The sequence below is a fragment of the Chenopodium album genome, chromosome 15, assembly GCF_948465745.1.
Source record: "Chenopodium album chromosome 15, dcCheAlbu1.1, whole genome shotgun sequence".
In the NCBI taxonomy this organism is placed as follows: Eukaryota; Viridiplantae; Streptophyta; class Magnoliopsida; order Caryophyllales; family Amaranthaceae; genus Chenopodium; species Chenopodium album.
The window spans coordinates 50,638,417-50,700,901 of NC_137848.1; the positions used below are offsets into that span (position 1 = coordinate 50,638,417).

The 62,485-nt window shown below is 33.7% G+C and overlaps 3 protein-coding genes and 2 pseudogenes across 5 annotated transcripts; 3 read left to right on the top strand and 2 right to left on the bottom strand.

The window, feature by feature from the left end:
* Positions 1-16,496: 16,496 nt before the first annotated feature.
* LOC145583298 (transcription factor MYBC1 pseudogene) lies at positions 16,497-18,104 on the top strand (annotated as a pseudogene).
* Positions 18,105-26,995: 8,891 nt separating this feature from the next.
* Positions 26,996-37,133, bottom strand: LOC145583299 (uncharacterized). Its single transcript, XM_081640526.1, has 4 exons — positions 36,657-37,133; positions 29,058-29,679; positions 28,207-28,486; positions 26,996-27,415 (listed from the first exon to the last, which is right to left on the bottom strand). The coding sequence occupies exons 1-4, from the start codon at positions 36,787-36,789 to the stop codon at positions 27,365-27,367; spliced, it is 1,086 nt and encodes a 361-aa protein (XP_081496652.1). The 5' UTR covers positions 36,790-37,133; the 3' UTR covers positions 26,996-27,364.
* Positions 37,134-42,279: 5,146 nt separating this feature from the next.
* Positions 42,280-45,861, top strand: LOC145583300 (bZIP transcription factor 17-like). Its single transcript, XM_081640527.1, has 2 exons — positions 42,280-44,081; positions 45,074-45,861. The coding sequence occupies exons 1-2, from the start codon at positions 42,431-42,433 to the stop codon at positions 45,514-45,516; spliced, it is 2,094 nt and encodes a 697-aa protein (XP_081496653.1). The 5' UTR covers positions 42,280-42,430; the 3' UTR covers positions 45,517-45,861.
* A 90-nt stretch (positions 45,862-45,951) lies between these two features.
* LOC145583301 (psbP domain-containing protein 6, chloroplastic-like) lies at positions 45,952-47,302 on the bottom strand. The gene is made up of 3 exons (XM_081640528.1): positions 46,899-47,302; positions 46,373-46,689; positions 45,952-46,244 (listed from the first exon to the last, which is right to left on the bottom strand). The coding sequence occupies exons 1-3, from the start codon at positions 47,212-47,214 to the stop codon at positions 46,074-46,076; spliced, it is 804 nt and encodes a 267-aa protein (XP_081496654.1). The 5' UTR covers positions 47,215-47,302; the 3' UTR covers positions 45,952-46,073.
* A 2,672-nt stretch (positions 47,303-49,974) lies between these two features.
* On the top strand, positions 49,975-53,767 carry LOC145582501 (exocyst complex component SEC15A pseudogene; annotated as a pseudogene). Of its 2 annotated transcripts, XR_014099892.1 has the most exons (3): positions 49,975-50,112; positions 50,669-50,730; positions 51,178-53,767. The product of XR_014099892.1 is annotated as an exocyst complex component SEC15A pseudogene, transcript variant X2 (transcript). The 2 variants fall into 2 exon arrangements; XR_014099891.1 differs by lacking the exon at positions 50,669-50,730.
* Positions 53,768-62,485: the final 8,718 nt, after the last annotated feature.

Genomic DNA, 62,485 nt, shown 5'->3' on the forward strand with positions numbered 1-62,485 from the left:
CAAATAAGTTTATATTCGACATGACAATTTCAAATAAGTTTAGATAAAATACAATAAGTTCATATAAATTTGGTTAAAATAGCCTATAATTTAGGAAGATAATTATCTGCTTTGACCATACAACAAATATATACTATATTTAACTCTTAGATTTGGGGATGATGCTTCTTTCTTTTGCTGGCCTGGACCGACTTGGTCTTCCTAAACAAAATGCTTTGATCAATAATAATAAGGTGGTCTAAATTGAATTCAAGGTGATTTGAAATCGGGTCGGGAACAATTTGGGTTGAATTTAGGTCGGGTCAGTAACAAGTCGTGTTGATTTCGGGTCGGGTTAGTAACAGATCGGGTTGAATTTTGGGTCGGGTTAGTAATAGGTCGGGTAAAATTCGAATCGGGTCAATAACAAGTCGGGTTGAATTTGGGTCGGGTCAATAACAAGTCGGGTTGATTTCGGGTCGGGTTTGTAGCAGGTCGGGTTGAATTTCGAGTCGGGTTAGTAATGGGTCGGGTTAGGAACAGGTCAAGTTTAATTCAGGTCGGGTTAAATTCGGATTTTAACGGGTTAAAACGAGTTTGGGTCAATTTCGGTTCAAGTCGGGTTCAGTTCAGGTCAATAATTTACAGGTTATATTCGGGTCGGGTCATCTCCAGGTCGGTTCATGTTCGGGTCTCAAATACTCGAGTCTAGGGTTGGTTTCAGGTCGGGTTCGGGTCACCATTTTTTCGGGTTCAAACGGGTCGGTTAATAATCGGATTCGAGTTGGTATTTTGGGTCAGGTTAACTTTTGACAGCTCTAGACGTCTATACTTGTCTGTTTTCGAATAATTATCCTATTTTATAACTTATGTGATCTGAATTTTATACTAGACTGTAATACTATGAAATGGAGTAACTTTTAATGAAAATTTTTCACTTCACTCAACTCATGTGATCTGAATTTTATAACTCTCCCTTTTTTTCATGTTTTATGCGTTGGAGCCATGGAGGGCAATAAATTTTTTTTTTTTAATTTTTTTTTTTTTTGACCCAACATGGAGGGCAATAATTTAAATAAGAAGAGAGTATAATTTATTAATTCTCAATCCATAAATTGAAAATCAGTTGATTGTTTTGAATTGTAAAATGTGATCTGTCTAAGTATCTCGGTGAACTTTGATTTAGCGAGTTAATTGTTTAAGAATCCCTATTCTATCCCGTACGTGGTGAAGTTTGATCCATGGACCTTTACACACATCTCAACTTCAATGGTTTCCTTATCAAATCAATTGCAATTGGTGAACCCCCCTTGGACCTTCCTCCTTTCATCTTTTGCAATTGATTCTTTCACCTAGGGTTTGGACGTTTGGTGGGGGTGAAACAACTAACATTATTAATTAAGTAATTAAAAGTACATGGAAAACATGCATTATAGGAGTTTGAACTTTCAAGTACTTCCTTTGGCTATGCTTTAATCATCATTCATTATCATCTTGTTGAGGATCAGATCATTCTTTGCCTTTCTGGCTCCCACTTGTCTCTCTCATTAAATTATTAGCTACTCCTTGGATTTTGTATGATTTGCCATTTTTAAGGTTTTAATGACAATTAAGAATATTTAATGAAATGACTATTTACCTAAGTGTTATTGGGTCATTTATTGCGTTAAGGAGGAAAGTTTCCTTGTACTGATCTAGCATTGTATTTTAAACTACTACCTCCGGTTCTTATTACTCGTAACAAAGGGGTATTATTTGTGAGATACAAAATATTCTTTTGTTACGAGTAATGCGAACCAAAGACAGTATATTCAATTCAATTATTTCAAATAATTGTTGTTAATATTATACTTCATACGTCTATATACAATACTCGCATATTAATATATCACAAATTTTTGTATGTGGCTTGCCACACGGTGTGGTCAGCCACAATTTTTATTTTTTATTTTAAATACCACAACTCTTCTCTCTCCTTTTTTCTTAGCTTCTTCTCCAAGTCAAATCACACATCACCAACAACCATATCTCTACTCCACCCATTTTCTCTCTCCTATTTTCTTAGCTTCTTTTTCAAGTCACCCATCACCAACAACCATATCTCTACTCTACCCATTTTCTCTCTCCTCTTTGCTAAATTGCTACAATTAAAGCCCGAAATTGTAGAAATTGGGTGTCAAATTGTTGTGAAAAATTGTGATTAATTATCCTTAAGATCATGAACAACATTTTAAGTAGTGAAATCGATGAGAACCAAAGAAATTTGAGCTCCTTTTCTTCGTGGAATCTCAAATCGAACATTCGACGTCAAAAATTGTAGGGTGTTACTAGTTTGGTCAGGGGTTAATTGTAGGGTGTTACTAGTTTGATCAGGGGTTACATGTAGGGGGTTACTAGTTTGGTCAGGGGTTACTTGTAGGGTGTTACTGGTTTTGGTCAGAGGTTACTTGTTGGGTGTTACTGGTTTTGGTCAGGGGTTACTTGTTGGGTGTTACTGGTTTTGGTCAGGGGTTACTTGTTGGGTGTTACTGGTTTGGTCAGGGGTTACTTGTTGGGTGTTACTGGTTTTGGTCGGGGATTACTTGTAGGGTGTTACTGGTTTTGGTCGGGGGTTACTTGTAGGGTGTTACTGGTTTGGTATGGGGCCTACAAGCAACCTTTTTTTTTTTTTTTTTTTTTGAAACCAACCTACAGGCAACCCTTGAATAAGTAACAAGTAACCATTGAATACATAATTCATACAAGTAACCTTTGAAGTAACTCATATAAGTAACCCTTGAATAAGCAACTCATACAAGTAACCCTTGAATTAACCCATACAAGTAACCCCTAGAAAAAAAAAGTACCCTTGAAAAAAAAATATAAGTAACTCTTGAAAAAAAAAAAATACAAGTAACCCTTGAATAATTGATCCATACAATTAACCCCTGAAAAAAAAAAATACAAGTAACTCCTGAAAAAAAAAATACAAGTAATCCCTGAAAAAAAAAATTACAAGTAACTCTTGAAAAAGAAATACAAGTAACCCCTGAAAAATACAATTAACCTTGATAAAACCAGTAACCCAGTTATGCGCGTAAACAGTAACCCCGTTATGCGCGCGTCAGAATCCGTTATTTTTACTGATTTGGCAGCAGGCCACACAATGTGGCCTGCTGCACCAAAAAGGCTCTGTTAATATATTGTATGGCCAGTTGTTCAAATTATGTTTATATTCTATATTATGATATATCATACGCACCAAGTTAAAAAAAATACCATATTTTTTTTCTTTGGTGTGAGCCACAAGGGTGGGGATCGGAAAAAATCCCTTTTGTAGCATAAGCTTTCAACAAGTATTTTTTAAGATATCAACAAATTGACTTATTATTTGGATCATTTCATCTAAGTCATTTTAATGTAACCCCTTTTTCATAAACTATTTATGAAGCAACTTTAATATATATATATATATATATATATATATATATTTGTGCGCCAAAGAGTATAATATAATTATAAGTGGTGTCTTGCTTACTAATTTAGGTTGATTGGACAATATCAATACAGAATATTTTCAAGTTAAATATATTTAAAAACTCGAATAAAAAAACAAAGAAATCTCACTCCTTAATCCCTATAGACCTTATTTAAACTAATGGCATAAAAGAACATAATTTTTAAGTCTGACTTTGTTAAAGAACTTTCAAAGAAAAACAATACATTAGCAAGATAACCAATAACTTAAAATCCCTATCTTTCACAACCAATCATTCTCAAGGCCTGTTCTCTTCGGCTTAATTTCAGTTTAGTTCAATTCAGCTCCAATCAGTTCAGTTCACTTCAGCTTACCTCCTAATTTCCTTCTCTCATAAACAATTCAATTTAACTTTATTCAGTTCAGTTTAGTAAATTAGAATAGGCCCGCAATCTTAATCAACAAAATTTTCAAGGTAATTACAACTTTTGTATCTGAACTGTCTTTATTTGATGGTTTACATTATTCATAGCAGTAATGTAATTACTAAATTCTTAGGTTGTCAAGTCAATTGTTACCTTGTTAATAGATTTGGAATTATTTTTTTTTTCGCCTTTGTTGTTGGGATGTAATATATATGAGAGAGTGGTGGCTAGATCACTTTTGAGCAAAAAAAAAAAAATGTAAACTTTGATTGATAGGGGAAAGAAAACGCTTTCCTACATTGACGGTAGAGTTCACTAGCTTAACTTTGTAAAATCTCGGGACATCATACTTTGCTTGATTAGGAGCAATAATCTTTGAATGATGATGTCAAATCACCCCCATTGGTCATGTGTAGTTAGGGTAAAAGACAAAAGATATGTGAGCTTTCATGATTACAATATCTTAATAATGCATTTTTTAAAACTTTTTTTTCTAATTTTGGAGAGACATCTATTGGTTGGAGTTTTGACAATTGTTGTCAATGTATAATTGACAAAGTAGTTATGTCCCGGATTCTTATGTGTAATTTGATGTTACTAGGGTGATTAACTCGAGCGATGCGCATTATAACTAGTTATGTTTAGAAAGTTCTTTCAATTTAGCATTATTTTAGTTGCTCGTTATGTCTCGGATTCTTACGTGTAATTTGATGTTTGTATATTCCCTTCGTGCTTTAATAAGTATTTTATATTACATTTTGATCGGCACATAAAATTAGGCAATTTAATTGACTAAAAAAAAAATTAAAAGAAAAAAAAAGTAAGTAGGGTAGTTGGAGTATTTAAAATTATATAAGAAAAAAAGGTGGGGTTAATAGTTTATTGATATGTAATGAATGTGAGGGGAAGGAAAGAAAAAAATAGTAGTCGGTTTAAATGGGGATCACGAATGGAGAAAAATATAATATCAAAATGTAGCTTTTGCACCAAAAAAAATGGTAATACTTGTTAAAGCACAAAAGGTGTATATAATTTGAGATTATAATTAGTTGCATGTATTTTGAAATAATATAATTGAACATCAAAATTGGTAACCAAGAATAGTACTCCTAAATTAATTCTCAAATTAGTTTGCTTGAATGAAAAATTACATTAATAGTTCTTCAATCTTAAGAAACTCCTTAAACTAAACCGTTTACAAAAAAAATAAAATAAAATAAAATAAATAAAAAATAAAATAAAATAAAATTAAAATCAAAATGTGGAAAGCTAAACGTCGCCCTCGAATATCTAACTAACGCCTGCAAAATAAACTAAAATTACAAATTTACCCTTTTTTAATCAAAAAAAATTTCCCCCTCAATTTACCCCCCTCTTCATACTACCCACCACCACCACCTCTTCATACTAACCACCACCACCACCACCACCATCTCCTCCTCCTCCTCTTTTAACCACCAACTCCTTACCTCCGGTTTCACGATCTACACAGCCGTGGTAATGACGAGTAAGGACAAAGGGAAGTCGGTCGCCGGCGGAGAAAATATTTGTTTTTTTTTATTTTCTGAATTCGCGGAAAACGCCTAGATTTTTCGCACGTCCTAGGCTCAAACGCCTAATTCGTGCGAACAACCGTATGGTTGTATGAAAATTCTAGGCGTTTGAGGTGAAACACCTAGTTTTTTAGAATACCCTAGGCTGAAACGCCTAGTTTTTTTGAACAACCTAGGATATTTCGAAAAAACTAGGCGTTTCAGCCTAGGGTATTCGAAAAATCTAGGCGTTTCTTGGGTTTCGAATTTTTTTTAAAAAATTATCTCGACGTACCGATTCCGTAAGGTTCGACGAGCCTTTGGCGAGCGTCTAAGGTTGTGTTTCTGGTATTTCGTCGTTATCCATAAGATCTAACGAATTTGATTTTGCAAAATTTAAAAAATTTGTTTGATTTTGAAACTCACGGTGGTTGGGGTGGTTGTTTGATGAGCATTAGTGGCCGTTGACCACTAGAGAGAACGGTAAAAAGTTTTGTGTATAGTAAAAGTGTGAAATTGAGGTAAAAGTAAATATTATTTTTATAATTGTTATTATAAGGATAAATACGTAATTTTATTTTATTTTGCAGGCGTTAGTTAGATATTCGAGGGCGATATTTAACAACCCCATTAAAATTTCTTTTTTTTAAAAAAAGCAACAATTAATTTTGTTTTTTCTTTTCATCCATTAAAAAAAATACTTAAATAGTACAAAAACGAGTAATGGGTACAATCTTTTATCGTTGGGGACTTATCGAATTTCTTTATTTATTTATTTTTGGTAATAAAAATTCCAAAGACCACCCATTTCAAGGCTCATAACCTTTGAAAAGTTATGAATAAACACTGTTACCAAATTTTATTGTATACTTCACTTCTTTAGTGAGTATTTAAGTTGTTTCAATTTTTGAACATGTTTTAGCATGTAACTCTCACTGGGGTTGTTCATCGGTCCAAGACCGAAGACCGAAAATTAGAATTTCAAGAATCGAAGATCGGATCGATTAAGCTGGGACCAAACCCAGACCGGACCTCTTTTGACCGATTTTAGGATTTATTAAGGAAAAATCTAATTTTTTATGGAAAACTATTTTTTTTTAATGGAAAACTGAAAAAAAAAAAGGAAAAACAATATTATAACGTCTTTTTATGTATGATTAGTATAAAAAGTTAATAAAATTAATTTTTTCTAGGCATATTAAGGATAATTTTAATCATTATTGAAGGTTTTATGCATATTTATAAGTGAAAAATCGGTCCGATTCAAGATTAGTTTTTATAGGGTTTTGGACCAGACCGGACCGAAGACCGAAAAAAATGAATTTCTCAACCCAAAAACAGGACCGATTAATTCGGTCCGGTCTGAGGTCGGTCCAGTCCATTTTTTTCGGTGCGGACCAATTTTTGAACACCCCTAACTCGATCTCACTGGCTCAGTTCAAGCCATTAAAACTTTTAGGAAGGACATCTCTAAGTAGTAATAATGTTGCATTCATTAAAAAAAAAATCAAGTCTAAGGCCCTATTCACTTCACATTAAAAATTATAATATTCAGTAAAAATAATTTCAGTTCAGTAAATATTAATAACTCTATAGAAGAAATACAAAAGGGAATCGGTAAAAATAATTTCAGTTCAGTAAAATTAATTTAAGTTTAACAAAAATAATTAAATTTCTGCAAAATAATTTAAGTTAAGTGAAAATAATTTAAATTCAGCAAAAATAAGGTGAAGTAAACGGGGCCTAAGAAATAAATTAATTGATACACTATTTATGGTTGAATTCGCATTTGTTAACACTACTAACTATTTTTCACGTGCTATTTAAAGTAGAAAATTTGGAGCGAAATGTGTTATACGTAGTATAATCTACTATGGAGTGTCGTATACTATAAACTTGTATACTATAAACTTATATTCACATAAATCGTGCATATTCATTTTTTTTATTATTATTGACCCGATGATATGGGGATTTATTTAATTTGGCATATACAAGTTTATAATTTTAACTCGTAGGGAAAATATTCTCAACAAATTTGCACTTGGAGTTCATGAAAATTGGACCCACAAAATATAGATACATATATGCCGAAAACTTTGATGTGCCAAAGCAACAACCATCCTCATTCATGCGTTAAATGGGTCCCATCAATAAAACGTACTATTAAAGCCAAATACGTGTGTTATATAATGTGTCCATTAAAAGTTTGAAGTGATTGACTCGACTAAGTTGGATCAGATTTGGACCATTTTTTAGTTTGAATCATTGTCCATCCTTGATTGGGTTGTGACTTGTGCTTAGTTGTATAAATTTTTTTATAAATAGTAATTGCATACTTTCTTTAAATAAAAAATGCTTATTTAACAAGTTCTATTTAATCATAGATATTAGAGAAGAAAATTACTTTTCTATTCCTTTCTCCATCTTTATTTGTTTGCTTCATAATTTATTTTAGTTCATCACTTAAAAATTGTTTCATTTTGATATATAGTAATATCTCAACCATTAACCCTCTATTGCTTACGCTCGCAAAAGTGAAAAGGTAGTAATACCTTCATCCACTTGTAAATTTGTGATCACAGGCTCATAGCCTTAGTAAAGCATGTGTTGTTTATGGGGTAAACAAATAGAAACGAATTGAGCCCACTTCATGAAGGGAGTACTAAGAACAAATTATATGCTTATGTACTTCCAATATAGGACTCGTTCTCTTCAGCTTAATTTCAGTTCAGCTCAATTCAGTTCAGTTCCTAATTTCCTTCTCTCATAAATAATTCAGTTCAACTCAGTTCAGTACTTCATTTCAGTTCAGTTAAGTAAATCAGAACAGGTCCATAACCAAAGCAAGCACTCAAATTTTTTTATAGAAAGGAATAATTATCTACTCGTTATTAACATTTTACATGATAATGCTCAATGTCCTTGGAAAATTCATCAATTGATGGATGGTATTCAAAGACCTCTTCGCAACTTCTCCATTGTGGAGTCTCACCATGTTTAACGATAAGTTAATCGAGCAACATATTATATTTCTTCGTCAGGTCACTTCAAACAAGCACATTAGAATATCGACACGTTTGTAGACAATAGGTGTCTTTTCAAGACCTTCTCGTGGGATGTTGAATGTGTAGCATTTTTCCTTTTTTATATCTTCTGATAAGCTAGGTATAGTCTTGAGAAAATATTCCCCTAACTTTGTGCATCTTTCTTATTATTATTTTTTTAAAAAAAATAGCCAAAGTACACGAGCTAAATAGTATTATAAATTAAACTTAGATACATATTCCATATTATCCCTTAATCATGTGAACTTATCATGGTTTAACTTATGATGGAACTTATAATTTTTCTAAATTGTAACTGTTTAGGGTAAAAATACCCTAGACATGTGCCCCAATCAGAGAGAGACACGTGTCAAGCCTGGACAGGTCCAACATGGGCCATTCACCAGCTAACATGTGTCAGCCTAAGATATCAGCTAGAATTGCGGCCTTCAAGACCCAATTCCCGAGAAAACCGCAAAACGGCGCAGCCCATTAGGTCAGAATGACCTAATGAGCACGTATTCCCATGCTCCTATAAATAGGGAGATTTCCCCCATTTTGGGGACACGTTCATTTATTACACTACCCTACATTCTCTCTCATCAAAGAAAACACCTGATCTCGGAATGCGAGAAGATTTCACTTTACTTTTCCGCACTCTTTACATTCTCCGAACCCGTTCTAACTCGATTATCGGAGGCGGAGCTCCAGCCACCCGGAATCTCCGTTGTTTTCCAGGTACAGGCCGCGCCGGATCAGTCTTTGAGCTGTAACTCTCCCGATAGACTAAAAACCCCCAAAACAGTAACTTATTTGAACTTATTTATCCTAAAATAAGTGAGAATGAAGTCATAACTTCTCTTCATCATACAAGTTGATTTTAATTATAAAATCAATATTAATTGGTCAAAATTATAGAATAATTACAACAGTAGATCCTTAAGAATGTTTTTCACTCAATAATAAGCCAAAATCAAAATCAATGTGTAAAATAAGAATATTTAGCAGAAATCGGGTGAAGAAATGAAAATGACATAATAAGGTGAGTACAACATTACTCTAGTTATTTTACTCCGTCCAACTTTAAGGTTCATATTATAATGCACATAATATCTTATGCCAAAATTTTATATTTACAAATTTTAGTACTACATAATTACATTATTCCGTACATTAAAATTAACACTTCTGCCATAATTATGTTATTAGCCTGAAACCATAGGCTATTACTGCTTTAAAAAATGAATATTATTTTGGGTTTATAGTGAATGTGTTGCATAAAGGTTGATTTTGTGTTCCATTCTTTTATAACAAAAAATTTGATCATGTGGACTACATTCTCTACATGAAGAGTTTTCATTATGAATGTTTCTACTATTCCATACTTTCCAGCTTTAAAAGAACTATATCTATATTTAATTATGAATTACTCCCTCTATCTCTAATTATTTGCCCCAAATCATAAATCCACTTTATTAAGATTTTGGGCAAAAAATGATGCACATGGGTTGACACAAATATCAATGAGGAGAGAGATATAGAGAGTGCAAGTGAGCAAACATGTCAAAAGTAGTATGGGGCAATCTTTTAGGGACACCTTAAAAAGGAAAGTGGAACAAACAATTAGGGACAGAGGGAGTATGTCTTCTAGTCTCGTGAAATTGTCCCTTTGGATTGCCTTGAAAGTGGTGCAAAATAGGTACTTTAAAAAATACAGTATAAAAAAAAAGGAAAAATAAAAAGTATGTAAAGCTTTTTGCTCTATTATTGCAAAGCACACAATCTTAGAAACAATTTTTTTCTTCTACAAAATCATTTTCTAAGGGAAACTTCATCATTACATGTTCTACATATGAGTATCTCTAATAAAATTGTTTTAATTTCAAATTCTATCATTTCAATTAGGGTCTATTCTGATTTACTAATCTGAGTTGAACTGAATACAGCTGATATGAATTGTTTATGAGAGAAGAAAATTAGAAACTGTACTGAACTAAATTAAACTGATTGGAGCTGAACTGAAATTAAGCTGAAGACCCTTGAAATAATTAGTTTTTTTATTTTTTTTATCCACTTACCGTCATCTAAACTTGAGCTAATCATTTAGTTGAGGTAATTAAGATTAAGTAACTTGAAACTAATCAAATGAGGACAACTAAAGATTTTGATAGGTTTGTTGTAGATTATAATAATGATTTACTGTAAGGAAAAAAATTATCATAGAGTAATCACAAAAAGAGATTTTAACGTATCAAAATCTAAGTCTCTAATTAAATCATTTTAAATAGATGCTATTTTGTCATATTCTCATATAATAGATCTAGTTGTTTTAATGATGAAGAGTAGTATTTTTTATTCTATCATTTTTTTTTTATAAGAGTGGTCTTTCTTCCTTTTTTTTAAACGAAGAGATAGAAAAGGCTTGGCAACTTGAAGATTTAGATTTATAATTCAAGGAAAAGAAGAAAACGATTTCGCTATCAGATAACTTCCAAGTATCTATATATGTATCCTTGTATTCAGCTTAATTACAAGAGCTAATTTAAAAAAATAACTTAAGCAATAAAGTATTTAGTTTCATTAAACTACAATAGATCGAAAGACCCCTATAGAAGGTTGTATCAAACAGCAATGTGAAAGAGGGTATGATAGAGTATAAAACGTAATTTTGGGTCTCAACCATCGGTTTAAACTTGTGGTTGAATTGGTACGCTAACATGGTATCAGAGCCAGCATGACACAAAAGTCACAGGTTCAAATCATATCCACCCCACCCCCCACTTTTAAATGGAATATTAAGCGAAATATAAAGTGCAAGGTATGAGGAGGGCCCATGGCTGCATCTATATTTCTATTACAATAATATTTGATCCAATTTCTATTACATTTGCTAGTTTTGAATTTTTGATTTATACTATAAATGTAGTATAACTCTACTATCAATGAATTAATTTTACTTTTATAAATTAAAAATCATTAACCATAAAATTATATTTATATAATCGTATAATAAATTTTATTTATTGTGATAAATAGAATATAGAAGTCCGTACTAAAAAAAGTAAGCAACCTAAGAGAGCTAATTCACTTGTTGTAATGAAATTGACAACAACAATATAATAATATTTTTTTCAAGTATTAAAAATAGAATGAGATATTGAAATAATGTAATAATAGTATAATATTTAAATGGGTGTGTTGCAAAATAAAATAAATAAAATAAAGGAGATTGAAAATGTAGTTTGTAACAACCTTAGTAGTAGTGTGTAGGGCAGAAGATACGATATTTTAAGCGAAGTATTCAAGTGGGAGAAATGTTGGCACTTGTAAGTCCAATCAATCCTTCTCAGACTTTGAAAGTGAAAGTTGCCATCATATTCATATCTGATTTTTTTTACAGCTTGGTCGTTTTTTTCTTAACTATATGCGGCTTTTATTCTCCTACTCAACACTGTTATTTTTTATTTTTTATTTATGGTAATTTGGTCACACATTCGTTTTTTTAATATTTAATTCAGTTGAAATTTTTTATATACACCCAAGTATACTGTATATCCAACTAATTCGAAGTTTTCGTTATTCAGTTAATGATTAAATGAAAAACAATCATGAAAAGAGCAAAATACTCATGAATGCAGTGCATGATACACCCGAGTGTATATAATAATATCTCTAAATCAGTTACTAATTCACCTTTATTTGACAGCCTTTGTGATTTACACAATCTATACATTTGTATGGAGTACTTTGTATGCAGAGAAATATATACTCCCTACTTGTAGTTACATACTTACGTGCATTTCTTTATATGTGCTTTCAATGAATGATTTTTTTTTTTTTTTTTTTTTTTTTCCTTTTAATGTTCTTGATTTGACTGTATACAAATGTCATAATGTCAATGAATTAACTATAAGTCTATAATTGATTAGACTTGTTATTTTTTAAAAAAATTATAAAAGATTTTTTAGCACTCATTAAAATGAATCAAATATGACCCTATATGATTACAGATTTTGTTTGTGAATAATATAAAAGGGTGAATAGTTACTGCAAGTAAGATTCCAATTGATAATATAGAAAAAATGAAGGGGATAAAAGATAATTTAAAAAATTAACACTATATTATAATTGATAATTACTTATGTTTATTATTAAACACTAGTGAAGGAGGTTTATTTTGGTGCATAATTGAGATCTAATATGGGTTAGGGACCAGTAAAAATGCTAGTGTAAAGGTAGCATAGATAAATGAATATTTACTTGCAAATTTAATTAATAAATTATAATAACACAACAATTGTTTGTTGTCACATTTATATATAACGTGCAACATAAAATATTATTATAAAAATTAAATGAAAAGTTGTAGATTAATTCGAAGAAAGATTCGTTGTAGATAAATCATACATTCATACAACATGTTCCTAGAGTCGTTGAATCAAAGTCGTTATCACAATAAATGAAAAAGAATAACTCCAAATAAATCATCTCTCTTCCAATTTGTTCTATTCTTTTTAGAAAATCACAAGTTCGGCGTACAAGTCTTTCCTATATTGAGCAAGCTACGAATACTTGGACCAGTACAATAATATCCAATCCCTTGTGCTAAAACTGCACATCTCTTTTCGTCGTATATTTAGTACGGAGTAACATACATTATTTGTAGATTTTACATCTTAATTACAAGGAGAAGTTTATAGATTTTAGTACATACAGAATGTTACATACATAATTTAAAGATTGAGCGTTTTAATTACAAGGAGAACGAAATTTGTAAATATATACATAATTTTTTGTTGCACAAAGAAACAAGTAACATTTGTATGTATCTTACTAAACATTTACTACGATATGTATTCAAGTCACGAGAACTTTTTAAAATTATTTGCGTAATATTAAAACTCGCTATAATCTTCTAATAAAATGGCAAGTGACATCTTACTTTATAATCTCACAATACAACTACCACAACAACAATTGAATTTAACTAATGATAAGGTTCTTTTTTAAAAAAATATAATCAAAAGGTAACTTGTTTGCTTATTTCTACACTTGGATGGCTGGATGCATTCCAATCAATTGTATTATCTTACTCATAATTAGGTAAATTAGTTCTTATTATGTTCAATGATCCCTTTTTTTATATTTATGAATTTTATGTTTATGCACATAGCAACAAATCGAATCTAGAAAGCTCTATTAAAACACAAATCAAGCTTAAAAAGTTTGGAATCAAGATTATCTTAGTCAAACCACTAACAAAGGGAGGCAAAAAGACAAATATGGCCCCCATTAATCTATAATCACACCTTGAGCACACAAAATGATTCCTTCTCAAGCAAAGTGACTAGAACCCAAAATAAAATAAAATAAAATAAACAAAATAAAAAAAAACTTAAGTTTTCAATTTTTTTTTTAAAAAAAAAAAAAAAAATCAAAAATCCAAAATCAAAGAGAAACCCCACTTGGTATATTACTAATGTATTTATTTTCATTAACAATTGGATTGGAACAACTCCCCTCTTGATTCCCCACATCACCAAACTAAAAAAATGAAAATAACAAAAAAAAAAAAAAAAGAAAAAGAAAAATCCTCAAATTAAAGTGACCTAACTTTGCATTTTCTTTTTCTTTTGATTTTCTTTTTCTATGCCCTTCTTTTTTTTCACTCATACACTCTAAAAAATTTCCTTCTAAAGTCCTCCCTAATCCCAATTTCACAACCCCTTTTTTCTCTAACTTTTTAATTTTCTAGTACAAAGAATACAAAGCTTTCTTTGTCCTTTTGATCTCTTGTAATTTGTACCACTCGCATACAATTACATGAAAGTCACGCGCCACTAGTGTTTTAGGTTATAGTCATGTTTGATAGGAGTATAAAAGCTGCTAAGAAATCTTATTGGTTTAGTACTAAGGTTAGTAAATTGACAGCATAAAGCCATAAAGCACAAAATTTTGGAGGAGCGTGTTATTAGAGCATATGCGTGAGTGGGTGTGATTTTATAATCTTATATGCTCTCCATTAATTCGTATTAATTATGAGGATGGCAAGACGCACCATTATGAAAATGGATTGATGTGATGAAGAGATAAACTGAGAGAAATTAAACATCAATTAAAGACCTATTCTCTTCATCTTAATTTCATTTCACTTCAGCTGAGCTTAGTAAATCAGAATAGACCCTAAATTTATTTAAATGGGTCTTATAAGATTTTTTATTAACGTGCATTTTCCAAATATATAATAATATTTATTATTTTTTTCGTTACGGGCCTAAAGATATTTAGCGACAAAAAATCGCAAATAAAACGATATGATCTAAACTTATTTTTTAAAATCTAATCTAAAATAAATAATTAGGTACTTAAATAAAGTGAGATAAAACATAGCCTAAATATACTATTTCAATTATTTGCAACGTGTTCTTTTACAGCGAACAGATCGATGATTTTGAATTAGCCACTTAATTAGCCTTTTTATGATCCACTTTATATGCTTTAGACTTCTAAGATGGCTGTAACGAATTATAATTTTGAAAATCACAACGAATTGAATTTAACGAAATCAAACATTATATATATATATATATATATATATATATATATATATATATATATATATATATATATATATATATATATATATATATATATATATATATATCTTATTGGTTTTGTTTAATTTGCCCAAATTTTATAGCTTACTACGTATTTCAGTGATGGTGTTTATTTATGAGTAGATGACATATTTTAGAAAATTCTAGTTTAGTCATGTACCTATTAAACGATTCATGATTCTTTCAATAATATAACATTGGTTAACTTGATAGAATTTTCTACTGAATTCCATTAGTTTCATGAATTCACATTGGTTAATTTACATCATCTATAAATATTAGTGATGGGTGTTATTTTGGGAGTGATCCACCAGGATCCACCTACATTTGCAAGGTTTCATCGTGACACTCAATCACGTTGTTATTATTATTATTATTGTATCACTCAACCTTAGGGCCTGTTCATATTTACTGAACTTAACTGAACTAAACTTAACTGAACTAAACTTAACTGATTGGAGCTGAACTGATTGGAGTTGAACAGAGCTGAAATGAATATTTTATGAGAGAGGAAAATTAGAAGCTGAACTGAACTGAACTAAAGTGAACTGAATTGATTGGAGCTGAACTGAATTGAATGAAATTAAATAAATGTGAAGAGGCCCTTAATAGCTTATGGCTCTTGTATTCTCTTATATATTTCATATAGTTGATTATTTTTTGAATGCTCATAATTCATAGATTTATTTACTAATTTTCCCCGCATAAAATTTTGGGTTCATTGTTCATATTAATTTATTTTTATTTTTATTTATTTAATCTTCTCAATCACTAGCTCTAAGAAAGTATAAATTTGTGAAATTAAAAAAAAAAAAACTTTATTTCTAAGAGCAACTGCAAGGGACTAAAAAGTTATTTTTATTACAAACAAAGAAAAAAAGAGAAAGTATGATAATAATGAGTATATCAAAGTTAGGAGGAGTATTTGATGTATGAACACATAAAATAAGTGTGACCATGTGTTAGTAATACACATAATAAATGAAAATGGTGCAATTATTATACAATATCTCATTAAAAAGGGAAAACAATGCAATTAAGAAAACGAATAAAAGTAATTTAAGACGAAGAATTATAATGGTTAAAACTATTTGTACACTTGGCGTACATCGACTAGTCTTAGAGTAACTTTAAACCGATTTAAAGTAATTGATTGATTTAAAAATTCAGATAACTATTGATTATTTTAGAGTGTAATTTTAGCTTTAATGTACAATATCTATAATATATCGAATTTACTATCTCCGTGTCAAATTATTTGCAACAATTAAACATTTTGTGCTAACACATCATATCAAATCATGATAGTGTTTTAAAACATGTATAAAATGACATATATGCCCTTGATATCCTAAAAAATACTTTCCTTAAGACGGCCAACACAATCTCAAGTGTTATAGAGAGAAGAGAGTATAACTGTAATAAGGACCCCTCAAATCCCGGAAAAATAAAAAATAACCCCTAAAAAAAATCATAAGAAAAGTCTCCTTATTTTCTTGTTTTTCTTTCTTTATATATTAATTTTTTTTTTTTTGTAACAGTACCCCATATTAAAAAGCTGAAAAGAAGCACCAACAAGATCCACCTCGAACACCCCTCCTCCACCACCCACCACCACATTTTCTCTCTCTTTCTCTCCATAGCCAATTGTTCAATAAGGATTTTTTTTATAGCAAAATTTCTGTTTATTGGGATTTTATTTTATGGAATTATCTCAATTGTCTCCTACTTATGCATATTTCTTCAATTATCCTTAATAAAACTCTCACTAATCTTCCTTCTTCACTTGTTGTTATGCCCACAAATAATTTTCCCACCTAAATTGAAATTAAGCCATACCCATTTGAGACAATTAGATGAATTTTTTTGGGTAATTGTTGAATTTTTTTGGGTTAATTTGAATTTTTGTTGTTGAAGGTTGTGAAAAGTTCTTGTACCAAAAAAAATACATACACATATAAAAGAAAATAAGGGAGAAGATGAGAGAAGAGGAGTCAAATTGGTTCTCTAAATGGGATGAAGAGCTACCGTCTCCGGATGAACTGATTTCTCTTTCTCAAACCCTAATAACTCCCGATCTCGCCTCGGCTTTCGATATTCAAAGCCCCGGGAGCAACGGGAATACCCCAATCTCTATTCTCCACCACCACGCAACGTCATCGCCGCAGCTGCTCAGCCAATACCACCACCATGGGGGGCAGCAGCAGAGCAGCTCGGCGCCCCAGCCGCCCCCTAACCAACCCAACTCGTCTGAATTCGACTCGTCCTCAGCCGAATTGGGCGGGGGCGGTGGGGGTGGTGGTGGAGGAGGCGGGGCCACTTCAGGGGGTGGGGGGAATGACGAGCCAGCCCGAACCCTGAAGCGGCCCCGCCTCGTGTGGACCCCACAGCTCCACAAGAGATTCGTGGATGCTGTGGCCCACTTGGGTATCAAGAATGCTGTACCCAAGACTATAATGCAGCTGATGAGTGTTGATGGTCTTACTAGAGAGAATGTTGCAAGTCATCTTCAGAAATACCGTCTTTACTTGAAAAGGATGCAAGGTCTCAACAATGGTGGCGGAGCCGGTGGTGTCAATGGTGGTGCTGGTGGTCCCAACGGTGGATCCGGTGATCCTGCTACTGATCATTTGTTCGCAAGCTCACCGGTTCCGGCCCATTTCTTACACCAAAATGGGCCCGGTGCTGGTGGTGGTGGTCGGCCCAATTCAGACCATTTTATGCCGTATATGCCGGTTGCGGCCCTTAATCACCATCAGATGGCGGCGGCTGTGGTGGGTCATCAACAGATTCAGGCCCAATATCAGCATCATCGACAGTTGGGCCATTTCGGGTCGGGTCAAGGTGGTGGGCAGTTTGAGCATCCGTTTTTGTCAAGGCAAGCCCAATTGGGCCCAAATAGAAATGGTATGATGCAGAGTAATTCTGGGTTTGTGGAAGATGTTGAGTCTGGAACAGCCAACAATGGTGGCAGGAAAGTCCTCACTCTCTTTCCTACTGGAGAAGATTAATAATTCTTAATTAAAAAAAAAAAAAAAAAAAAAAAAGATTATGACAAACATTTCATCAATTTCCCAAAAAAAAAATGAAAAAAATTATAGTTGTTATTAACTTGGGATTATTTGTTGGTTTCTAGTTAATTAATTGGCAATTAGTGTTTGTTGATGGGTAATTTAGTCATTTTTAGATAGGGTGTTATCATGGGGCAGTGTTAATTTTGGCTTCTTTGGACATAATTAAGCTTATATTAATATTATTATTACTATTACTATTACTATTAATCATGGTGTAATTAATTAATTAAGGAAGGTTTATCTACAATATAGAGAGAGGTGTTATCATTTTCACTTCTGTTTATAATTAGGCTTTTCTAGTGACTGAGTAAAATTGATCATGATGTCACTTTTTGGAGAAGCAGCCTGCAATCATACTTGTTGTTTTTGAGTATGTGATCATGTGCTGATTATTCTTAGTTTTCTGAGGCCTTCTTTTATCATTGGGCAATGAAGAGGCATCATATCATATGTTCAAGATTATGTCATAATTCTTGGTTGCTAACTTGCTATACTGTCGGACCCGGCCATAGAATCACCTTTTCCGGTAATGTCGGAAAAATAAACACCGGCCTCCTCGTTCAGACGGGGTGGATGTTTCGACAGCCTTCATCTAGTGTCTAGTGACTGTAGTAGTCCCATATCATGTAACAGTTAAAATGTAGTTTTACTGTAATTTTTTTGTTGCCAATGTAGTAGTACTATCATGTAGATGTGGTTCTTTCTTGTTGTAAATTGTGTCATTCAATATATTAAAAGCCTCTGATTTTCATAACTTACATGAACAAACTAGTCTGTTGTACTAGTATTGTACTTCTGTCCTAATTGTGATCTCCTGAACATTCAACCTGTATGCATACTTAATTCGCCTTGTTATGTTGGTGACTGTTTTTCCTATATTAGGATAAAAAAACAATGTGAATCTTGATCGGATTAAAATATACCGATATTCCTACATTTATCGACGAGTATTTCTGTAATCTATAACTAGATCCATCGTATTCAGCCAGATCTCTTTGCGTTTGCTACATTTTATAATCAAGGTTGAATCATTCAATTTGCATTATTTAACAGCTGTATTAGACAACTCCATGCTGTTAGGACCTGGCAAAATGCGTGTTACTTAACTGATTAACAGGATTCTCTGCTCTCCGATCATGTGTTAGACAGTATCAGCTTCAGTTTCCCTGTACTCACAATCGTTTGTGTTTTCTGCTGGAATGTCGAAAATTATGTGGGCACATATTAGTATATGTACTTGCAGCTGTAACTTCTGTTAGATCATGATTCATTCAGCTTCTTTCACAGCATTTCAGGGGCTAGATCTTCGAGTATCTTCGTGGTGCTACCTATACTTTGCAAAACTAACTCATACTCGATTCCAATTTACCTAACTCGAACCCAAAGGGTCCTCAAGAGCAAATTGTCCAAGCCAAACAGAAATGCCATGACCCAACCTATAAATTAATTTTTTTTTACGAATAAAATATTTGTATGATTCTATCCTATATTCATCTACTCAAGACCCAAATCATTAACTCTTCATCCACCCAAATATAGACAAACCAAACGACTCATTTGTCACCTTCAGTGTTACTTTAGTTGCAATTATATTAATTTACATGACTGAATTGCCACTCATTCATAAGTGATTAAAAACTAATCCTGCAAAGGTGGAAGCTTCGATGTTGCTTCAGGTTTAATTTAAATAATAGAATCTTAAAGTGTCGTATTAAAATTGCTAATTATGCATGATTAGGATTATATCATAATTAGGGAAGATACTAGGAATCTCACACATAACATGCATGTTAGATGTTACTGTAATATTATCAGCAATTCCCGGAAAAACAAGTAATATTTGAGGTGTCTTAACTCTGCTTTTCTGAATAAATCTTTGTTAGAATTGGTGTTGCCCCTAGTATTACTAGGTCCTAATTTTTATTACAAGAGCTTGAAATAGTAATATTTCTTCGATTATATGCCAAATATTATTTATGTCATTTATACTATATGCTAAAATATATTTAATGTCCCTATTACCAGGGTATGTATCTTAGTAGTAAAGGCTGGCCTAAGCAATTGTAGTACGTTTATTGGCAACTTTAGTAGGGTTATAGTCACAAGGTGCCAATTTTCACTGTCATTTTTGAACCACATAATTTAGCTTTTTTCAAAAGGGTTTATTTTTTCTCTCTTGTTTACTACTTGTATGTAGCACGAATGCAATTATATAAGCGCAAAAGTGGTTGTATGGTCAATCTCGGCCCGGGACAAATGATCCAATAATGGATGTCCTTCCATCCAAACGATACATAGTGTTTTAAAGATCACAATGCAATCAACTTCTAGCTAATTATTGTAACATATAGGGTGTCGCGTTTTTATTTTAGAATTGATTGGTTGTCCAATCGTCAATCATATCATATCATCTATATTCCTATGGACACGGCAGAGGGAGTGCAACATGTACGTTCACACTCGTTGGTGTAGGTGAATGGGTATAGGATGTGCAGTTGTGGCACTAGCCTAGTAGGCAATCCACACATCACGGACAATACATGCCTACAACGGGCACATCACATATTGTTGTTCAATCATCAAAACACCAAATCATGACTTATCGCTATAACACGACTTATATAGTTATGTATGAAGGAAAAGAGGAACAATGCTAAAGGATTAACTCATTATTGCCTCTCATCCTATGATCCATATAATGCTTATGGATTGAGAAAATCATGGATCACAAAATGATGTCAATAAGAAAGGTAGCAAACAAAATGAAAAAGGGAGACATACAAACTACATGGTAGGCCTCAAGGAGTAGTGCTAGGAATTTTCACATGGGAGTTTTGAAGAGAACATAAACAAGAAAGGACACTTAAAAATAAAAAAAATAATAAAAAAATCATTTTATATTTAATTTTTAATTTGTTGAGGTTTAGGATTTGATGTGGGGACCTCCCCAAAAAAATGAGTAAGAGCCAAATTAGTAGAGAGTATATCTCGTTAAACACATTTGAGATTTGGGACCAAACAAGGCACAAGGAATTTTCGATCATATGTGGCAATGTGGGCCGGCATCAATATCATCATCTACTGCTATATATTCTAAGTACTTTATTTTATTTTTAGTATTTATTTATTTTCTATATTTATATTTTCACTCTCATGATCCAAGACCCCCACCAATGAAGGTAATAGTTTTTATTTTAATTCTAAAAAAAATAAAAGTAATAATAGAAGTTTTATTTTTTTAAAATTTAAATAGAAATGACTTTAGTTGACCTTGTGTTTGTTTGTGATCTGGATTGCCTTACTACAACCCTTAAATATATGATAATTATTGAAAGTTTCTTGTTTGAGTGGGAAAAGGGTTGTTTATTGCCTCAAATTGTTAAAGGCATCTTCAAATTATGTGAGTTGTAATATATATAAATAATTAAATGAATAAAATTGTCTTGCATTTACCCTTTGTTTTCTTTTTCTGTGTTTCATTCACGTGTATTGTTATATATGTAAACATCATACAATATCAAGTTATTACGTATAACGTTGATTTTAAAAGCAATCTTTAAAGTTTGATCGATGTAAACTATTAGGTCTTTTTGGTCATTTTCTTGAGATAGGGAAACCATTAGTAATTGTTAAAAAAATAAATAAATAAATAAATTGAAGTTTGATTAAACCAATTTCAACTATATACATTCTTAATGTAACTTTAGTATGGGTGGTTTTGTACATATTCTGATATTCACACCAAATTAAGCCAAAAAGCTATACAATTACAGCCAAATAACCATACCATACCAAATATAGTCAATTATATTAGGAAATTAAATCTCATTACCTAACCCTTTACCTAGAGGGATGTCATTTTGATTTACAAGTACTTGTATTACTTTTCCAAATAAACCTAATGTATATATAAAGATAATATATATTTGTATGTGGTTAAGACTTTGAGTTTGTTTATTTGTTTGTACATTTGAAAAAAGTTAGGGTAAAAGAATAGTACAAAAATATCCTCCTTGCAAGGGAATGACCAAATGGATTTTAAATAACAATAATAAGCAATAAACTTAAATTATTAAAAAGATCAATATTCAAAGACTCTAATGTCTTGCATTTGCTATCTGCTATCGGACCTTCTACTTGATTTGTTGTATAGTCGATGTTCCGAAATTAGCAAACTTTATGATTTCGTGGTACGTAAAAGCCACAAATTGTTCTTTGATTTGACAAATATTAGATTGTCTTCTTCAATAGTAATACGTATTTATAGAGCCGCTATTTAAGATATTGTCATATTTTTTAAAAAAAAATTTACTACTTTTTATATAAAATATAAATTTAAAGTTGTGCATTACAAAAGAGATCAAAATCAAAACGAAACATTGAAAGAATGTAAAGAATATATATCGTAATAATAAATGTTTGTTAGTACATTCTTTTCCATCCTCTTAAGAATAACAATATTATTATGGTCAATAAAAAGACTAGTAAAACTAATAATTTGCTATTCAATATTCATGTTATTATTATTTTTATCTATGGTCAAATACGTTATCATAAGAATCATAACACAATTCAAACAAATAAAGGAAAGGGACAAGCAATTATACTTGAAAAATCGGCTTTCAAACCATGATCACTACATCAACAACTCATATAAGTCATATCACATTTATTGCATACATCAATATATACAGCATAGTTTTTTATTATAAAAATTTTGATTGGTAGATTTATTTTGAGCTTAAAGATAATTAGTTGACTTAATTTAATCTATTAGGGAGTATTACATTTAGTAGTGGCAACAAAACTAAATGTCGCATACGTATTAATAATAAAAATATTATGATATTGAATGTCACATCTTCGACAAAAATAATGTACATGAATCATGATATACGTTTAAACTAATTTACAAAAAAAAGTTCCAGCTCATATAGAAAATCTCATTTGTCGTCATATGTCCAAGTTCATGACTCCCATCCACTTTGCTCATGATCTAAATCCACCAACCATTCTCTCATACATCAAACTTAATTCAACTTCTTTCTTAACTAACTGATCTTTTAATTAGAATTTTCTTAACAGACAACTAAAAAGTCGAATTATGAAAAACATTTAGGAACGAAGGAGTACGAACAAAGCATATATCATACTAGTATACTGTCCCTTATATTGTTTTTTTCTATCTAATTATGCTATTGGATGATTATGGAACAATTGGACAATGTTAGCCCCACAAATTACTTATTAATTAAAAGGATGGTACTATTATATGTGTTCCAATATATCTTAAATCATTTACTAATCTCCGAGGGTTAGGATTCACTGGATCAAATCTGAGCAACAAAGCAAAAAGAAGGTTCGAAGAAAACAATAGTCTTAATTTATTAATTAAATAAATATATTTATACTCCTTAATTGTTTATTATCTTTATCATGATATTCTCTTCACTTAAGTGACCTTTAGATTTTATGAAAAGTTTTATGTGATACCTTTGTATGCTTTGTGATATTTATATCATACACATACACAATTTTATATTTAACTTTTTGTACCATAATATGTTATAATCCAATAATAGTTTTTAGTTTTTACGGGGTTTCATAGTGTTAATAGGTTTATGCATTGTGTAATTTGACACATACTAAGGTTAAAAAGAAAAAGGTTAAATTTGTCAAACTACTAATCTATATGAACTTTCTAGTTAACCATATCAACATTGCTCAACAATAACTAAAAGGAAAATTAAAAACTAATAAACCTACCTTTGTCATTTCTGCTCAAAACAATACCACCTTTTCGAATTCCCAGAATAATCCCATCTTTGACCCCCATCTTTTCAAAATGAGCCTTTTAACCCACAACTTGTTTAACAGGTTAAATATTTTTTTTTTACTCTTTTTTTTTCAATCTCTCATCTCCCACCTTAGCTACCCACCATAACCACCACCACCCTTGACCACCACATCACCAACTAACCCCATCCAACTTACGGAACCCAGCCAACCCACGAACCCCAGCCACCACGAAACCCACCAACCTACGAACCCCATCCAACCCACGAAACCCACCACCACGAACCCCAGCCAACCCATGAAACCCACACAAACCCCAGCCAACCCACGAAACCCACCAACCCACGAACCCCACCCACCCCAGCCATCCCATCCGTAGCCACCCCTACCGCAGCCACCGACCTCGAAACTACTAAACAATCTCTATTTCAATCAAAAAATACACATCAACCAAAACCGCAACCCTAATTTCGCAAGATGAGGGTCAAAGGTGGGATTATTTTGGGAATTCGAAAAGGTGGGATTATTTTGAGCAGAAATGGCAAAGGTGGGATTATTAGTTTCCAATTTTCCCTAACTAAAACATTATAAAAGACTTATCATGAATCATTTTTAATACACATATTTAACCACTAATACATATTTCAAAACTATAGGTCAAATCAGAAGTTAACAAAATCTCACATTCGTATGACTGTACGAGTATAATTTTATAGTTACTCCATAGTACGGAGTATATAAATTGAGGATAATTTGTGGTTGAAGCTTCTCTTGGTTTAAATAAAAGATTTTAAATGAAATTATTAAATAAAATAGAATAAAGTGAATATTACTTTACGACATTTATTAAGAAACGGAGGGTGCAACACTAAAGAAGTTTGGGTATTCGGAAATTTGTATGAAGAGAGGGGTATTGTATTTGTTCATAAGTTTGGTCTGACAGCTCAGAAGTAGAGACGCACGAAAGCTCCACTAACCCATGCAAATTAACTAATTAATTAATTAAATAAATAGTAATAAAGAAGGTAATGGGATAAGGAATAATGTAATCTTTGTTATGGCGTACTCCATTTAAAAAAGGACAACCTGGCGAATCACTTGTAAACAAATAATTAGGCCATAATTTAGTACACAAGCTAAGTTAACTTTATCTTTTCTATACATTATTATTCCTTCCATCTGGATTTGAGTAATCTAATCATAATGTTTTTTCTTTTTCTTTTTTTAAAAACATTCGTACTTATGAAATTCGATCACAACTTTTGGTTCCTAGTAGCTATATGATTGAATCCAATCCATAAAAACACCATATTTGTAACTAAATTTGATTGTACTTGTATTTGTTATCAGTGATTAGGGATGGCAATTCAGTCCGAATTCGACCCTATTTTGCCCCAATCCGAGGAAAATAATCTGCTTCAAGTCCGAGAAAAAAATATCCAAGTCCAACTCCAACTCCGTTAAAATAAACTGACTCCGAGTCGGAGTTGGGTCGGAGTCGGGACCTACAAAAAATCCAAGAAAAAAATCCGACTCCGAAAATTATTTGACTCTGACTTCGATGGATCGTGGATTTGGGTGTGGGTAGTGGTGACAGTGGGTGTGGGTTACAAAGGCCCAAATAGCCCAATTTCTCAAACTATATTGAATAACCGAAAAAAAAATTCAGAGTCGGTGGCCAGATAAGTCAGATTTAACATAATTCGCTCCGAGTCCGACCCGTTGCCATCCCTATCAGTAATTTGAACTGGACGATTAATAGTTTATTGATATCTACATAGGATCAATGTTTACACATTTATTATGAACAGTTGATATTGATACTCGTAAATTTCATAAGTGAATAGTAAAGATGCAAAAAAGTGTGAACATTATCAAAATTCTTTGTGGTATAATCAAAGTGTGTCATAATAATTAGGTCATATTCATACAAAAAGCACTTAAACCCAATGGGAAATTTTAATTACTAGGTCAACTAGTCATTTTGTCAGGATTATCAAATCAATAAATAACAAATACTCTATATCCTTAATCTCAATTGGCCATTAAACTAAACTAAGGATATAAAGGAAGTTCCAAATCCAACACCCCAGATTTGATCTTATGCAGTACTCTATATCCTTAATCTCAACTACCCATTAAATTAAGACACCGATAATCAAATGATTAAATTTAACTATCTTAAAAAATTAAAAACAATCATTATAGATACTCTCTCCGTCTCTAAAGTGCTTCCTATTTAAACGATAGTACTCCATATCTCACAAAAATAGCCAGAGTGTAATGGAAAAACTTTGAGAGACTGCTGCAGTACTATTATCAACTCAAACTATTTTTAAGCCTAAAAAACTTGTCGAAAGACTACAAAATATAAGATGAAATAAGACAAAGAATCAGGAAAAATTTAGTGAAGCACTTTGATGTTTAGCCTTAAGAAGTTCATTCCCATGTGAAAAAATGAAAAGGTTTTTGGCATGGAGTGTTTGTCACTTCAAAGATAGGCAATAACTTTTAGGGAGGTTTGACCGCACTTACCCTTAATCTCAAGGGAACATTTTTAGATCTCCAAGATTAATACTGATAAAGTGTCCCAACTTATTTATAACAGTACCAGATACTTCAGCAAATTCTAAAGTTTTTATTTTGCCAAAGGGAATCTTTAGCATTAGATGTTGGACTTTTAGGGTAATGTCATCATGTCCAATATCACAAGCATGCAAAGTATTCAACTACTTTTTGAATCCTAATAATGCCTTGATATTATGTCACTTGCAACTACTTTCAGATAGAAAGATTTTGACCTAGGCTGTGTATGGTTAGCAGTTCTTGCAACTAGTAGAGCTGATCGCGCTCCATCCATGTTTGCATGAATTAACCTATTCCTGGCTCGAAAACAGTACTTAGCCCGATTCAGCCCCAAGCTAATACAAGACAATGGTACATTTAGTAACCCTGAAGGTTTGCCACACTCTACTATGATTAGTCACCCCCAAATACCCACAAAAAAAAAAAAAAAAAAAAAAAAAAAAAAAAAAAAAAAAAAATCTCTCTATCTCTGAGACTGGTAGTCCAATAAAATAAGATAAATCCTTACAATATAAAATGTCATACAATATTCTACTGCCTGGCAGAAAGTAACATAAGTTACGGAAAAGGAGAGTGATGAACGAATTTAGTTGATTTTACTACAAAGTCGACCTGAAAAGAGTTCTGAATCTTTGGACATAAGACTAAGAAATGGCTAAGTCGACAGGTATCAACTGAAAACTAGGAAAGGTCCTATTTTTAAACGAAATATAAGTAGCACACAGACTAAGTTTTCCACATAATTCAACAAATGACCCTAAACATGGAGCCTAGTAAGAAGTAATGATATAGACCTAATGGAAACAGGTAGCAAATCATCCATTCACCACCATAGAATGGCAGTCAAGCTGTCAAATGTTCTGCGAGTAGTCGAAGCTGAGTGGCTGCTGACAGAATGGAGCCTGAAACAAAGATAGCAAATTTCCAAACATAACATCAGATGACTGAAAAAAATTTGATGAAATTATAGTTGAACTCTAAAAGAAGATTTTAAAGTCCAATTTCAGTTATCCCAAATCAACCCTCCAATTTGCACGATAAAATTCCAGACTTTGACCAGACTTTAATTCCAGACTTTAATTCCAGACTTTAAGCCAGTGTCTCATCTTTTTTTAATGGTAAGGATAAAGACCTTGACCAGACTTTAATCCTCATGGTTTTTTTGGTCTAGTATTAGTGGGCCAATTCCTTGGAAGTGTAGGGGGTGGGGATGTAAGGGAATCCCTACCCCCAAGCATCCTCACTTAGCAAGATTCAAACCCCAGACCTCTAGGATCTAAGGTAAAAATCTTACCAAGTGAGCCAAGCCTTGCTTGGTAGTGAGTGTCTCATCATTGCTCAATAAAAAGTCTATCTACCCTAGTGCGCAAAAAGCATTAATTAAATTGGGATTAACAATCGATTAATCATCTTGCTCATTTCTTCCTATTAGTACTTACAATAACATATGCTAGGACTATAATTCAAATGCACAGGTGCAAAAATTACGTGCGATTAGGAGTTTAGGACAACCATATACCATTATTATGTTCAAATCGATTGTATAAATAAAAAAAAATCCCTAAAACATGCACAGGTGGATATGCTGCAACCTTGAGTCCTAGATAAGAATGATAAGTTGATAACTACCTACCTAGTACCCACTAACACATAATGGCCACTAGATGAAACGAATTTTAAAACTGCATCATACCTGAAAAACAGAATGTCTAAACTGATCATATGAGTGTGCATACATCATAGCAGGACTAGGCCACTGCATGTAAACGGCATCTCTGGAAGGCTGATTTAATCCCATGGCGCAATAATGATTCATACTTGGGTCTGATGGACCATAGTTGAGAGCATTTTGAGCTCTTGGGATTTGACCCATCTGAGGAAAAGCAGCATCATACTGCACATAGGGAGGCTGAAACTTGGGCATGCTGAAAGGAGGCATAAACCTCTGACCGGTAGGAAAGCTTTTAACATACCTACAGATGACCAAATAGGACAAATTAACTCACATACAAACATTTTCAAAACCCTCCGCAAATATAAAATGGCCCCAACTAATTTCAGGGCAACAGCACACTTATACGGTTATACCAGACTTGAGTTGGATCTGAATTTGCAATTAAAAAAACCCATCCACAGGTTTTACTCAATTACCTCTATTATGATCATACAAAGAGAATAGCATTGTAAGGACAAAAACAAATACAGAGATCAAGAAAGATGAGCAGAAGAGCATTACGTCAATAGCCAAAAAGTAGCAACAAATTCTTTATTCCTAAAGAAACATAGAAGAATAGGATAAAGAGAAAAGGATGTATTCAGCTTCCAGAATTGATTTCAATCTAAGAAAATTAAGTTCTCAGAAGCAAGGATCTCTTAATAAAATTTATCATCCAGTCTTCAAAATCCACTATAATGAAAGTGTTACCTCTGCTTTCATGCTCCCCAGCCCCCAGGCAGTATTATCAATACCAATCCAACATAGATCTAAGGTAAATTGCAAGATCATAGCAAAAAAAGATTAATCGCAGAGAAGCGCAAATGTACCTGTCATAACTACGGTCATAATCTGGATCATATCGATCTTTTTCTCTGTCTTTGAAGATGGCAGCAACACGAGAAGAAGTTCCTATGTCCCTGACATTGACACTCTTCTCCGGTTCATTGATAAAGTTCTGGCATCCACCCATTTCATCCTTGCTTGGACACAAACTTTTCCCATCTGCTGATACCTGAGATGATGTATCATCTGATGTAGGACTGCTTGGACTGCTAAATATGCGAGCTCTTGCCTTATCATACTCCTCCTTCCTCTCTTCGACACTCCTTACAGAGTTTCGTTTAAGATCCATGTCACCTGCACCAGAAGATGATCTACAAGGCCTACGCCTGATAGCAATTTTGACCATCTCATGTTTGTTGTTATCTGACTGTCTAGGTAGGTCTGATAAACAAACTGATGGGTACTTGCTCTCCGCTGTTTTCATAACCATGATTTTAGTTCCAGCCCCATCAACAAGATTGTCCAACACCATGGTCTGCAGACCGTAATGTTGAGCAACCCTGTGTGCTGCAAGGCGTAAATAGGAAGTAGGGAAATGTTGGAACTCAAACTGTAATTGCTCTGGATTCTGTAAGAATTTCTGAATATCGAGCTCCATACGCAGAACTGAAAAATAATAATAAAAAAAACCGTCATTATTCAGTCAAACTAAAGAGATCACATAGGAGCAACATATGTAATGTATATTGACGAATCTGATAAAAGCCAACTACAAGTCTACAACCCTTGTAAACCAACAAAGAACAAAAAAAATCAATAAGAACAAGGGAACATAGGGCGAGATTATTCACACACTTTAAACCATTGTAATCAGCCAATCTCCAGATCCGCAATAACATCAATCCTCAGGATGCAATCAAGGGCATATAACTTGAGATTTGCTGGGCACTAAAAGATTTATTCAATATTCTGAGTCTGATCACTTCCTATTGGTTAAAGGTTAATTGAATCAGAACCGACTTTTGGAGAAATTTAGAACAGCAAAAGAAAAGAAAAGCATAAACAGAGCATGAACAGAAGTAGACACAAGGAGTCAATGTGCCATAAACCATACTTCTTACATAATCAGCACATATGAGATTGGTCAAAAGCAGTAAAGTAGGCAATATAAAATAACTTGACAAGTCACAGTTGTAGATACATGGCACAATGGCAGAACGCCAATGAAGAGTCTTATAACTGAGTAGTAGCACTGTATAAGGCATATAATATACTCGTAAGAAAGAAATCCAGAATCTACTTTCCAAAGTATATCTGATGAATGATTGGAGCCCAAGGAATATTCATGGATCAGAAGACACATAACAAGACCCTAGAATAGAATAGATCAAAAGATTTAAAGAACCCCTTGAATGTAAAAAATGGCACACTAGCTCTTAGAATAGAGCATCCCAACATGACACCTACATCATCCCAACTCCCAGAGGTATACAGAAAAATGGATTTGACAAAATATAACACAACGCAGGATCACAAACACATATATACAGCACACACAGTGACCCGCCAGCCAATGGGCTTACTTTCACACCCAAGTTCATCAACCTGTGTTGGTTTTAACATCAGGAAAGCCTTAAGAAAATATCAATTCTATTTATCTGATCCGCTTAAACTCCTTGGCAGAGCCATCAACAGCAAAAGCACCATATTAGCATGATGTTTAAAGATATCCCGAAGTCGCAAGTGAGCAAATAAGGGAATAGATAATATTATTTAAAATTAAGACTTTGCAATGCACTAATTTTGATTCATAATGAAATTCTTGTCACTAGATTGATTTACATAAATGAACACTAGTTATTGCAGCCATATAGACAATATCAGCAGCATGAAATCGTATGAAGTACAACTACTCATCCAGTTATCTTTCCTCTCCCTTTGAAAATAAATCATGTCAGGTTGCCATGTCAACCATACTTCATAGGCATGTTCCATCTACAGAGCTATTAAACAAATAAACAAAGGACAACCCCCCCCCCCCCCCCTCTCTCTCTCTCTCTCTCTCAAACACAATTTTTAAAAAAAAAAAATAAAAAAGAAGATTTTGCTACTATGCTATGGCGCATTCATCTGACATCACATATTTTCAGACCCATGAAGCCGGTACAAGTGTATGGCAACAAAATTCTTTACAAAAAGAAAGGGGGGGGGGGGGGGGGAGTGTTATAATTTAGAGTCCATCTTTATTGATTCGAAGGTTTTCTTGGAGCCCGCATATTCATCTGATTGGAGATTAAGGACTTCACAAATCATTAAGAAGTGAATACTGGGCTCATACTTCCCCTGTTTTCTTTTAAATGCAAAGTGTGTCAAGGTGCTGTGTTGCATTTAAAAAAATGGAAAAAGTACAATATAATAAAGTCATAAAAACAAAATGAACAGTAGCAGTTAAAACACCATGAGCACACCCTAGGGCAGTGGAGTAAAAAATGCAAAATTGACATCGCATGTATGTGCACAAAAAGGAGAAAATCAAAGAGATACCAACCAGCCTAGTAGGGAGTATAAGACACGGAAGTAGAAAAAAAAAATGCAGCTATATTTCTATCTTACTATATACACAATTGCCACAATATACAGAATTATTATAATCAACCTTTCTCTCTGTCTGTATCACCCTAGGGCAGTGGAGTAAAAAATGCAAAATTGACATTGCATGTATGTGCACAAAAAGGAGAAAATGAAAGAGATACCAACCAGCCTATATACACAATTGCCACAATATACAGAATTATTATAATCAACCTTTCTCTGTCTGTATCACCCTCCCTCTGTCACTCCCTCTATGGAAACTTGTTGAAGAATTGCAACAAGGATAAAACAAATGGTGATACTTGAATTGTGTTAAAAAAACCAAACAAAAAACATATTTAGGCACATTTAGTACAATTGATGGGTGATGCTCAAGCATGTTGCCTACTACCTATTGCAAGCTCCCTTTACTTTACCTTAACAGATCTAGATGTATACAGTACATAAATTTAACAAGAGACAAGCAATCTCATTTGGTCATTCAAAATAGTAGGAAAACGCAGGCATGGGCTGACATAATTGTACATTGTTAACAACAAAATCAAGAACGCCATATTTACATGCAAAACTTTCTCATAAATCACAATGTTTAGGAAAACCATAAGCAATCGCCATAATACAATCTCATTTAAGTTTCATAGAACCTTTTTGAGAATACACAGCCTTACACAAGCATATTTTTAAATGGACAGGATTAGGGCCGGCAAAAGCTGACCCGACCCGAAATAGACAGGTTTTGAGGGAGCTTTTCAACCTGTTTAAGTAATTGGGTCAACCCAAACCCGACCTGAAGTTAAATGGGTCGAGTTCAGGTTGGAAATCCCAACCCGAAACTAACCCACTTTAACCCGTTTAACTAATTGGGTCGGTTTCAGGTCTGGTCAACCCAAAACCAACCTGTCTAACCCAATTAGTTTAAGTGATCATTGGCTTTTTAAAATAAATAAATAAATAAAACATGGGCCCTAGCCCATTACTTACTATCTCTAAAGTCTAACTCTAAATTGCTAACCCTAACTACGTCACATTCCTCACGCCGCTTTCACTCATTCTCTTTTCTTTCTCTTCTCTCCTCTCTGTTGTCTTTAATTCTTCTCATCAAGTGTTGATTCAAGGTAGATCCAAACTTGTTAATCTTCCTTAGCTCACTCATCAAGGTAATTTACTCTCATTCTCTTAATCTCTTTATTATCATGCCATTTAATCTTATTTAATAAACGTTAGTTGAAAATGCTTATTGTTAAGAGGGTGAATATTCTAAAATGAAAAATAAAAAGGGGTTTTCTAATTATTTCGTTCTTTCTTTTCATTTTAAATCTGATTTTTTTTTAGTTTTTGATCAATATTTTGTGCTTATTTTGAGATTTTTTTTATACATAGATAACTGGCTTTCCTCTTGACCTCTTGAAGTCAGACAATAATGAAGTTAGAATGCAGCTTGTTGATTAAAAGAAGAGTTTTAATATGATTTAGCAACTGTAAAAGTGTAACACTATATTTGTAATTTGAGATTCTTAAATTGTAATTTGATGCTATATAATTTGTAAATTTTAACAAGTTATTGCGTGACTAAAATATCAAGTTCATTTGTGTGTTATTTAACCCATAAATAAAATTTTAAAAAACTAACAGGTTCAATCAGGTCGGGTTAAGGTCGACCTATTTATTAACAGGTGAGGTTCGGGTTTCGTTTTTTTTTAACCTATTTATGTAAACAGGCCGGGTCCAAGTTGGGGTTGTCGACCCGTTTATGTAAACAGGTCAACCTGAACCCGACCTAACCTGCTTGTCACCCCTAGACATGATACTAATAGTAACTAACTCCACTTTAACACTTTAAGCCTAAAAATTGATATCTAGAAATCTCCACTGAAAACTCAAGAGTTTTAAAAAGAAACCACTCACAAAGGAAAGCCCTTGTGTTGCTCCATTAATTAAGCCCCCCTCTATAGCGAAGACATGCTCTGTTATAAAGGTCCACACACTTCTAGCATGCCACTCATCCCCTATGGCCTCTATTAGGGTTGATTCCACATTCTTAGACTTTGTTTCCACATTTAATTAAGAAGCATTTCTTACAGGATATTCTAGAAAGTAGAAAGGTTAGAATCAACTGAATTGATTACCTAAATTGCTACTTGTTAGGTCAATTTAATCATCCCCGTTACCTTCTTCTTACCCTCCAATTCTTCCCCACCCCCTTCTCCCGGCTTTCACTAACACTTTCTCTTCTTGACTCCATGCTCACCTTTACCACCACTAGACCAAACAATCAAGACCATCCATCTTCTGACCTCTCCACCTTAACCACCAACACTACCCCTACTCAGCCACCATGAAACCCACCCAACCTCCATAAAATCTTCTCAACTGCCACCCACCACCAACAAATCACCACCCTAACCAATAACCACAAACAAAGTATAAAAAAGTTCAAGGCATACTAATGCAATTCGGAGTTCCAAGCACCTTATGCACACCTTGTTGAGATGAGGTGCATGCAATAAACAATAAAATAATTGTGAAACGTCATTATGCACCTTGCACCTAAACCGCAAAAGGCACATGACCCCTAACGCCGGTGCACCTCTGGGCACACTTTTTTAAACATTGCACACACCCCAAAATCCCAACACAACCCCACCCTTGACATTCATTGCCCTTTGAAACTTCACCTCATCCACCCGAAAAACTTAACCTACCCCTAAAAATCGACCACCACCCATATAAAATTGAAAACAGCCCCACTGACCAACAAAAACTAGATCTGACAAGCGAGGAAAAAATGGAGGAAGAGTGGAGTGTTGGAGCAAAGGAAGAGAAAGGATAGTGCTGAGACACCCAAACAATAACTTACATCAAAGGGTTTTTTTTTTCTTCCAATTCCTTGCTTGATTCTATTTCCTTTCTTAGATTTTCAAACACCCCCTTAATCCTTTGATATTCACACTCTTTTAGCATTCTTCCCAATATGATTATATACAAAACCAAGCCTTGTTTGGATTGTGAAGTTGCATCTAACAAGAATAACAACCTATAGAGAAGCACCAATAGATCAAAGAAAGTGACATGGTATTGGAGGCATGAGATTACCCTTCACTTCAACTTAAGAAAACAGGGCTCTTAGGAGACCTAAAAAATAGAAATTGCTTCTTATAAAGGACTGATTGACCTGATTTGCTATTCAGAGTTTTGCAATTTCACCATACTAAATCCTCCAAAAACTAACTAATAAATCCATGTTAGGCTGACTGGCACCAGAACTAAAGTCGTACTTCACTAGCATCTTCAAACCTTAAATAAACCTTTGCAACAAACATAAAAGGCTCCAAAAAAAACATGTGAGAAAGTATGCTACACCAATAAAGCACCATCAAATTATTTTGGAGTAATTGATAGTTATACATGCCTTATGATTGGAGAAGCATTACAAAACAACATTTCATTAACAAACATCAAGTATTTTCCATAAAGATGTTACATTCAACTGTTCAATTGTCTCCACCAATTGCCTACAAAATCCGCAACAAATTCTGTAAATTATTAGTAAATTTAAATTAAAAAAAAAAAATTACACACGCATTTGAAAAAACATGTCTGTGTCCTCATCCCTACCGTCCAAAGAATACTTAAAACAAGAATACTGAAGACATTCTAAAGAATTTCCTAGGCAGCATCGGGGGGATATCCAACATCATTAATGCATTAAGAAGAGACCTCAAAATACCGCTGTCGTTGATCATGAATCTAATTTACACCTTGCTAGGGTAAGTGGAAACGGAAGGTCGGAAGGAGTAGGATTATCAGAGGGAAAGGAAAAAGTTCCCTTGTTTGGTTAAGAGGTTGGGACTTGGGAAAGGAAGGGAAGAGAAAGGGGAGGATCCATTTTCCCTACCTCCTTAATAAACACCATCCCTCCAAAAATAAAGTTCCACCTTCCCCTCCCCTTCCTCTTTCCATCTCCTTCCTTTCCTTCTATCTTGCTACGCTAACAAAGTGTTGAGTTTAAACTACATGGTAAGTGATTTTCTCTCATTTTTAAAGAGAGGAAACATGATATAAGTGAGTCTCTATATAGGTATCAGGACAACTCTAATGTATGCTACAAGAAAAGACATATTTGGTGACAGAAATATTTGAACAAATATCTCTCATCTCTATGCACCAAACATATGTATCACCCTTTTACACCAAAATTAAAAAGCATAGTACATCAACATGGAAGTAAAACTGTAGAAGACAATTCTACTAAGAAAAACAAGTTCGGGGGAACCGGGGAAGAAATCATTGAAAACAATGCTCATGTTCTCTTTGCTGACCACCAAACACAGAGATTACACAAGTATAAAGGCATAAGTATCAGACCATTCTCAACCAAATAAAAGCATAAAAGCATAGGGCATTCACACAACGGTAGAAAACACTCAACATCTATAGAAGTTATCTAACTTTGAAATGTATTCATATTCAAACATACCCTAATTTTGAAATATGCATGACTAATTCAACCACAACCCGTTCACTACAAAAAAACATGATCTAATACCAAAAACAAGATACATTCTGAAACGGAACACAATCGAAGAAGACTACAAACAATTAGATTCCAAACCACCGGTTCGCAAAGAGTCTAACAAAAGCTCATCTACACCGACAAAAACAATTCCTCAGCTGAAGCGCATTGCTTCACCTGCCATTATAAATACTAATTGATTCCAACAACTCACTCAACAGAAATACATACGAAATTGAGCATTCTAGCTTCATAAAAACACAACAAATCTCCATAAACCAATCACACATTCATCTATTCTACTATCCCAATTACCAAATCAACCAGATCTAAGCCATAAAACAAAACAACCCACCATACATTAACCCTAATTAAACGCAAAAACACCAATAAAATCACAACATTAACATCCAATCAAAACAAATTCAATCCCAAATCTGCAAAAATTTACCCCAAAATTCCAAAACCACGCAAAATTGAACAAATTACAGCAAAATTAAGCAATAATCAACCAAACAAAAGCAATTAGAAACTCAACTGGTTAAACGATGACGAGGGTTTTGAAGAGCTTCAACGAGAAAAGGGTCGACCAATGAAACATAATTGTTGACCAACGCCGCCTCCTTTTCCTTCTCAATCAAATCAATTGACGAAACTTGAGTAGAATCCATTACAATAACAAACAAAAATCAAACAAACCCAGAAAATCCCAGAAACCAATTACCCTAAAATCACCCCAAATTAAAAAAATTCCTAAAAAAAACGATCTCAATTTTCTCTCTCCAAAATTGCGGACGCTTCTGCTTATGCTACACCCGATTCCTCTTCAATTCTTCTTCTGGGTAATTGCCAAAATTGAAAATTAAGGGTTTAAGAAGAAGAAGAAACTGTGTTGTTTGTTGATGTTGGTTGTTCAAAAGCATCCACGGTGAAGAGGAGAGAGAAAATGAAGAGATGGAGAGAAAAAGAGGCAAACTCTCTTTGGTTTATCTCCCACCCAAAAAAGGGGTATGAATTTATGATATTAACCTCTATTTATATGTCCCCTATTTTTTTATTGTAAATTTGTAATGTTAAATCTTTTTCTTACTTTAATTAATTTTTCCCACTATTTTTTCCTTCTTTTTGTCTCCCTAATGTTTTCTTTCCTCAATCATTACCCCTTTTTAAATAGGGTTGGATTGTGGGTGGGGCATGAGGGAGAGTTTTATTCCATATATAATTCGCTTTTGTTCGGGTTTATAGATCTTAGAAAAACATATATTATTAAATATCTTTCCTTTTATAATGAGTAAATAATTATATGTCTTATAATATTAAGATTCAGAATAGAATAACAAATTGAAGACTTTTTAATACTACACGAGTTTTGGCCAAGGGCCAATAAATCGTGGCTTGGTTAAGGGCTTAAGGCGTAGAAGATTGGTTCGGAGTTTCGGACCATACAAGCCTCTTGTATTCAAAATTTGCAGCTTATTGGAAAAAAAGTCAACCTGTTAATGCTTTGCGAATCAGCGGCTTCGTAATGAGCACATCCAATTGCGGCTTTCGGACCATATAATTTTGTTGTCCACAACTCCACAAGAAGCCCAATATAATAAGATGCAAAAAAGCTCAAAAACACAAGTACTGATGAAAATATAATTCTTATTTTTTTATTTTTTATTTTTTTTTTGACATGGTAATCACGGCTTGCAAAAAATGATTTTTTAGCACTAATCATAAAGTACTGCATACAAATGTAGCTTTGAGCCTTTAATTTGATTATCAACCACTACGTAGAATGAGTATGCCAATACGTTTCTTACAAGACCCTTGCCATACCCTAGATAGTGAATCTATTCCCCTGACAAGACCAAACTCTAAACTCATATAATGATGCAATAACATGGTGAGATAACAAATATAAGTCACACAAAGCCAAGAATCAAAATGGTGTAATGTAGCAATATGATAATTCAAGCAAGATGGAGTGTAAAAATGGATAAACTTGCTACGCAATTTGAAGATTATAAAAACCAAAAGGCTCAATTTTTAACGCACCCACCAATAATTTATATATTTTGATACACGATTAATAGATATTACCATACTTTGCTAACTACCCCAAGGCCCAAGGGTATAAATATGCCCTAAGATACACTCATTCACTGTATCTAATGGCCAAATGTACGTGTTCGACAAATTAGTTGTTGTGGAGGTAGTTGTTAATTGTAGTAGTATTTGTTAATTGTGCAAGAAACTATAATCCACCATCAAATTGTTACTTCCGTAATTGTGAAGATAGATAATTAAATTTTCAATAAGTACTTTAATTTTCATATATAGGCTAATAATATTATTAGCTTTTGATAAAAGGTATGTGTAGCCATTACACAGTCAAACGGTCTAATTTTTTATTAAGTAGTTGTTTGTCAACCCACTGAAAGCTACTCAAATCTAGTATTAAACACACCCTAATATTTAATAACATTTTATTGCACTTGCTCTACAAGCTCTCAACACTCTCCCAATTATTGTATTGTGACCGAGCTAATAAATTAAGCATTAGAGGGGTTCCTTTGGACACACCTTCTAGGTGCGCTCACATCAGGGTTGGCCCTGAGAGGGTAGGCCTCGGCTGCAATCGCCTAGGGCCCACGCGCAAAAAGGGGCCCAAAAAAAAATCAGTTTGCATAGTCATAAAATTTACTCTATAGTTTTTACTCGTTAAAAAAAAGCTATGGCCTATGGAGTATTTTTTAAAAAGATAATTATTGTATTTAGTAAGCAATTAACATTAAATTACTTAGCTGTCAATTAGGTGGAGATTACAATGCAATATAACCTCTTCACTTCTTCTAATCTTTCGGTTTCTACGAGTATCTGCTCCAAAACATTAATCTTTCCAATTACACTATTTCATATTTATTCAATTACCGAAATATTATGCAAAGTTATTACTCTAGTATTGTGTATGGATACTTACTATTCAAATAATATAAGTTATTTTCATTGTCTTATATTTAAATCTATTGCGTATAAAAAAATTTGTTTATGTAAAGGGCCCTTTTTTTACATTATGCTTAAGGCCCATAAATTTACAGGAACGGGGCTGGCTCACATGCTACCTATGTAGGTGCTCAGCCTACTGAACTTGAGTCCACATAAGTCTTTAACTCACATTAGAAGTGAACCTCATACGAGGCGATTGTTTTCAAACTGAAACATTATTTATTAGAGATGGTAGACTAGATATTGGAGAATTGTGATCAAAGTTTTTGAAGTTTGACCCCAAAAAATATAATGATTGGCAACATATAGTGATTAGGGAAGTAATTACAAGTTATTGTTAACAATGTATGTAATTGAATATTATTGTGTATGTAACAAAGTTTGTATCTACGTTGTGATTTTTTCCTCTGAATTTGGTTGAGAGAAGACTCGAGAGGGTGATCAACTACGCATTATAAATTTATAACCTACTAACCTTAATTATGTATGGTAAGTGTATATTAAATACTAATATAATTGTTTAATTGGGGTTAGTTAGTTATAAAAGGTATGAGCTATGAGGTTAAGAGGTTAATAGCATTAACATTACTACTAGGCAGAAACTCAAAAAGTTTCTCAAAATTTCAATAATAATTCAAAGAGAAGCCACCCCTATCACACTTCATATGATGCACATACAAAAAGAAGTGATTAATTAGCCTACACTTCATGAACCATTCACTATATAATTAATTAATTATCCATCTACATTCTACACACATTACAATAAGGTGTGACAAAATAATGGAATCTAAATCTAAAACCCAAAAAATATTAATATAAAAATAATTAAAGCATCAACGATGTACTTAAAAATCAAGGAAATAAATAAATATAATTAATAATATTACATCACATTATGACATTATGTGGCGTAACGTAACAGAAATCTTACATACGAAGTACTCAAAATCTCAAATAATTTTTTTATTTTTTTATTTGCAACTGTTTTTTAATATACGAGGGAAGTTTCGAGAGACACGCGGCGTCAAGAGTAGACCCAGCCTCATCCGTAATTTTCCACGCCCAAAAGCCAATTAGTACGGAGATTATTGATTTATGATGTCATAAATCAAGGATAACCCACTCTCATGGCTTTCGTGACTTCACGCGTGGTCCCTCAATAGTCTCACTCTAATTTTCCACGTTGTTTCTTGTTCACCTTCTTTTTAGACCAATTTTCCTCCACTCAAATTAATTGAAATTATTTATTGAAGTCTTTTTTTTCTCAATGAAAATCACGTTATTATTCTTTTATTTTCAATATTACATTTGTGGTGTTTCAATTTTTATTGGTGATTTTTTTGTTAGAATACGCAGAAAGATTAAATACTTCTACATTGTATAATCATTTATCAACTAGACGTCGGTTACTCCTTAAGTTTTGTATCAAGCCCTTGTTTAATTAGGTTAAACCCTTGTGCACGACACATGGTCCATCGACGTATCTCATTATCTCTCAAGTTGTGTCAGACTTGTGGTGGACTCGTGTTACAAAGTTGGGTTAATTTCCAGTCCAATCGACTATTAAGCTGTCATCCTAGCCTAGCATATGCCTAACTCTGATGATGACAATATATGCTTAATTGTTTGTGACAATTTTAAAAATATGCACGCCAACAATTGCATCAAAATTTTAAAATCCACAATTAATTAATTTATTGACATTCTAGCTTATGTGTTAAATCATACAAATTCCATTGATTTCTCGCTATATGTGTTGTGTAAAGAGATAAACAAAGGGTAAATAGTGCATAAAATATTCAATTTCAACTAACTTTCCAAGTCATATGTACCATCTCTAATTCAAATAAAAGCTTAACTAACCAAATTAGTTAACACTTACATTTCTCACAAATGATACCCTTTAATTGATTTTTTGCACACTTTTGAAGAGTCATAGGCTCATAGGCCCTCTATTTTATAGAAACAAATACATTTTTGATTCGTTCAGCTTTAGGATTTTCTATGAATTTAATTCCATTATATGAAATTCATGGAAATTACTACTTCCTGTGTTATGCTAATTATGATTTACATTTACTTATCTATCTATCTATACTTTATTAGTATTTAAAAACACAAACCACAATCATTCATATGCCACATGTGCTCATAATTTACTCATATGCTACATTGCCACATGTTCTCATAATACACTCATATGCCACATGTCACTTCCCTTACCTTTTAATATTTACAATAAATTAAATGTATTACATAATGTTAAAGTCTTTATGTATTCAGTAACTTGCACAAAATGAAGTGTTTCATTTCCACAATGATAAAATAAAGTTGAATTAATTAGTATACATATGAAGTATAATAAAAATTTTCTCTTAAACTTAAAATACTTAGCTTAAACTAATATGCCATTTCATATCCCACAATATTCATGTATATATACAATATACCTAACAAAGTCCTTCATCTTCTTCCACAATTCCACCCTCACTTTTTATTTTATTTTATTTTTTCTTATAAGTTTTCAGTTTTCACTCCTTCAATCACCTCAATAGTTGTGAAACAATAATTTCGTAGCTTCAACTATTGAAAAGCATATATACATATAAAAATAACCTAAGTTATAACTTGTGCATTAAACGGGCCAAAAGACTAGTTTATCAATAATTGATGATAGTTCTTTCCATATTTATATAGCCTATAAATATAAATCCAGACTATGTTCAATTCACTTAGGGCCTGTTCTCATACGATTATTTTCACTTCAGTTCAACTCTAATAAGTTCAGTTCAGTTCAGCTTTAATAAGTTCAGTTCAGTTCAGCTCCTAATTTCCTTCTCTAATAAAATATTTATTTTAGTTCAGTTCAGTTCAGTTCAGCTCATTTCAGTCAATGAGAACAGACTCTTAATTTGATAAAATCTGTTTTGATTTAACATAACACGAATTAAGTTGAAATTTTAGTTAATATCAACCAAATATGATATTATTGATATTGACCATATTGTGATTATTAATTTATTATGAATATCCTACATGATCTCAATATCCTACACAATAAAAACCACAAAAGACTTTTTCCACACTACTAGTATAAAACAACACCCAAGTAAAGCGCGTGAAAAATAGACTAAAATTCATTCTCTCTCCTAAAAAACAACCACCCACTTGTCTCATCTCCTAAATCCTCCAAAAATCCCTCTTTTTTTTTTTTATTCATTCAACCCAAACCCAGAAATCTCTTCTATTTCCTTCTTTCTAGTATCTTCCTCTCTTTCTCTCTCCTCCTTCAACAACCTTCTTCAACCTCCATCAATGGAAGATCCACTCCCTTACGATCCCCACCCTTCAACCCCTCTTCCCATCCCTCCTCTCGACCACGCTCATCTTCTCTCCTCCGATTTCTTCCCGGAAAACGACGATGATTTCAACTTTGGTGCTGACTTCGATTTCACTTTTGATGATCTTACATTCGCTGATGATCTTCTTTTGGACCCGCAAGGAGATGGGGTTTTTGATTCGGATGTTTCTGATGTTTTAGAAGGTCGGAATTCTGGGGATTCGGAGATTGTTGTTGGAAACCCTAATTTAAGGGTTTACGATTGTTCGTCACCGGAAGGGGGGAATAATCATGGTGGGGTTTCTTCTGAGGAATCGAATTTTGGGGTGAAGTTGAATTGTGCCTCGCCGGAGTCTGGTAGCTGTAAGAGTAACTCCGCCGTTTCGCAGACGTTTCGTGGTGGTGATTCAGGTAATGTTAGTGATGATCGTGATGTTTCTTCCAGTTCTTTTATTGAGAATAATGTTGATGATTTGTCTAGTAAGGTTAAAGTAGAGGAAATTGGTGGGAAGAATAATAATAATGTTAGTAAAAGTGTTGTTTCGAAGAGGAAGAAAGAGTATGATCATGAACAAATTGAAGAGGGTAGTAAAATTAATAAGTTTAGGAAATCGGGTATGTCGGAAAATGTGAGTGTTGATTTGGGTAGTGTTGATGGGGATGATAAGAAGAAAGCTAGATTAATGAGGAATAGAGAAAGTGCGCAGCTTTCTAGGCAGAGGAAGAAACAGTATGTAGAGGAGCTTGAGGATAAGGTTAGATCAATGCATTCTACGATCACTGATTTGAACGGAAAGATTTCGTATATGATGGCCGAGAATGCGAGTTTGAGACAGCAATTGGCCGGTGCTGGTGGGGTTTGTGCGGCCCCTCCACCGCCTCTCGGGATGTATCCGATGGCTCCTATGCCATACCCGTGGATGGCGTGTCCTCCTTATATGGTTAAGCCGCAGGGATCACATGTTCCGTTGGTTCCAATTCCTAGATTGAAGCCTCAGCAGCCTGCGCCGGCTCCTAAGGTTAGTAGGAGGTCGGACAGTAAGAAGGGTGAGGGGAAGACTAAGAAGGTGGCGAGTGTTAGTTTGTTAGGGTTGTTGTTTTGTATGTTGCTTTTCGGAGGGTTGGTTCCGTTGGTTAATGTTAAGTATGGCGGTATTGGATTTGATGGTGTGCAGAAGGGAAGTGTATTTATGGTTGATAAGCATGTTGGGGTTTCGGAGGGTAAGATTAGTAGTCATGGGAGAATACTTCAGCAGTCGAATAGTTCAGTTGGTCCAAATGGGAATTCTAGTGAGCCATTGGTTGCGTCGCTGTATGTCCCAAGGAATGATAAGCTGGTTAAGATTGATGGGAACTTGATTATTCATTCGGTTCTTGCCAGTGAGAAGGCTATGGCATCGAAAACGGATGAGGAGAGTAAGCCTAGTGAAGAAACAAGCTTGGCTATCCATGGTAATTATCCACCGTATCCTATTCCTGGACCCGGAAGCAATAATTGGAGACACCCTCATCTTGACCGAAATCAAAATGGGAGGCAAAGAGCTCTCGGCTCTAGCTCTTCCGAAGGGTTTACACCAGCTGGATCTGACGGCAAGCTGCAGCAGTGGTTCCGTGAGGGACTTGCAGGTAACGGTATCGAACTTTGTGCTGTTTTGACTGTTTTGCTCCTCAGTTAAGTGTGTTTGAAGGAATTTGCTGGTATTAGAACTTACAATTATTTTAGTTTGGTGAGTTAATCTACTTTTTCATATTTTCTTTTTTTCCTGTGTGTTATGATGCCAATCTGGAAAGTGATTTAGATTTATTTTCCTGCTCTTGAGTCTGAAGTTGACTTCTCTATGGGCTGTCCAAGCTAAATGATTAGTTTAGGTGATTGGTAATTCTGATTTTCTGAAATTCCATGAGCACAACTTCTGGAAAACGGAACAACTTTCTTCTATCATGTGTATTATCATACAATAAATTTTCTGCTTAACTTAATTTTTGTTCTAGCCACTGCAAGATTTTCTTTTTGAGAAATGGGTCCATAATCATTGGGTTCGATGTACAAGATCTGAGCATCCATCAAGGAGCCCTGAAGTACACAGAAGAAAATTTTGCCCCTTATTATGTAGTTATAATATTTTCTGTGCATGCCTGTAATATATGTGAAAGCTGCATGATGAATAATGTGAGGGTATTGCCTTTGCTGATTATCTTTCAAAGTTTCAAGCTTTGGTTTGGTAGCAGTCTCTACCAGTTGCTGCAATGGCCATTTTGTGACCTGTGTCAGCTCTGATGGAGGGTGTACGCTTGAGTTTGCTTTTCTTTGGTATCCAAGGATGGAAACAAAGCCTCGTTTAATCTACTGCTAAGCAGCAAAGCTTCTTTTTTGTTTTGCTTGGTGATAGGCTGTGAAAACAATGGTATTGGATGCATAAACTGTTTAGCAGGCCAGAAAAGGTGGTGGTTTTGTGCCCTTTAAGAATCAGTGCAGACTAGGTTGTTAGTGGAAAAGATAATTGCATCGTTTTGTAGTCAAGTACCCTGTGCATATTACCTATTCTCAAGTCTACTAGTTTTTGTATGTGTTGTATGCTATCGCTAACTGTCTGCAGCCACATTTTACTCTTGTGCAGGGCCTATGCTGAGTTCTGGCATGTGTACTGAAGTGTTCCAATTTGATATCTCACCCACTCCAGGATCAATAGTTCCTGCTACGTCTATTGTCAACGTTACCTCTGAACGCCGGCAGAATTCTACTCGCCCTAACAAACCCAGGAATAGAAGGATCCTCCACGAACCTGCTGTTCCTCTTAATGGCCATACACTGAACGCTACTGAAGAGCATGTGGCACATGAGCAAAATGATGGACTTCAGGGCAACAGAACCAGCTCTTCAATGGTCGTCTCTGTTCTTGTCGATCCCAGGGAAGTAGGTGATGGTGATGGAGAAGGCGTGATTAGATCAAAGACTATGTCTCGGATCTTTGTCGTCGTTCTTATTGACAGCGTCAAGTACGTTACTTACTCATGCATGCTACCATTTCTGGGTTCAAGCAATCATTTAGTGACAACCTGATGTGCGGGATAGAATAAGATGAGTGATGGATAAAAAGTATTCATCTCCACCACAGTTTTGTACAGGATCGATAGTTATGTAGAGCTTTTAAATCTTCTAGTGACACCTTTAATCAGCTGGTCTTTCCATTGCTAAGAAACCTTTGTAAACTAGGTTCTTATCGTCATGTTGAGATCTTGGTGTGCTAACAGGCATCAATCGACTTACCTTGAGGATGCGTTCAGGAACGTTGACTGCTTGTAACTTGTGTAATCTGATATACTTAATGCAAGATTTACCTTTTAATCTGTATTTGCACATTTGCTTCTTTTCACTATGTTACTAATACGATGTATAGTTGTATCATATTCATGTTTCTAGTTTAATATTCTGATCAGAAACTAGTTTCATCTACGTTTTATTCAACTTTCATCTTTACAGGCACAAATGCATCTGTTATTCATGTGCACCAGCAAAAATATTTCTTCACTGCACAACAAGAATCTGATCTTGTGATATTATAGTATTACAGTACTATAATCTGTAGTGAAAGAAGCATTACATGATTTAGCATAAAACTATACTTGAAAAGAGTCTACTATAGTTTGCAGAGTTTTCTGAGAGGTCTGCCACTGTTTATCATTTGCACTGGCAACGAATAAAACGACTGTGTTCCCCTTTGCTGTTGCTTTGGCAAGATTGTGTGTTCCCGTCAGAGCATATGGCGTCTCCAATACATATTTGTAGTACTGCAAGCACCAGAAACACAAAGGGCATAGTTATTCTACCACCAACTTATATTTCAAACTGGGATAAGCTAAACCAACATCGATAACTGTAATTAGCAAACGATTAAGATGAGTACAAGAGATGATACCGTCTGATCACCAACTTTCTCAACAGAAGTATCAATCAGCTCATCCGGGTCTAAGGTGTTCCCGGTAACAAAAGGTCCAAGGGAAGCAATTAGCTTATCAGGGCTGCCAATTTCTTCGATTGTTGCATTAGGTTTGTTGGTTAAGCGAATGAGAGGGGAAGCTACAACTTGTATCTTCCCTTGTTTCTCATCTTCAAACTTAACCTCAATCCATGGTTCTGCACACTTTGGTTGACAGTAATTCCCAGACAGTATGTTGGCTATTCGTAACTGCTTCCATGTTGGCGGCAATACAAATTGGTAAGGAGCTACGTTCCCTGCAAAACCATCACTATAACCTTGCTTTCAATGCTACAATTACATTACATCCTTTCTTTTTCTAGCAATGTACTAATGCTAAACAAAATTAAATACTCGAAAGCATTAAGAGCGCCACATAAGCAAAATAACACATTCTGAAAAGAAAATATTTAACCTTCATATGACATAGTTTATATATAAAAAGTAGAGATTACAACAGACTGACCTGCACGAAGGGCAGGGGTGTCCTTAGAAGTGGCTTTGAAGAGAACAAAGGAAGGGTCAGACGGCGAAGGAGGCAAAAACGATCCTACATCAACCTCTCTAGCTTGTGAAGGAGGAGGGGATTTTAGTACAAGAGGAAGGAGAGAAAAAGAGACACCCTTTAACAACAAATCTCTTCTTATTAGTGATTTTCCTTGTTCTTGTTCTTGTTTTTGGGTATGTAATTGTAACATTGATGGGTTTGTGGGAGGTTTAATGGAGGGTGATGAAGATGAAGATGAAGTGAGGGGTAGTTTGGGCAGTGAAGAAGTAGCCATGTTTGAGATAGAGAATGATGAAGAGAGAGAAAATGAAGGTTATGTATGTATGGATGAGAGGTCTGAATTTCAGTTGGGATTTGGTTGGCTCAAAGATTGTTTTAGAAAGGAAAGTTTTGTTAAAAGATGTGGCATCTCGAAGAACCGACTAGCCTAATATTGACTTGCTTCAATTAAATTTGACTCTATTGCCAAAAAAAAAAAAAAAAAAAAAATTGACTCCACTTAAATAGTTAAATCTAATATGAGCCTGATCAATATTGGTTGATTAATAATTGTAAACTACGGAGTAACATACTTCCTCCGTTCTAATAATATTGCAACAATTAGACTTTTGCACTATTCATAATACTTGTTTGACCACATATTATAATTTATATATAAAGTAAAATATAGTCATGGAGATCTGATTAGATTCGTCTCGTAAAATACTTTCACAATATCAACTTTTTATAATTTTTACTCTTTTATAATTATAAATATTTAACATATAAAATGTGCTTTTGGATGCGTAATTTCATCTTTGTTGCAATGTTTGTGGAACAGAGGAAGTAATTGATAGTGTGTGATTAGATTTTAGTTTAATTAGACTTAAATTATTGAAGCTAAATCTAGATGATTCATCTACCTACTTCTTGTTTAGATGTTAGATTATGGGTTCTAGTTACAACAACTTTATGCATAAAACAATAATAGAAATAAGAAAGATCAGTACAATGACTTAAGAAGTTAAGATTAGCGGAATTAGGGTTGTGGTTTAAAGATTAAACCTTCATACGATTCATTTGAAAGATGAGGTGAACTATATTCACTTTAGGGGGTTTAATGATGGGTATTATACTTAAACACTTGGATTGTATTGTTGTACTAAGTGGCTAATGAAGGGTAACCTTTCTCCTTTTGATTTTACGTTACCAAAAAAAAAAAAGATGGCTAAAAGAGGATGCGATGTGAGAAAATTTATTACTGTGATTTTAGGGTCATCTTTTTCAAACTTGTGTGAACTTAATCTCAAATTTCTACATTATCAGGATCATATTAACAAGATAAGTGTGTGTAGAAAAATTCGATTTTAGTTGATTTCGATTCTACATTCGTTGTCTTCACATTTTAGGTACGGTATTTCTCAAATTTATCTTAACTACCATCTCTAAATAAGATTGAGAGTAGATTATTCATGTGATTTTTCTTTTTTCTTTTTTCTTTATTATTTTTTATTTTAAACCTAGTGAAGAAGATTAAAGAAGCCACTCATCCATTCCTTTATCATAACCGGTTCCAAAAGATTTTTTTGTTGACAGGCAAAAACATGTTTACTGAAAATGAATGTTTTTGTTATGAGAAAATATTGCGTCAGTACGGACTGATGAAATGTTTCGTCAGTCTAGTGGATTTTTGATATCCTATATTAGATGGATGATATCCTCTACTGGCTGAATGATATCCTTTACTGGCTGGATAGCATATAGCCAATAGAGGATATCATCCAGACATGATATCATATAGCCAATAGAGGATATCATCCAACCAATAAAGGATATCATAGACACAATCATAAATGATATCATATAGCCAATAGAAGATACCATCCAGCCATGATATCATAAAGTCAATAGAGGATATCATCCAGCCAGTAGAGTGTATCATCTAGCCAATGAAGGATATCATAGACACAATCATAAATGATATCATATAGCCAATAAAGGATATCATTCGGCCATAATATTATATAGCCAATAAAAGATATCATCCAGCTAGTAGATGATATGAATAAATGATTTGAGGATATGTATAACTTGTTTGATGATATGTATAACAATGGCGGAACCTTCAGCTCGTACTAAAGGTCATGAGTATAATATAAATTGCTCATTTCTCAACCAAAATACATGCACTTATCATCAAAATGCTCACAATTCAACATACAATCATATGAGACAAACAATTTCAACAATTATACATCACATAAGAAAGCCCCAATTCGATTTTTTAGGCATTTTTAGAAAAATTCGAGAATTAAACTCTCTCTCTTCCGCCATGAATGACCTCGCTTCTCTCCTTCGCCATTGATGTCGTCATCGTCACCTACAGGGAGAGCCACCATTGCTGTCATCATCGTCTTTATCGTCATCGTCATTGTCATCTCCTCCGCCGCACAAGCTATTTGGTCAGGCTTGACTGACCCAATAGTTTGTGTTTTGTTATAGTGCTATTTTATAGATAAAGAAAATTTGGGATAATTAAACACTGTTAATCCCAAAACAACAAAATTGTGGGGCTAATCTTTCAGATTTAGCTTAAGTTTATTGTTACAATAATACAGAATTGATACAAGTACCATTAATTTCATACAAAAATACTACTTCGTGTATTGCATTTATGTTTAACGAAAATAATATAGAGTACTTCATATAATTTACATAAAAATAAATAATTACAACAAAAAAAGGTCATAGAAGATTACCATACTAAATTTAATTTGGATCTTGCTAACGAACGCCCCCGAAGCGTTGGATAAGCATTTAAAATATTGCTTAAAATAGTATTAATTTGGAAAAACATGACAAAATCACGCATCGATCAGTGTAATTAATGTTCATTTTATTTTAATTTTTCTACTTTTAGCTAATTTATCCAACGCCCTCAAACGTTCGTTAGCTTTTGCCATTTAATTTTACAACTAATCTTTAATTTGAAAATATTTTATTATTAATAAACTTTAATCCCCAAAAAAGGGGAAAAATAATAGAAGAAAAAAATGATAAAAATTCACTACTTTTAGCATCTCACAAAACACCTTTTTGCACTTCCACTGCTCAACTCTCCCCCTCTCTCTCCGCCCTCTGCTCAGCCTTTCCGCCACCGTCTTCCGCCGTGCGCCGTGATCTTGCCGTTGAGGTATTTTTCCTTTTATTTCTTTTCTTATTTTTTTAATCAATTCTTTTATTGTTTTGTATTTTTCTCATTTAATTCATTTAAGGTTTTCTGGGTTATTTATAATTTGAATCATATCGCTAATTTAGGTTATTTCAACCTGAAAATTAAGGGTTCAAAATTGAAGGGAAATTTTCATGTGATCAATGTAAATGTAGAATATATATGGGAATTTTCTGAGAAAGAAGAAAGAAGTAGATATTGTGTTTGATTACTTAAATTTTATACGAATTAATTATCTTATTATATAATTGTACATTCTAAGCAATTAAGGAGTATTATTATATTTAATTTGGTTTAATCTGACCACCAATTAATTTTCCCAGAATTTCTTGATTGTTTGGAACGTGCATTGATTTAAAAATAAGAATTAGCGGAAAAATGGTACTCCCTCCGTCGATTCCTATTTCTAGCATTTATTCCTCACATAATACAAAGAAGTAGGAATCTAATTAAGGGACGGAGGGAGTACATTTTGATATTGCAAGCCTGACTGAATTGATTTCTGTTGGTGTGTTAGGATTCAGGAGCTACAATGTGCTGAATGTAGACGGGTTTTGATCCCGGGTCTTGGGTAGTTGGGTATGACCCCCAAGTCTTTAGCGCTAATTGGCATCCTCCAAGCATGACTGATTTGTGTACATTATTGTCATTCTGATTCTTTCAAGTTTGGATGTGTCTTTGTGCTTTCCAATTGATAAGATTCTTCTGGGATTTTTCTATAAAAAATATTAATTGAATTGAGGAATGTTGTTTCTTGAAATATCATTTATGTATTGCATGTTGTCTACTTCATGCTATTTTGACTCCCTTGCAAAATATAAATAAATAAAGTACTACCTCATTTTACTAGTGGTATCAATGTATTGATATTCTCCATCATGGATTGAATGGATTGTTCTTAATCATATCTGGGGTAAACTTTGAAATGTTTTGAAATATAGAATTGATTGATTAGGACCCCTGCTAAAAATGTCTGAATTAATACCCCTACATTTCTAATGACACCATTGTTTTAATGATGAATAGGTTCCATGCTGTAAAACCATGAATGCAAAAGCGAAAAAGAGAACTGTAGTTGAAAATGGTGACACTGGGACTGGTGAGGACTTGGTCCTTGCTACATTGATAGGGAATGGGGAGGATTTGAGTCCTCTTGTTCGGCATGCCTTTGAAACAGGCCGTCCTGAGCCACTTCTTCAGCAGCTAAGGCACGTGTCAAAGAAGAAGGAAGCAGAGATCGAGGAGTTATGCAGGCTTCATTATGAGGAATTCATTATCGCGGTTGATGAGCTTCGTGGTGTGCTCGTTGATGCAGAGGAACTGAAGTCTGAACTCCAAACTGATAATTTTAAATTGCAAGAGGTTGGGACTTCTCTGTTGTCTAAGCTTGATGAGCTTCTAGAATCGTATTCGATAAAGAAGAATATAAGTGAAGCTATTAAGATGTCCAAAATGTGCTTTCAATTGCTGGAGCTTTGTTCAAAGTGTAATGCTCATGTGTCTGAGGGGAAATTTTATCCTGCGTTGAAGACTATTGAGTTGATTGAGAAGGATTACTTGAAGAATATTCCCGTCAGAAAGCTGAGAGTGGTAGCGGAACATAAAATTCCAGCCATAAAGTCGCATATTGAGAAAAAAGTGTGCAGTGAAGTTAATGAATGGCTAGTTCATATCAGGACCCTGGCCAAGGATATTGGACAGACAGCAATAGCACATACTTCATCAGTGCGTCAGAAGGATGAAGAAACAAAGGCTCATCAGAGAGAGATAGAAGAAAACAATCGTTCACAGCTACCAGAGGTTGCATACAGTTTAGATGTTGAAGAGGTAGATGAGGATCTGAGTTTGAAAATTGATCTTACTCCTATTTACAGGGCATATCATATCCACAAATGCCTAGCGATTGGGGAACGGTTTCGGGAATACTATTATAATAACCGGCTGGCGCAACTCAATTCAGACTTGCAGATATTCTCATCGCAGCCATTTCTTGAATCTCATCAAACCTTTTTGGGCCAGGTAGCTGGGTATTTTATTGTGGAGGATCGTGTTCTCAGGACTGCAGGAGGTTTATTGGAAGAAAGTCAGGTTGAGACTATGTGGGAAACTGCTGTTTCTAAAATCACTTCTGTGGTTGGGGCCCAGTTTTCCAGGATGAATAATACTGCACATTTCCTTCTTATCAAAGATTATATGACGCTTTTTGGAACAACATTGAGACATCATGGGTATGAAGTAACATCTCTTCTTGAGACTATTAATGGCACTAAAGATAAGTATAGCAAGCTTCTTATGGAAGAGTGTCGCAGGCAGATTTCTGAAATAGTTGCTAATGATAGCTTTAATCAAATGTTGTTGAAAAAAGAATCCGACTACCAGGCAAATGTACTCTCTTTTCAACTGCAGACATCAGACTTCATGCCTGCCTTTCCTTATGTTGCACCATTCTCCTCCATGGTACCAGAAGCTTGCCGTGTTGTCAGATCATTTATAAAGGACTTTGTAGATTACTTATCTTCTGGTGGGGATGTAAATCTTTTTGATGGTGTGAAGAAGTGCCTGGATACGCTATTGATCGATGTGCTTAATGAAGTCATACTTGATAAAATTAGTGACACCTCCATTGGTGTATCAAAAGCCATGCAGATTGCTGCAAATGTGGCTTTCCTCGAAAAAGCTTGTGATTTTTTCGTGAAAACTGCATCAAATCTCTGTGGAGTCCCGACACGGTCAATAGATCATCCTCAAGCTACTTTAACAGCTAAGGTGGTCCTTAAAACATCAAGAGATGCAGCGTATATCGCTCTGCTGAGTCTGGTTAACACTCGGCTGGATGAGTTTATGTCACTCCCTGAAAATATCAATTGGATACCAGATGATGTACCTGAAAATGGACATGAATACATGAATGAGGTGATTATTTATCTTGACACTCTTCTGTCAACTGCCCAGCAAATTCTACCAACTGATGCTTTATACAAGGTTGGCAGTGGCGCTCTTGAGCATATATCCAATACTATTACAGGCGCATTTCTTAGTGATAGTGTTAAAAGATTCAATGCTAATGCAGTTGAGGCCATTAACATTGATCTGGAGATTTTAGAGAACTTTGCTGATCAGCGGTTTGAGAGCACTGGTTTGAGTGAAGATTACAAGGATGGTAATTTTAGATATTACTTGATAGAAGCTCGCCAATTAATAAACCTTTTAAGGAGTAATACAGCAGAAAACTTCATGAACCCTGTCATCAGGCAGAAGAATTACCATACTTTGGAAATTAAGAAGATTGCAGTTATCTGTGACAAGTTCAAGGATTCTGCAGATAGTCTGTTTGGAAGTCTTTCAAATCGAAATGCAAAAACTAGTGCCCGGAAGAAATCTATGGATATTTTGAAAAGAAGATTACGGGACTTCAGTTAGACAGCTGGCAGCCTCTTATTATATGAAGCAGAAAAAGATTGTGATTTTTCTTTGGTAACACAACTAGATTTTTCTCTTTTGTAGCTCACTTATATAGGTACCCTTTTTACCTGTGGCGTTATTTCTTTATTTTCTCTTCAATTTTGTTTCTCTTAACATTTCAATTGACTGAATTTTCTTAATATTGGTGTTGAAAGATTAGAGGATCATTGGATTCCTATTCCCTAATATTAACATATGATAACAATGTTCATTTAGAGTGCAGAACCAAGTGACTTGGCAACAATGATGAAGGGGCAAAAAAAAAAAAAAAAAAAAGAAAGAAAGAAGTGAAAAAAAAAAGGAATAAAATGTAAAGCATATTGTGCCTTTTGTTGAGTCTGAAGAACACACCACTAGGTGTTTTTTTTTTTTTTTTTCTTCTTTATCCGGATCACATATCATGAGGAAATTTTGGTTATCTGTACTGTACCTGTTCATTAAGCATGAGAAACATATTTGGTCACATGTCAAGCTTTCATTTCTACCGTTTTAGTAAAACATCAATATTTATAGTCTTGTTTCAAGTTTCCAGGTTTATCAATAAGCTGTGCAACTCATATTGGCCTTGGTTTATTTTTTAATATGTTTTTTTTTGACTTCTGGTATGACTCAAAGGATAACTTCCATAAAAAATAAAAATCTATTTCAATTTGTTTGTTGCTAATGCTAACCGAAGATTTGTTTAACGACTTTAACCTCTGGTTCTGGTAATGTTGTGTTTGCAGAGTTGTTAAGTATCTATGTGTAAATTATCGAGTTCATCAGGTCCTGCTTATGGCAGGACTTGCATGAATATTTCTGAACCTGAGATTGGGCTTGCTTCTCGGTTTTACAAATTGCCCTTTGTTGTGGGAGCTCTTGTTATTTTTTATTTAATTAATTTAATTTATTTTTTATTTTTTTGTTAGTGGGAGCTTTTCTGAGAAACTACATTGCACTTGGCCCTTTTAAATCATTACTTACTGTTAATTCTGAAACTCCATGCCTGAATACATCTTTGAATAATTTTTTTATAATAGTATTATGAGATTGTTGATCAACAGAATGGTGTTTAGTTTCTGAAGAATCTGAAGTCATGCTTTAGCTCATAAATGGCTGAAACTTTTCTTGGCAAGGGAATATCATATTAATAATACCATAACCATTTGGAGAAGCTCCTTTTTTGTGAACTTTGCTATTGATCAACTCTTGTCTTATTGCAATTTGTTGTGTTGTATTCCTTATAAAGAGCTTGCTAGACATTTTCCTGGATCCATGCTACATGAAATTCATAAAATCAATGAGGTGCTTATGGTGTGGGATTGGGTCTTTTTAATTGCCTGAAATCATCCTTTCAAGATGAAGAGTTTATGAAGTGACAAAGGCAATGTCTCACAAGGCTTTCATCAAAGTTCTTGAAAGGATTCTTGTATTGCATAATTTTGTTCGGGTGCTTCTGCTGGATAATCATATAATCTCACCACACTACCAGTTTTCCAGGGCTACAGAGATTATTCTAACCATTCTCTACTTTTCAGTGTCTCACTTTTTTAGGGTCCTAAGTGGCGAATTATTTTATGTTTTGCCTGGAGATCCATCTGGTGGCTGGTAGGGGGATTATTTGATCAACTTGATTTTATTTTGTTTTTACTTTTGAGACTTTCAGATTTTTACAAACAATGTTGGAGCGAACCTGCTGGAGATTATTGGACCTGCATCAACCTATTTCAGCTGCACTTAACCAAAGGCGAGGTACATGTGATTCGTCTGATAATATTCAAATTTAGTTTTGCAACCTTTTTAACAAGAACTTAGTTTATCCTACAGAATGTCTTCCTTTAGAAGTTACAATGGTGTTATGATATCATTTTTGGAAATTTTCTCATGTAGCGTACAGTTTAAGTTGTCATGTTCTGACCGTCTGAATATGCAGCGACAATAGAGTAACAGACAATTACCCCTTTCCAAACTCATTTTAAAGTAGTCTGACTTTAATCACATACCAAATATCTCTCTAATCTTCTTGTTGTTTTATCTCCAGCCTACTCTCTTTCTTAAGGCTCAATACTTCCACCTAACTGGAAAGTTTGTGACAAAGATTTCAATATGCTTCTCTAAGCAGCATTACTGTATCACAATCCTTTCTGTTGATGAAGAGGAAGGTTCTCATTTGTCTTTGCTTCTTTTAGTCTTTTAAGGACCTGTGAATTGCATTGCACTGGATTACCATGTTTTGGCAAGCTAGCATGTAATACACATACGCCGTCTTTATATCATCAAATTTGCCTTTAAATTATGATGTACTTTGAACTGTCCAGGAGGCCCGTATATAGATATTATAGATGGCTAATTTTTGATGCTTTACAATTCCATCTTCTATTTTCTTCCCTCTCTAATTACCCATCATAGTGATTTATGTACAATTAATCCTCTTATTAATACCTTTTTCTTATTAAGAAATTTGGTCTCATACATCCAGTTATCAGTATTTGCTCGTATATAAAAGCAACATCATTCCCATATAGAATTTTATTTCGGATTCAGTCCTCGTGTATAGATATCTGTCCTGGTTAGGTTGTGAAAAGAGTTTCATGTCTAGGAAGCAAGATGGTTTGCAGATGACTTGTTTGCAGTCTGCACTTCCTATGAGAACAAATAATAGAAATAAATAATTCCCATTCTCCTCGGTGCTTTTTTGTTAAGAAAAAAGGATCATATTAACAGCTGAAAAAAGGAGTATTAGCATATAGGAACCCATTCTATATAGAAGTATATGCTAATTTGCTAGTCTCAGAATTGTAATTCATTATGCCTTGATATGGAAACTTGGATATGTCAGGAATGTCTGCCTTTTATTTTAAGTTAGAACAAGATTACTCTCATACCCATGGTTGTGATAATGTTTATACAGAACTGACTTATCATGGTCCTTAGATAAAGGTATTGTAGCATTATAATTACTTCCAGTAGTGCCTATTTTATCATTTAAGAATAAGAAGTCTGACAAAGATACAGTGACAGTGGATTATGTAGTGGCTGTTGCTGTTATATGCATCTATCAGCTATCGTCACCTGTTTGTTACTGCCTGTTATGTTATGAGACAGGGTTTCAAGTTTAGAAACTGTTATATAATGGCCCTGTTTTGTTAACCTTATTTCTACTTATTCCAAGAAAACTAAGTTAACAAATAAGTTAAGTTTAAAGATAAGTGTTACCGAACTTTAATGTACAATTACAATACATTCTAATAAGCTCAGGTGAAACCGTGAAATCAAGTAAGGTTAGATTAGTTTAGTTAAGTTTGGACGAATTCTTATAAGAGAAAATCAGGTGAGAAATACCTCTTGGGCTGATCCAAGTAGTCAGGATCAGTTGATGAGGCAGGCCATGGAAGTGGCTAGGAAAAAGTCTGGGCTGATTCACAGTCCGATCCTGGGCCTTAACACATAGGCCTAAGGCTTTGCTCAAAAAAGCAGGGCTTAATCTGACAGGGTTGTAAGTGTGGTTGTTTGTGCCAGGCTGATCCTAGAAAACTTGGCCCATGACCCTCTTGCTAGCAGGATCAATCTGATCCAGGCCTTTGTCAGATTGGGCTAGACGGTCGGGCTTGCCTAGTGGCAGCAGCTTGTTCCCATGATTTCAATAACAAGGAGAGATGATTCAGATGAGTATACAAGGAATGTTCTAAATACTTAAAGGAAAGCTGGAAAACCAGCATGATTTCTAGTCAGATTGCAGTACATTACATTAGATGCTAGATTTCATCATGAGAGAGATTCAGTTGTACTAGCATTCCTATTAAGGTGCAACCTAACCTCTGTTACTAAGATTGGACTATTGTTAGGCACGAGAATATGTCTAGGTGTCTGACTTATTTATTTAATGGAAAAAATTGCGAATTTTTGGTATATAAAGTACCAATTCCCTGTATTGGTGTCATAGAGCTAAGTACCTGATAGTAATACAAGTTAAAATCGGATTGACATACTGAGCTAAGTACCTGATAGTAATACAAGTTAAAATCGGATTGACATACTGTTATACGTGTATTATCATTCATTTGTGCTCCTTTTTTAATGATTGTTTTGTTTTTTTCAAAGTGTGAATGCAGGTTGAATAGATAAGAGAAGACCAATGAGAAGACATAAGATCATGCTCTGGACAGACCAGGTTAGCAGAGAGTTATCAATTGTGAATTGGTGGTAATCCTGAATCATATAATTGAGTCATGGACCACTGACAATACAATCTCCTTCCTTTTTGTTAAAGTTTAAATCTTTAACGTTCACCAAACACATCAATATCTGTATTTGGCTTTTATGTCAATATTTACGTAAGTGGCTACGTCATTCTAGACTACATGTTCTTCTAGTGTGACAGATTAAACCTTTGTCAAGAATTTCAGCACCATTCTTCTGTTGTCTTGTGAACCTACAGTTACTTAAGAATATTACTTGTAGGATTGTTGATTACAGTTACTTAAGAATATTACTTGTAGGATTGTTGATTATGCTAAACAACTGAATAGAAGTGTAAGTGTTTACTTTACATATCGGATAGTGGACCGGGTTGTGACCGGTTAAACTCTGTCTGGACCAGCTTAGACCTATGATGTATGGGGTGTAGAGAATAGTTGGAAGTCTGTTTCAGTTAACAGTCCTAACGTGTTCGTTTTATTCTGTTACCCATGCTTTGGTTCACGCTTTCTCGTGGCCAGGTTTGGACCGCATTGCTCCCATTTTGAGTGATATACATTATTTCTCTTGGCTCACGATCCAGGTAAGGTTTGAACCTAACTGATGTTGGCAATGTGTTATCCAGCTTATTCTAATCAAGCTGAGACATAGAGATAAGGTGTCGCCAAAAAGAAAAAACCCGAAAAACAGAAGGCGACATGATTAATAAATTTGAATAAGAACAATGTGAAGAAGGGAATCTTGTGAATGATCTCACGGGTCAATGTTTATGGCTTGGTTAAGCTTATGAAGACGGTGACTGGTTATGATAAATTATGAGTTTGTTTTTATTTTTCTCTGATTTTGTCTGCTTGCCTTAAGCGTGTAGTTGGAATAAATTCTAGACCACAGATGATTTTCACTGTAACATTTCTGCTGCGCATGTGTTTTAAGGTCATTTTATGGCTATGTGATAGAGAAATGCACCACAAAATATTGTTTGTTGGATATTGCGTTGGATCCTCTTACATTCCTGCAAATTCTTCTTAGATGCTGCTCTTTTCGTCTTCGTGATTTAAGGAATCCTTTACCCTATCCTGCGTCCCATTATATCTGAGTGTATCATAATATCCGCAATTATTATCAGTCACACTACGTGTGATGAAGTAGATTGTAACTTGTAAGTACTCGTAAAATTTAGGAAGAGTTGGGACGCAAGATGAGACATAACATGAAACATATTCATGTTAGTAATTTTATATTACCTTCTCGATCTGGAACCCCACCCCCTTGAAAATGAAGCTGTATGTCCTTATTGATATGCAGAAAGAAATTAGTTGTAGGTTAGTTTGAAGTTGTTACAGATGTTGCAAGTAATTATGCAGTGATTTTAGCTATCAAAAGGACAGGTTAGCTATCAACAGTACTCTATAACAATACAGTTAATTTTATTCAGCTTGCAATAATAAAGTGGGCAGTTAACCAAAAAATTTGGAAAGTTTGGAGCCTATTTTCCTACCTAGTTTTTGATTTGAGTCCAGTTTGATTCTGACGTTAAGTTCTATATAATGTTCTAACAGAGTACTGACATTAGAATCCAATTCACAATTTAAAATCAACTACTGTTCTGCTTAATTGTGCTTAATAACCCACCATATATCACCATTTGTAGATCTCACTACTGTAACAACTATATGACTATTATATACTCATGTGTACCTAGAAATGCATTTATCTTTATTGCCTCACCCCTCAAATTCTTATGTTTGATGAATCTTTATTCAATTAGGAAATTTCATGCACCCTTTTAGAGCATAGCTAAAGCATATTTCAAAATAAAAATAATTAATGTTATCACCTTATTTGCACTTATTTTGAAAATACACATTCAGACGAGTTTAGATAGAATAAATTTAAAAAATACTTTATATAAGTTTAAGGTTTAATAATGGCTACCTATATTAAAATATCACAGTACTTTCTAAAACCACAATTCTTAAAAACTATGTGCCCCTCCAAAATTAACAATATATTTAGCCCGTGTGTAACCAAATCACGAAAACAAAATATCTTCTTATTCTATAAATCTAGTAGCCATAAAATTTGTCATGTTTTTTGCAAATTGGATATATTCTAATTAACAATGGTACACTCTATTAATATATAAAACTAGATTAGCCTCGTGCGATGTACGGTTTTAAAATACGAAATGAATTATAGATTCTTTAGCACATGTTGAGAGAAAACAACTACTTTCTTTGTAGTACTTTCTAATTAAATATGAAAATACAATTTCCAAAAATCTATTATTTATATATTTAATTAGGAAGAATCAATTAAACTATATTATTAACTATTTTTAACAACTACTTGTAAATAATAAAATAGCATAATATGCATAGAAAACCTAAAATTTAAAATTCAATTTGAATTTAATTTTCAAAACAATGTTAAATTGGATAGCTCAAAAAGGAAAAAAAAAACAATATGACATCATCCTTGCATTTTGGCGAGAAAAAATTAAATAAGAAAGTGACACGTAAGCAGTGATGATATGAGCAGTTGTTACTTTAGTAATATTTATTTATTGATTGTAAAGGACAAGATTACTAAGCATATAGATTAGAGGCAGTATTTAACATACTTTCCAATCAAGCTAAGTCTACAGCTAGATTAAATAAAAAAGAATTAAGCAACATTCTCCTAATGGATACCTTTTCCAATTAATATAATAATACAGAATACTCCGTATTTCCGTAACATTTTGTAGGAATTTAGTAATAATAAATCGTATTGTTTTTGTGTTTTTACTTCGTAGTTGATTAAAATTTGGAGACACTATTCAAGATTTAAAATACGATGATATTTGTTACTTGACGTTGGTCAAAAAAATAAATGATATGTTCATTAATAATAACCCAACTCTGACGAGGCTTGACTAAGTAATTATAAAGTTCGTTCAAAAAAAAAGTAATTATAAAGTTACTTGTTCATTAATAATTTTAGACAAATATAGAATATGGTTATAAGTCACAAAGATTTCACGACTTAAAGATGCATATGAGTAATCCATAAGACTTAGGCAATAATAGAGTGTGCATCAAAGTCTTCAATACTTACCAAGCAGAAAGATTAATATCAAATTTCTATATTAGTGTATCTTAAACATCAAAATTAAGGATGTCACACAATATTAGTGGCAAAAGCTATACATAGGTGTAATGAACTTTTGAAAAGAAAATAATTGAAGATAATTTTTTAAAAAATAGAAGAGACAATGATAGCGACCTTGTTATAAATCCTACTAGCTTTGTCTGTCACACAGTCTCTTGAATTATTATCAACCACCATCTCATATCTAAAAAACAAACGTCATTTATAAGCTAATTCCGAATGTAATTATTATCAATCTCCAAATCTTCTCCTCCTCCCAAGAGAGACCACATGTTTCACGTACACGAAAACATAACAACATAACACTAGATGATTAAGATTGGATTACCATAATTGAGGGAATTGAATTAGAGAGGTGTTCTTGATGAATTTGAATTCTTCAAACGTTTGTCCAATCATTTGGCACCTGTCATTCAACTATTGGATATATAATCATGCCTAAAAAAGGATTCGAAGATAGTAACTAGTAGGCACTACTACAAGCTAAAGGCCACAAATACTAAGTGGGAGTTATATTAAGACAGTTTTCCCTATTTTAGTGGTTTCTGAAAACCCTAACTTTGCCCATCTCCAATGATATAAATGACAATTTTTACTCACACGAAAATATATCATCGCAACCATGTTACTCAATAATTTTGCGTCACCAGTGGTTGTTATGATGCACCTATCTATCTAATATACTGTCAAAATATGAGATTAAACTATTTTATTGGTGCCCGAATTGAAATAATTATGCATTTGTTTGAAAGGTTTAGCCTGTGTGTCTTGATAATTAAAATGAATTGAATTACGAATATACAAATCTAAGTAGGATTTTATCAGAATATACACGTATTTGACAAAGTGTCGAGTAACTACTTATCCATAACTATAACTGGCTATATTATTTCCATAATAAAAAGTGCTAGTCCTCAATCTAAACTCCACCTAGCCAATTCACGCTATACTTATACATCGTCACAAATTTTGTAGCTGTTAGCTTGTTATAAGTCTTATCATCCCGACCCTATCTAAAGTATAACTGAAATATGAGATTGAAGTATTTTATTGATTCTTAAGACCATGGGTCAAGCCCGTCTGTCTTAATAAAAAGGAATTGGATAATGAATTGAATATGCATATATATATTCAAGTGGATTTCATCAAAATGTAGTTGACAAATTGTGAAATGAATACTAGTCCACAACTAAAAGGATAGAAGTTATTCTAAGTGAATTTTGTTTTCTCAATAAAAAGCAATAGTCCTCATTCATCTAAAATCCACCTCACCAAAATCACACTGTCGTTTTCCCTTTGCAATATTCTGAAGATTCTTCTGCTTTATATCTGCATAGATCCGAATACATTATTTTAGAATTGCTCATCTTATACCATAATTCTTGTTGGAAAATATTAAAATTTTGGCACTAAATTTATATTAGAATTTAGAAGCTGTAAAGTGATATTCATCATAAATTTGTAGATCATGAACAAGCAAGGATACATTTTTATAAGAGAAAATTAATTGGCCGGCTCTTCTAAAAAGATCACGAGCACTGTA

Coding starts and splice junctions, on each gene's coding strand:
- LOC145583299 (XM_081640526.1), bottom strand. CDS start 36,789: ATGGATTCTACTCAAGTTTCGTCAATTGATTTGATTGAGAAGGAAAAG. Junction 28,487..29,057: donor TATGACCGTAGTTATGACAG/GTACATTTGCGC, acceptor GGTCATCTGTAG/GTATGTTAAAAGCTTTCCTA. Junction 27,416..28,206: donor TTAGACATTCTGTTTTTCAG/GTATGATGCAGT, acceptor TCTTTGTTTCAG/GCTCCATTCTGTCAGCAGCC.
- LOC145583300 (XM_081640527.1), top strand. CDS start 42,431: ATGGAAGATCCACTCCCTTACGATCCCCACCCTTCAACCCCTCTTCCC. Junction 44,082..45,073: donor GTTCCGTGAGGGACTTGCAG/GTAACGGTATCG, acceptor ACTCTTGTGCAG/GGCCTATGCTGAGTTCTGGC.
- LOC145583301 (XM_081640528.1), bottom strand. CDS start 47,214: ATGGCTACTTCTTCACTGCCCAAACTACCCCTCACTTCATCTTCATCT. Junction 46,690..46,898: donor CACCCCTGCCCTTCGTGCAG/GTCAGTCTGTTG, acceptor ATGGTTTTGCAG/GGAACGTAGCTCCTTACCAA. Junction 46,245..46,372: donor AGAAAGTTGGTGATCAGACG/GTATCATCTCTT, acceptor TGGTGCTTGCAG/TACTACAAATATGTATTGGA.